Source organism: Harpegnathos saltator, unplaced genomic scaffold, assembly GCF_003227715.2.
Source record: "Harpegnathos saltator strain DR-91 unplaced genomic scaffold, Hsal_v8.6 scaffold51, whole genome shotgun sequence".
NCBI lineage: Eukaryota > Metazoa > Arthropoda > Insecta > Hymenoptera > Formicidae > Harpegnathos > Harpegnathos saltator.
In genome coordinates, this window is record NW_020230327.1 from 1,363,926 (window position 1) to 1,436,014 (window position 72,089).

Here is a 72,089-nt window from a genome sequence, read left to right on the forward strand (position 1 = left end):
GTCAAATTATGTAAAATCGGATGTCTTTATTCTTACTTCATCGGTGTCTAGAATGTAATTCAGCAAAAGAAATATGTAACACGTAAGAAATCATTCTTTCACCGTTAGTCAATAATAGTCAATCCTCTCCTGCCAATTGTAAGTAAAAAATTAATTATCATCATGTGATAAGAAAGAAAGTGCATTATCGTTTTGTTAGAAGCTTTCAAATTACCAACATATAATAAAGGAGAACGACAGGCACTTTACAGCTACCTTTTTTAACATTTAACTAATAGTAAATAATTACTATAAAGAATATACATATTATAATCGACATATATTAACTAATTAACCCTTTGAGTGCAGAGCAGCGCAAAAAAAATATTCTGCATAAGCGGACTCCAACCAAACATTTCTCTCTTCAGACTGATAATATCAGGAATAAATAAATTATGAATAAATCAGTTTTTTCAGCTTAAAATTATGAAGACCATGAATTATTGTTAATAATTATTGTTAAAATATTATAAACAACCGGCCAAGAAACAATAGAAAAAAAACACAACTGTTACCCGTTGTATCCAAAACAATTAATAAATTGTTAACGGTCAATTACATTTACACAATAATTTCAACAAAGAAAAGGTTCAGAAGTGTCCTCCTCCAGTTTGGATGAGCTTGAAATATGTTGTAATCTAAACTAAAATAGGAGAGACACACATTTTTTTTTACACGCGCGCGTACGAACTTTTAAAGGATGAAACACCCCTTTGAAAAAAAAAATCGGTTTTTTTCCAGCGTACATCATCGAAACTATAAAAAACAGAAAAAATCTTCAAATAAAAAGTTGTATGGTCTAAAGTGCACTTTATAACGCTTGTGCCAAAATGTTTTAGTTTGTTATATTTTGCAACATACTCCCATCATTTACAATTTTTTTCCGAAATGTCGTAATTTTTTCTAACCAAATGAAAGATTATTTTATGTCGAATTCAACCATATATAACAACGTCATATTCCGAAATAGGGATTTATCGAAAATTATATGGAAAGACCTCCGTACGAGCATTGTTACGTTGCAGTCGCCTATCCGCTCAATACGACGACGCGCGCAACGCATTCTCTTCATACTTTTTCATAATAAAAGATGACAATTAGTGCAGATATGCAGGATATGTAACCGTATAATATTTCGAAATATGATAATAATTGTTCTTATTATATTAATTTTATTATTATTATTCTTTATATGAGAGAATTTCAACACATTTATTTATTATAAAGAGAGAATATATGCTGTGCACAAGTTAAAATTTATTAACAAAAAGCGTGTTTGCGTGCGGATGTAGGTAAGGTACAATGCGATTTAATCCGAAATGTAGTAATACTGTTATACGCAATATTTATTTCGTTGAATTTGTCTGAAATTGCGATAACAAATGAAAAAATGGAAGTAAAAGGAAAAATATAGAACATGCTACTCCGAATGAATGAAAATATGAAATAAAAAAATATGAAATAGGAAAAGAAATTTGTCTTGATTCTCAAAATTCGTTTGATGTGACAAAATAATTTGCAAAAGAAATGACAAATACCTATACACGCGATAATATTCCAATAGATTATAAAAGAAATGCAGTAGATTTTAAAACATAAGTTTTGGAACGTAACATCATTACGTCAAAATTACGACGATGATAAGAACAAGTGAACAGAAGCGGCACTATATTGCAGGAATTAAAAAATAGATTTCGTCATATATTAAACAAATTTCCAGAAAAGGGTCTGCCAATTAATGTCTTTTTATTTCGAAAATGGTTAAGCAATAGTTATTTTCTAAACGTTGACAATCTGTTTTATTGTTAAGAAGCGGACCGGACCAAGCAACAGAACAAAAGGCTGCTCTGCTAACGCACAAATTTCAGAAGCAAAGTAGGAGGACATACTTCTAAGGGGTGGAGCAGAGTAAATGCAGAGGAGCGGCAGGATTGTGAAGAAAACAAGCTTTGTTAAATAATTAGTTGATCTGAACCGTTTGATGCATCTGAAAATTCTTATTTCTTCCGAGTTCCGCGCAAACAAAGTATGTCTTTCTTCTACCAGCCAAGCCGAGTGACTTGGGCGCGAATGACAATGGGCGAGTAGCTTCCATGCATTCGTTGCATCAAGAAAATATTTCCGAGGTTTCTTATGTGTAACGAAATGTATCATGATGAGAGGCGGGAAAAGCGGTTTTTGAACGCCTCGGTTAGTTATCGCGCGTCTCAAGAGACTTCATCACCTTTAAAAAAATATATATATAAACGTATATCAAATCTCAAATTCTTATCAAATCAAATCGTGGTTGTTCCGAATACGAAAATCTCGATCATCAAAAAGAATGAATTTCCGAAGAAGAATGATGTTCCTGAATTATGATTCTGAATCTTTTATCATTGAGATTTTCCTTAATTTTTTAATATGGCATAAAACATGCCACATTATCGTAATAAATCAATATTTAAATAAACAACCAATATTTACATGCACTATAAAAGCTAGACTAACACGTAAATATAGACCACGGTTGCGTTAAATTAGTTTTAAGTTGCCGGGTAAACGTATTTGATGATGCTTGCTAAATGAAACAAATTTACGCAAAGTCAAAACAAATGTTCTCAAACGTTAAAACAAACGCAATTGCAGAAGGGAGATATTCGAAATAAGCTCACATAAAATTTGCTCACAAGAACAAAATGTGAGTGTGATATTACATAGGCATAGGAAAAATTGAATTGTCAACTATGCAATTTATTCTTGGACGGTATCTGTTTGATATTTGCACAATATATTAACAATTATTATTTTGTTTACTTGATAAAAAAATACACAAAATACTGATATATTAAAATATTATCAGGACACTTTCTGGAGCCCTGCCCAGATCAAAGTCGTTTGCAACAAAAAATATATATTTATTTATTTATTTATATATTTTTATGTATAATAATCTGTGTGCACGGAAAACATGGGTCAGTGTCGATAATTCTCTTCCTTTACTTCGCGAAACATGTATGTACATCGAGCATAATCTTAATATCCCAATGTCTTAGCGTATGAATATCCTTGCATCACCTAGGAACAAAACATGTCTTCTCACATCGTATGATTCAATTAATATTTGATATTTATAAAATTAAAAGATTCCCATAAAGTTTCAACTTTAAAATTAAAAAAAAAATTCTTGAAATTTTTCTCGGCCCTGCATTGAATTTTAAAAGAAATTTCAAGAATTTTAGAAAATTTCGACAATTTGATAAGAAACCCAATTTTCATACATAACATTAGAGTATCATGTGTTAAAAGGATACAAGGAACTTCGCATTGCGATCATAGTTTGCGCGGAAGAAGAATTACACACGTACTGATCCTGCAAAAAATATATGTATTAAAAGGAATTAATAGGAACTTGTTTCATATTAATTATTTCGTTATAATCAGACATACAACGTTCGAAGCTGCGTTAATTAAATATTACATATTCTTCTTTTATTATTTAATATAGAAGAAAAGGACTTTGAATCACCTGTTGATATAAAAACAAAGAAATTTAATATTTTAGGTTAAATTAGATGAGAATTTATCGTTTAAAACGTGTCCTTTTTCACATTATTTTAACAAATTACGTAAGAAAAATTTATTAAAATGTATAACGTAGCGTCTCGGGAAAAGATAGGAAGAAATAGGAAAGAACGGGAAGAATATAAAAATGTTAAAATAAATTTCCGATTAAAAAAAAGAAATAGAGAGAGAGAGAGAGTTAATTTTACAGAATAAATTCCCGTCGATTCCTTTTAATTCAACCATTTTTTGCAGGAAAAGTACCCCACATAATCTAGAAAAATGTACAATCATATTGGCCGAGCAAATATTCCGTGCGTATGTTCGCCGCGGAAAAGATACTTATTTATATCATACAATCGATCGTTCTGCAATAACATCCACAAGAATAACATTTAATAACGCTCATACGCGGAACACGCGTTTATCTCGCTCCTTGGGCTTGCACGCTTCTACTCATCATAACAAGGTAGGCCACTTTTCAACATAAAAAAGTCTAACGCCACGCTGACATACTCCGCTAAAGACGCGCTTCTTGAACGAATGCGCGTACATCATTAATCCTCAACTACTATAGCCCAACCCAGATAATGTAACTGTCATAGCAGGATTCAATTCCAACCCCGAGAACACAGTTACATTAAATTTTAATCGAAAGTACTGACTATTGAAATTATAAGTTTGCGACGTGAACAAGAAGATAATGGAAATATCGATAAAGAAAGGAACCTCTTGAATTTTATAAACTTTCGACTTGAAAGATTCTCACTGAAGTCAAACTTGACCCCACCATATTGTAATTGAGGGTTAATTCTGACGCATACACGTAGTACTCGAATCATACCTCTGAAACCGAATTATTAAGTAGTCTCCTTTTCTTAAATCTTCGTTCGAATAATCATGGTTTGAAATAGGAGAAGAACTATCTTTTTCTTATATCATAATATAATTATACTTTATAAAATCGGATGGAAAGTACCAATACACAGTGTACAGATATGCTAGCTGGTTTGGAGGCTCGTCAAGAAATTTAACGTACCAATTCGAGTACTGCGCGCACGTGCACGCATATACACACATATACATACACGTTCTAACAATTAGAAGTGTGCTATCACTACACTTCAAGCAGCAACCTTGAGAGAGAATGGAATGTGTTGCGTCTTTTATGATACAAGGATAACATGAATATTATATTTTGTTAGCAATTATATTTACAAGACTTACAAATCACACCTAGTAAAAAATGACACAATAAAATCGTGCCTATTGCCATTCGTTCTCAGCCTATTCTCCCCGTTAAATTGATGCTATCAATTCGCAACCTCGTCTGTCCTCTATCCTCTATCGTCCTATAATATCCAGGATTCCAGGATCCCAGAACTAGTTCACAAATTTTTGGTTCAAAGGACCTATGGATTCATAAGAAGCTGCGTACCAAAAATCCTTCGGTCTGGGAATGCAGGAAGTTAACAGCCTAAATGTGTGTCAAGAACCTGGTTAGGTGCCTGGATATACAAAGATTCGGATCTTTCGTAATTATTGTACAAAAATTCTTTTATGCTAAATTCGAGACAGCAACGTTCTCAAATTTTTTCATCCAAGTTTTTCCTCTTTTCTATTATCCTCTTATCCTCAAAGAACTCGGAGATCTCTCGAAATATTCATGTTCGGAGATCGCTAAATAAGACAGAACCTCATCATCAATCAGTCGCCACACGTTAAAAAAGAATCTTGTTCGATTGCCTTCTTAATAAATAACGAGTAGTTGCAGGTAATTCGCACTGTTTACGTAAAAATGATGAGCTAATTTGTGTTGTGTCCCTGTATATTACCCACTCTCGTGAAACATGTCGATTTACGTTTCGAGTTCGAAGCACGATAGGTATGAAGAAATCCCTAAATATAGGTTAGTCCTAGCATTCGGACTTGTCCTCCTCGACCAGTTGCTGGGTGTCCTTGCCCGAGTCGATGGGCGTTGGGTCTAGTTCTCTCCTCTTTAGATGTAGTTGCGGGGGTTCTTTGTGCTGTACACTGGAGGGTTTCATCTCTGCCGGCACTTCATACATGCTACTGGCACCGGTACCGTTTGTAGCGCCACTTTCCATATTCACCGCATCGTACATTGGATTGCTAAAGTCTCGATTCTTATTGGTGACGTCGTTGAGATTGTACTCAACATCGAGAGGCTCCTGCGAGTATAAAAATAATAATTATAAAACATGGAAAGAATTTATTAACGTGCCTGAAATTTAAGAGTTCGTTTAACGAAATTTATTAAAGTCTTTTTAATGAAGTTCATTTTGAACGATATAAAATAATAATTTGAACAAGAAACTCACCATCCTTTCGTGAGCAGCTGAACCAAACTCTACGTTGCTGCCTTGACGGAAGGAGACACTTTGAGCACCAGTGAGACTGCTCAGGCCACCGGGCTTACTGCTATAGACAATGGTCATGTATTACGAAGGGTGATATTGTCTTTGTATTATGTACGAGTATTATATTTTACCTAAAACTATTACTTACAATGGCCGCTTCTTGAGAACCATAAAGACTGCAGCAATACCGGACAGTACTAGCAGAGTCACAACTACAGGAATAACTATGGCAGCGGTAGACCCGCCTGCTATAGCAGCAACCGCCGCCATTTCACAGAATTCACCATGAAATTCTTCACGGCAGTTACATGCCAGCTTATCATCCATCTCTTGGCATCGCCCGCCATTTTGGCAACGACATATCCTAGGTGCCGGTAAGGGCCTTTCATTAGTAGCGTCACAATGCCTCTCGTTATCCCTGATAGGTCGTTGAAGAGGACCAACACTGTCTGAGCAAAGACAACGATGTCCGCCAGGGATTGTAACACAAAGATGAGTGCACTGATCATTGTGACAAGGGTCTCTCAATGTAGTGTTATATCTCAGCTGATGATAAACCCTAACGCCTCCGGGACTAGGGAGATTCTTGACAATAACATTCGGCACTCCTCTGCCAAATTTATCTTGTCGAATAAGCTCGCCTGTTTGCCTGGTGGTCCAATAAAGATTGTTCTCGAAAACATCCAATGCTACTGGATTCTTAAGGGATCTACCCTTTAAGACGACTCTCCTATTGGTGCCAGTTAAACTGATTGCTTCGATGGTATCCAATTTGCTGTCAGACCAATAGAGCGTATGTTCCATGGCATAGTCGATGGTGAGTGCCGAAGGATTAGCGATTCGCTCCGATACAAGCATTTGACGTCTATCACCATCCATCCAAGCTATTTCGATCTTTGGCTGACTACCTGCATCAGCCCATAAGAGTTCTCCTCGTTCGGGATCCACGGCTACCGAGGTTGGTTGCTCGAGATTTACAGTGACTAGGCTACGTCGATATCTGCCGTCCGACTTGGACACCATGATTCGACCGTGAGAAGTAGCTCCTGTTTCGTCGAGTTCGCTCCAATATAAATTGTCGGAAATCCAATCTACTGCCAGACTCGTCGGTTTAGATTCAGCTGCGAACATTGATATTATCAATAGATACTAAAAATATTACATTATTAATTTATTAATCAGGTAATAGTACTTATGTATGTGTGTCTCTAAAAATAGTATTGAATTTTTAAAGTTGATTCCTTCAATAAGAAATTTCATAAAGAAATAAAAATTTATTTTCTCTTGGTTTAAATTTAAATGCTAATTAACCAACGTGTCTGTGAAGTTAGCACGACTTTTAAAAATTATTAAAAAGCAATGTCAGTTCCAGCAGCATATTTTATAGTTCTACAGTTTCTGATAAAGATAGAAAAAAGATCCATATTCTTAATACGAAATAATCGAAATTGAAAAATGTCGTGCTCACTTCACGTTCCAGCACGACACAGTCTCCTCTAAAGTACAAGAAACCGGTGAATAATACGCTTTTTTACGAGAGTTCCCGTTAGTTCTAGACTAATTCTATAACTATGAAGCAGTTCAGAATAGAACTGCAACGATTAACAATTTTGTACAATTTTAAATATTGGCAGCCAGCACGACACATGTTTTCATCGAGTGTCATGCTGGCGCCAAAGGCTAAAATTAATTTAATAATAATATTATATGGCGGAACAATAATTGAAAATAATTGAATTGTATAGGACTCGAATAGAACAAGCTAGAACTACCGTCAGAAGTACAAGAAGTCGACGGCACGACATGTTTGCGCCGAGTGTATCGTACTGGCTGCCGATATTTAAAATTGTACAAAATTGTTAATCGTTGCAGTTTTATTCTGAACTGCTTCATAGTTATAGAACTAGCCTAGCATTAACGGGAACTCTCGTCAAAAAGCGTATTATTCACCGGTTTCTGGTACTTTAGAGGAGACTGTCGTGCTGAAACGTGAAGTTAGCACGACATTTTTTCAATTTCGATTTTTTAGTATTAAGAATATGGAATTTCTTTTTATTTTTATCAGAAACTGTAGAACTACGAAAAATGCTACTGGACCTGACATTGTTTGTTAATAATTTTTAAAACGTCGTGCTAACTTCACAGACACTTAACCAACAAATTAACAATCAACGAATTGAATAATACATACTCTTCATATTGAGGTCCTGCGCATATCCAATTTTTGCTTCGCCCTTTTTGGCGTTCACCATGTAGGATCGTTTGATAGTGTTATCGTATGAATCAATCCAGAAAACGTATTCTGCTTTAGGATCAAAATCGATAGCTTGCACCTTCTTCTCGTCACTTATCACGTCCATTTCTTCGTTAGTATGCAAACCATAGGCTCTGACTTCGGGTCCATTAGCAAATAATACGACTACGTCGTCATCTTCGACACGACAAACACCACTATGGCCGTCCGATAATTGGAAACCTTGCCGGCAAGAACAGGCGTACGAGCCGTTCAAGTTGGTACAAATATGGGAGCATTGATGTTGGCCGGTTTGACATTCGTCAATATCCACACAATGCTTCCGGTTGTCTGGCGAGATTATATAACCGGGATAACAAGCGCAGATGTAGCCGCCGTCAGTAATGTTGTGGCACTGATGAGCGCAGCCGCCGCGATCGGTCTCTAAGCAGTGCTGATTATGATCTGACGAAACGTAAAACGTAAAACGGCTACTTTGTAGTATGGATTAAATAGAGCACAGTAAAAGGAAAAGAAACATATCGAAAAAACTCACGACATCCCAACTCGTCCGACAAGTCACCGCAATCATTCGCGAGATCACAGAGTTTCTGCCGCTCGATGCATTTTTTATTCGCACAGGTATACTCTGACATAGGGTCGCACGGGCGCATCTGTTTGACGCAAATCGTCATGTTATTCTCATCGGAGCCGTCGCCACAATTGTCGATTCCGTCACACAGTTGATACTTGGCGATGCACTTGTGATTCGCGCACTGGAATCGTCTGTGTGTATCGCATTCGAAGTTTGCTGCGCAGATACAGTAGCGTTATTTTACATTCCTGTGGAAAATGGAGATTAACATGTATTAATATTATAATGAACTCACCACACATGGTTGGGTTCTCGTCGGAATTGTCGCCGCAATCATCGGTACCGTCACAGATGTCAGTTTGTGCGACACAGAGATTGTTGTCACACTGGAATCGCGATTGCGGGCAATATCTTCCACCGGGATATCTCGGTGGACAATCGACTTCATCGCTCATGTCGCGGCAGTTGCGCGCTCCATTGCAACGAAGATAGGACGCGATGCAGTGACCGCTGGTGCATTGGAAACTATCGTTCTACAACGCAGAAAAGGGATATTACATACATATCTCTTTTATTCTTTTGCGCATTAGACGCATTATTAGTTTCTTCTGTCCACGTAAACTTATATTGCTGTAAAAATCTCTTCTGACGAATCTCTAAGGCATTTGCATACCTTGCACACCCATCGATGACATTCTTCTTCGTCACTGCCATCGCCACAATCATCTTCACTGTCGCACCTCCATCTGGATGCGATACATTTGCCATTTTTGCACTTGAACTCAGACTCGGAGCACTCGCGATACTTATCCTTGCACATCGCTTCCGCCTCGTCGCTACCGTCTCCGCAATCATCGGCAAAATCGCAAAGCCATTGTTTCGGCACGCACCGATTATTGGTGCACCTAAAGTCCATACTAGGATCGCACTTCGGACAGTTCTCCGGACGTTCGTCGGAGCCATCACGGCAATCGTCTTTGCCGTCGCAGAACAGCCATTTCGGAATGCATCGGTAGTTCGCGTGTCCTGGACACCGTTGCCATCCCGTCGTGCAATTCCTTTGTCGACACATGTAGGCCGGCTCGTCACTGTCATCTCCGCAATCATTGTCGGAATCGCACATCCATAGTTTGGGGATGCACTTGCCATTCTTGCAGCTGAATTCAGTGCTCGGATCGCAAGTTCGGTTATCTAAGATAACGGTACAATTAAATAGACCAAGGAAAATTGAAAGTTGAAAATAAAGTTGATTGCGATGAATTATTGTTACTTATGTGAGAAAAAGACAAAAAAGTATCAGAATGAAATTGACCAAACTAGGACTCGAACTCGGGATCCTTGGCTTGCCGAGCGAGAGTCTTATTACTGAGCTTATCACAGGTCTGACGTTTGCCCTTTTCCTATCTTATTTATCTTATTTCGTCAACTAAAGATAGTATCCCTTAGATTTTAATCGCTTAGACTTATTTGACATATTTACTGATACAATATTGAACGGGTATTTTCTAAATTTGGGAAATTAAAAAAAAAAATTTAATTAACTTATATCATTATATTTATTTAAAGCATTTAATCTTGTTACTATATTATCGTTAAGAAAGGATATTTAACAATATACGAAATGTTGTACTCACGACAAATAACGGGATCCTCATCGCTACCGTCTTTACAGTCAGCGTCTCCGTCGCATTTCCAAGAATCGTGTATACAACGACCGTTTGATTTGCACTTGAATTCAAGTTCCCCACACTCGAGCGCACATTTGGCTTCGTCGCTTTTGTCGCCGCAATCATCAGACCCATCGCAAATTGTCACGGTCGGCGTGCAATTACCATTTGCACATTGGAACACACTCGGTCCACAATTCCTCGGCGGACAACTGGATGATTCGTCAGAACCGTCCTTGCAGTCCTTCTCTCCATCGCACCTGCGGCGTAATTTCTCCTTGAATATTCCGCTAAAAATCTGGCAGAAAATACAGTACAAATGTATCTCACCTCCAATACCAAGGAATACACTTCTCATCGGGCGGCCCGCAACGATGCTGACCCGCAGTGCAGTTCGCGATACACGTCTTGCCGTCTTTGTCCAGGCTAAATTGATTCGGACACTCGCATTTGTAGGAGGTAACACCAGGTTGGCCGTATCCTTCAAGCAGGTATGAGCTGGCTGGCGGTGCGATAAGGCAAAGATGCGAGCAACCACCGTTGTTCTCCGCACAGGGATTATTGTAAGGCAGTTGTCTAAGAGGATGGTATGCATGGATATCATAAGGTCGATGGGTAGTGTTGCGTAACATCTTCAGTTTAGCACCAGAGAATTTCTCCGCCCTACTGATGGCTTTCAGATTCCAATCGGTCCAGTAAATGAAATCGTCGAATACAGTAATAGCGAAGACATGTGGCACTGATGTGCCCGACAGAACGATCCGTCGATTATGACCTTCGAGGTCGGCGAAGGCAATATAATCCAAGTGAGCATCGGCCCAGAATATACGATCGGTGAAGTAATCGATGGTCAGAGCGTTTGGCCAGGCGATGTCGTCTTCCCATGTCAGAATTCGGGTGAAGTTGCTTCCGTCCATGCCCATCTTACCAATATACGCCTGAAATTGAGGAAGACATTTTCGAATAGCTTCAAATAAACTCTCGCAACTTGGCTTGCTGTAGAATGATTAGCAAACAACTGAGCTGCGCGAGTATGTAAAATTCACCTGAAGATGCCACGATGTGAAAAATAGATATCCAGTGCCGGGATGAACTGCGATAGCGCGAGGATCTGCTATTCCGGACTGCAAGGTCTTCCTGTTGGTACCGTCAAGTTCTGACACATCCAAGTGTTTTGCGTGACGATCTAACCAATACAATTTTCGGCCAACCCAGTCGATAGCTATTCCTTCCAGACCCAAGCTATCGTGACGAATAATAGCTTCTCTTTCACCACCGTTTATCGGTGCTCTAAAAAAAAGTAAATAACAAATAGTAATTTTCGAACTTTAAGTAAGTTTAACTTGACTACTTAATATTAATCCAAATTGTAGATAAATCCATTAATTGGAACAATTCATATTCAGATACTTTAATGCTAAGCAAAACACCTAGGACGGACCTATATATCGTTTTCGCAGTAACGTCACAGAAGTACAGCATTTGCTCCGTATAATCAGCGTCCAGCGCGACAACGTTGATGAGATCCTGATGCATCAGGCTATAATTGCGCGCGTCGATTGACATGTTTCTGACATAATATTTGTTCGTGAATATGATCCATGGTTGAATGTTGTCTCTACGTTTGCACGTGTGCTCGTCCGCCTCTCTCTCGTACCAGCGTTCGTTACATTTGCAATAATAACTGCCAGGCGTGTTCTCGCACTGTTGGCTACACACTTGAGGTGTCTCGATACACTCGTCGATGTCTTCGCAGGCCTTGCCGTCATCCAACAACTTGTAGCCAGGGTTGCATTCACAGTAGAAACTAGTCGGGGTGTCTACGCATTTGTGTCCGCACTGATTCAACTCGATACGTGCGCATTCGTCCACATTGCAGTGCAAGGGTTCATCACTTTCATCGGCGCAGTCCGGCTCCTTATTGCACACCAGTTGTGAGTCAATGCAGTTGCCATTCGCGCACATGAAGTCCTTTGGATTTGGACATGTGGTGTTCTTCCCTTTAGACGCTGCAAAGGAAGCATAACTCGTGATTGTCGATCGAAGTAATAGTTTAGTCGCAAAAGTTTCCAAAAGTTGTTCGTATCATGAAGTTTAAAAAAGGTGGGATGATTTATTTAACACGTTTATTTAAAAAGTTGAAATTTACCTAAATTTACCTCCGTACTTCTTTTTATATCCAAGTTCGAATGCGTTAAAAAATCAATTATATAACAATTAATGATTGATACGCAATAGTCAAATTATACTTACGACATCCTACTTCGTCCGAATGATCACCACAATCATCCTGGCCGTCACAACGGAACTGCTTGCGTATGCATTTGAAATTCTGACAAGTGAATTCTTGGCTGTTGCAATGCTTGTACTGGGAGTTGCAAAAATTGCCCTCGTCACTGCCGTCACCGCAATCATTGTCATGATCGCACAGCCAGCTGCGATTCAAGCATCGCCCGTTGTTGCAGGTGAACTGATTGTCACCACAAGGCGTCGGTGCTGGGCAATGGTGTAAAGTTACATTTTCGTCAGCTCCATCCACACAATCCGGATCCCCGTCGCACAACCATTTCTTGGGAATACACTGAGCGCGATTCCACATTTTATTCGCGGTGCAAGTAAATTCAGTTTCTTCATCACATTTTCTGTCATCTGGAAGTTTCATCAAAATGTTATCAGTACCAAAAAATAAGTAAATGGTAACAAATAAAACGATGAAATAAATGAAATAAACACATAAATATGTAATTAAAACACTTACTGCATTGGTGACGTTCATCTTCGTCAGAATTGTCCAGACAATCGTTGTCACCGTCGCATATGTAAATCCTAGGAATACAGTTGCCGTTGTCACACGTGAATAAGTCACCAAAGCATGTTCTACCCTCGGATTGACAGTAACCAGGAGGCTCGTCGCTTCCATCCAGACAATCGTCGTCTCCGTCGCAATACCAAGTAGCTGGGATGCACCTGTAATAGACAATATCCTCCTATTTCAATACAATATCGTCTATTTTATATAAGAACATTAGAATATTTGTAGAAAGATGTAATTTTCCAAATATTTCTGAAAAAATTTGATTATCAAGTTATCGAATTGTTCATCGAATGCGAGGTTTTACCTGTGATTAGGGCATCGGAAACTATTTTGTGGGCAGGTTCTCTGAGCACAATGGACAGGGTTCTCATCACTGTTGTCGCCGCAATCGTTGTCGCCATCGCAAAGCCAATAGGGTTCCACACAGATATTTGTTTTCTCGCATTTGAGATGATTCAAGGGACACGTGGTATTGCGAGGGCAACGCTCGTGAGTTTCATCCGAGGTGACATTATCTTTACAGTCGTTGATGCCATTGCACACCTGTGACTGCGGAATGCAACGGTAATTTGCACAAGTGAATTCACCTAACGCACACGGCGGGTAAACACATCCCTCTTCGTCGCTACCATCCCGACAGTCATTTTCGTGGTCACACTTCCACGTTTTGAAGATGCATCGACCGTTATTGCAGCGGAATTCATTCGGACTGCATGAGTGATAGGCTAAAATGAAGAAGATATTTAACAAACAATTCTCCTAGCATCTTTCTAGCATCGACAACACACTCGCTTCTATTTTACTTCCAACTGTTCATACTTACAACAATAACTTGCGTTCTCATCGGAGCCGTCACCACAGTCATCGTCGCCATCGCAAGCCCACATTCTGGAGATACACCTACCATTTCTGCAAGCAAACTTGCTGTCGTTGCAAGTAACGTTCTTTGGTACGCACATCCTGTTTTCGTTCACCAGCCTGCTGTTGTCGTCACACTTGCACTCTGCAGAGCCGTTGTGGCCTGGATGGCAGGACTGATCGCAGCCGCCATTGTTGATGTTGCAAGGATTAACGGTACATTGTTGTCTGGCGGCGGAAAAGACGTGAAGGTCTCGCGGGGAGTCCTCCAATCGCTTCACCAGCTCGATCTTGTCGGCTCCAGTATGCTTTTCCGCTCGATAAACTCCACGAAGTTGCAGATCCGTCCAATAGATGTGCCCTCTAAAGACAGTGATGGCGAAGGGATATATGGTAGCGCTAACTAGAATCTCTCTGTTATTTCCTTCGAGATCGGATCGTTCGATTTTCTCGCGCACAGCATCGGTCCAATACAGCATGCGATCGTCGTAGTCAATCGCCAGACCACTGGGCTGCGAAAGATCCTTGTCGATAATGGCTCGTTTCAACGAGCCCGCCATAGTCGTCTTAAAAACTTTTCCGGACGTCCCGAAACGACCCCAGTCAGTGAAGTAAAGCGATCCGTTGCAAGGATCGACAACGATAGCGCGTGGACGGTCCACCCGTGCAATCATCACCAAATTGGATCCATCGATGTCCATCGCGTAGATGCTGTTATTAGATGAGTCCGTCCAATACACCTTCTTTTGAGTCCAATCGTAGGAAATGCCTTCAGGATTAATTCCTTTACTAATCAACGTATGCAAATCGGAAGAAGACGGCCGGTCGGACGGTGTCCACGCAATCTTCGCCCAAGGACGAATTTGAGTAAACAACAACTTCTTATCTTGATAATCAAAGTCTACACCGACTACATTTGTCAGATTGCCAACAGGCGCAAAAGGCACATTGGTATTGTGCGGATCTAGATTTATGGCGCGAATCTCTGTTCGCGTAGCAAAAACTAAATATTCTTCCACATTCTCGCAGGTGTGACCGTTGGCAGAAAGTTTGCCCACCGCGCAATCGCAAGTGAACGGTTTAACATTGTCCTTCGGGAAAGCAAAACACAACTGAGAGCAACCGCTATTATTCATTTCCTGAGAAAAGAAAAATTATTTTCATTAATAATTATACGACGATTTCATTTCTTTAGAAGCAATTTTTTTTTTAATAAATAACCGCACATATATATTTCTCAATTCATTTCAAATACCTGACTACAAGGATTGGTTATATCTGAGGGCTGGCTGCTCTGATCAAAAATGACGATGTCTCTGAGCTTTTGTAGATTGGTCCTGACAGGTATGGGAAGACTAGTGTTGCCTTTCAATTTACTTGCTTTAAAAACGGTGGCTAAATTCCGGTCTACCCAATAGACATCTCCGATGAAAATGGCGACGCCCATTGGATTTGGTAAATTCCTACGGATGATTTCTCGACCCCCGCCGGTATAGGACACTTTCTGAATGGTATCCAGTTTAGAGTCCACCCAATAAATATCATGTGTCGCAGGATCGATCGTCAGGTCACGTGGTGTGCTAATTCCAGATGTCACAATAGGGGACCAGTTGCTACCATCGAGGTAAGCCTTGCCTATTCGAGGATACTGTCCATAATCAATCCAATATAGGTATCGCTTGATGGGATTCACAGCCAACTCGCGAGGAGCATCCGTTGTCGTCTTTACAAGTACTTTTCGATTGGAGCCATCCAACCTGCAAACCTCTACATAGTTGTCATGAGGAAAGACATTAGCAAAGTACAAGTTTCCAGCGATCCAATCCACGGCCAGACCGCGGATTCCATTAGAACCAATTCCCTGTTTGATCACTTGTTGCAATTCTGTGCCGTTAGGTCGTATTCTGAAACGAAATTTAAGCTATGACAGTTAAGCTATGATATTTGAATGGCACTACATCTTGGCGGACAAATGTATGATTTGAATATTTGTATATTTTAGCACTCATACATATGATAGTTTGATTTTACCTAAAGATACCATTCCAAATGCCTCGATTAAACTCCACCCAATATATCCAATTGCCCGCATAATGCACGTCCACGTGCAGAATATGATGACCAACTCCAGCGATTGGCACCATGGCCTCCTTGGAATCCTTGAGACTGTAGCCTCTAGCAACATCTAGCTGAGTGACCACCGCGAATGTCTTGTAAGGCTCACATTTACCATCAGCGACTTTTCTATATTCTATTCCACAAGCACAAACACGAGTGCCTCCCGACGCGGGCAGGCAAATCTGTTCGCAGCCGCCATTATTGTTAAGACAAGGGTGAGATCCAGTGGCACGTTTCTTATAAATAGTTAGAGTACGAAGCTCCGAATCGTTATCGATGAGCGTGACTGGATTATCGCCATTAGGTAAATCGACACGTTCGATTTTATCGTAAAGTGGATCCAAGTAATACAAGCGAGAATCATGTACGGCTAATGCCTTCGGCAATGCTAGGTTATTCGCCGCAGTGAGGATAGTGCGGACGTTTAAACCGTCTGTTGACATGGCTTTGATAAAAGCTGGATTTTGGCAGGAAAAGTATAACGTCTTGCTAGGAATATCGATAGTGATAGCCTCAGGACGTTCCAAATTTTCCACAAGAACCAATGGATTACTACCGTCCATGTTTACTCGTCCGATTTTTTGGGGTACTCCAAAACCACCTTCGTCCACCCAAAACACCTGTCCATCGATAGGATCTACGCACATTGCTTTTGGTTTAGAAACCGATGTCCGGTTGCCATCGTTTGCCAAAATTATTGTACGAAAACGCATTTTGCTGTCCAATTTAATAGCTTCGATGTTGGATGCGAACTTGTTGCCAATAAATAAATTACGGCCAAGCCAATCCAACGCCATAGTAGATGGTGAACCAACGATGCCACTATCGCCTTCGGGATTAGGGAACTCTGTCCTGTTACCACCGTTGTAGGGAATGGTATAAACTGTGCCATTCTCGTCGTCGCCATCTTTGCCTGATGATTAATAAACTGATTTAAAAAATTCTCGAAGATTTAAAAAAATAAATGTTAATTAACTTTGGAAATATTTAAATCATAAGAATTTGATAAAAGAATAATTCCATTGTTCTTTGTAGATCGTGTCGTACCTTGCAGCCAATAGATGACACGATTATTCCGATCGTAATCGATAAATCTTCCGTTTTCCACACCGACAACAGGTGTAATATACCCAGTTTTTACTTCTCCAGGCGTCAAGGAAACGTCAACGATCTGTGATCCTCGGAGAATCATCAAGTATGGCGTTTCTTCTTCCATGCATCGTCCATTGGACAGCAATTTGAATCCAACCTGGAATGAATATTATTAGCAAAAATAAATTACGTATGTCCTGGATAATTGTTATCTTGAATCACTCATTATTTTTATATGGTGTCTTTCATCCGCTGCTTACCTGGCACTTGCAACTGTATCCCATTGGATTATTGTGCGATAGAAGACACAGATGTTCGCACATTGCATTAGCGCAAGGATTTGGTGTAATTGGCTGTAATACCGGATGATGTACATGTATGGAAAGAGGCTGCGAGATTAAATGCGACACCACCGTCTGATTGGAGCCCATGAACTTGTGCGCTGACAGCACTCGATTAAGCTGTCTATCAGTCCAATACATAGTGTCCTCGAAGAGTGTAAGAGAATGAGGATGCAAAAGATAATGGGAGCTGGCTAAAACCTGAATCCTCTTACTGCCATCATAGAGACAAGTGTCAATAAAGTCGAGCTTGCTATCCGCAAAGTAGATTCTGCGATTCGCGATGTCTAAAGCCAAACCGTTAGGCCAATAGATCTTCGTACTGATGATGGTTGATCGATTATTACCGTCCATTCCGATTCTTTCGATTCTAGGATTTTCTCCCCAGTCAGTCCAGAAGAGCCATCTTGCACGTGGACTGGGATCCAAACACATTCCACGAGGTTGTGTGATGTTCGCCTTAACGAGTATCATTCTTCCAGCTCCAGTTTCTTTAGCTACTTCAATCGTATTCAACTTAGAATCCAACCAGTACAGGTTATGACCAATCCAGTCGTAAGCAAGACCTTCTACCAAGTCTAGACCAGTACTAATGATGTCTTGAGGATCACTACCACGATCCAATCGCGAGATTCGCTTCAACTTCATATCGGACCAAAAGATTGTACCAGTATGCATATTGCTGGCGGTCGCCACAACGTTTTCCACATTGATAGGAACCCGTTCCAATGCTTGATCCTGAAGGTCAGCCACCAGAATAGTATGCCTATTGGAAATAATTAAGAAGGCAGCACTGTGGTTAAACGCCTTGCAAGTGTGCTTGTCTTTCTCCAACGTGTAACCCTCTACACAGTTACAGTAATAGCTGCCCTTCGTGTTCACGCAGATCTGTGAGCATCTCCCTGGCGGTTCACACTCGTTCATATCTTGACATGTGTAACCATCGCTAGTAAGTTCTTCGCCAGCTGGACAAGAACATTGCGCGCCAATTGGTGTTTGAAAACAATCATTAGTACACAGTCCAGCTTGATGAGTGCATTCGGAGAGATCGCAACCAAATCCTTCATCTCCGCCATTCGGGCAATCCGGTTTGCCATCGCATACATTGACCGTGGGTATACAACGATTCGTCACATTCGGGCATCTCCACTGCTGGGAGTCGCATTTAAATGGAGGAGGTCCGCACGCATGCAGCTCGGTGTTCTCATCAGAGCCGTCACCGCAGTCGTCTTTGCCATCGCAGATATACGCCTTGAACACACACTTGTCGTTTTGGCATCTAAGAAAATAAATTAACGAGTAAAATTAAATTAGTTTAGATTTGGGTAACTTCATAAAGAATATTTAATGTTTATCTGATTGAAATCCGCCGGAGATAAAGGATCTCGAGAAATTTAACCAACGAAAAAACAAACCTGAAGAATCCAGGCTGACAGTCGATCTTTCCGCAGGATTCTGGCTCGTCGGACTTGTCGGGACAATCCGCGGTACCGTCGCAATACCAATTTTTAGGTATGCAGATGGCTGAGCTAACGCATTGGAACTGTTTATCGAGATTACACTGATCCGGTGCCAACGATGGGCAACCTACTTCATCGGAACCGTCATTACAGTCACTAATACCGTCGCACTTATACGATGATAAAACACACATCTTCTGATCGGCGCACGTAAATTGCGTACTGAGACAAGTAACTGGTGGACAGTCCATCTCATCTTGTTGGTCGAAACAATCACTGTCTCCGTCACACACCCAAGATTGCGGTATACAATGGCCGGAACGTGGGCAGGTGAACTGGAAATACGAACAGGTTTTCGCTGCACAGAACTCGCCCTCGTCGGAGCTGTCACCGCAGTCGTTTTCAGAGTCGCACTTCCAGGTCGCGGGAATACACCTGTTGTTGGCACAGGCGAATTGGTTTGCGCTACACGTAACATTTGGACAGCCCATTTCGTCGCTATAATCGCCGCAGTCGTTTTCGGAGTCACAGTGGAATGTTATTGGTACACAGCGGCCGGACTTGCATTGGAATTCATTCGCACCACAAGTTGGTTTCGTGCAGTTTTGCGTTTCATCGCTGTTGTCGAGACAGTCGTTTTCGCCGTCGCACACCCAAGACTTTGGTACACATCTGAAAGTACAATCAGTTATGAGCTGGATTGTTTACACCGACACATACGCCAATAGATACATCTTAAATTATCGAATCAAGAAATCATATCGTTGTACATATGTGATACCTCTGATTTGCGCAAGTAAAATCCCAAGTATGCGGACAAGCTTGCAAGGGTGGTTCCCCATCAGGGTCCGCTGCGCAACTCCTACCATTGCCTTGAAGACGTTCTCCGTAGGGACATCCGCATACTTGAATAAGCTTCTGTGGGGACTTGTTCGCAGGTTCAGGGAAAACAATGGCGTCGGAATGCGAAGAATTATCCGGAATAGCGAAGCAAAGTTTTTCGCAACCCCCATTGTTGATAGTGCAAGGATGGTTAGGTGCTGTCATCTGAATTTCACGGCTGAAGACCTTCACGCCATAAAGTCTATTGGTGGCCGGCTCACGAACCAAGATCGCTTCCTGCTCACCGGTTTCCTTATGAAGTCGAATAATGGCGTCTAAACGCCAATCAGTAATGTACATCCACTCCTCATGAATGGCAATGGAAAACGGATGTCGGATTAGTCTGGAGTCGACCGTTCGTACGTCCGTGCCGTCTAAATTTGAATGCTGCACGTGGTCTAAAAGAGCGTCACACCAGTACAATCGGTCCTTGTTAAAGTCAATCGCCAAACCGTTCGGCCAACCCAAAGTTAAGTTCTGGAAAACGACTAGGTTGGAACCGTCAGCGTGCGCCCTGCTGATGTTGGCTGGACGGTCCCATTCAGAGAAAAAGATATAACCATGGTTCGGATGGATTACAATTGCGCGAGGTCGCTTCAGATTCTTCAATAGTGTTCGCCGATATGTGACATTCCTAGTGCTGAGGACATTCAGTGTGCCTGAGAAAGCAAACAAAATTTATCGGCTAAAAATAAATTATATTTTATATTTAAGACGAACAACTTTCTCTTACTAAGTGCAAAATATTTGATAAAATTACGGAATTAATTGATACAAATTTGTTAATTGTTAAATAAAGTAGGATCGTTCGAAAAGACGTTCAACAGACCTTTACGTGAATCGATATAGTACAAATTCTTGGCAGCCCAATCAACTGCGAGTCCTTCCACTCCCTCGTTTTGACTGGCCAAGACGATTTCTCGTCCGGTTGCATTCTGGTGTACCCTGTATATGACATCTTGAAGAACATCGCTGTAGTAAATGTACTGGTCGTGTGCGTCATAATCCAGTCCAACGAATCGCGCTCGTCTGGATACCACCGGTAAGATGGCATCGCTGAAACCTTCCATTACTGGATTGAGTACGCGACCTTTGATGAACCTTTGTTGAGAGTACATAAGGAACTCCTGCACCAAGTTGCAGTTTCTCATGTCGCTCGCTAATCGCCATCCAATATGGCAGGCGCAACGATAGCCTAGCCGGTTGCTCTGGTCGCTGGAGGCAGTGACGATACACATGTGCTGACAACCACCATTGTTGTTGCCACAAGGATTAGAGACGCTGGGTTGCACAAGAGGATGTAGTGCTTTTATAGCTTTAGCATCGCGTATCTTAAAGAGATATTACCCATCAAGTTAAATATACGATCACTCCATGGAGTTAAATATACGATAAACTCGTTGAATCGACCAATCACCATTTTTCGTACCTTAAACACGCTTTGGATGGAATAATCTCCCTGAGTTTTGTCGACACTCATGACTGCTTGCTTAGTACTGTCCGACCAGTAAATCCTATTCTCGAAGAGGGTGAGTCTGATTGGGGATGGCACTTGAGGTCCTCTGAGAATCATAACTCTGTTGCGGCCTCGGTAGTCTGTCGTTTCGATATAGTCCAACAATGAGTCACACCAATAAATCCTCTTGGCGATAATATCCACAGCCACTCCAGAAACTTTATAAGCCGCTTCTGAGACTACAGGGAACGCGTTGGTGCCGTCCATGTTAGTGCGGAGAACCTGCTTGCTGTCGGCAATGAACATGAGACCTCTTGTAGGATCCAATGCGATGTCAGCCGGGTTAGTGAGATTGGAACCCACAACGATTCCATGGTAGCGTCCGTCCAGCTCGAATACGTCCACTTTCTGCACAATGGAGTCCGCCACGTACAATTTATCACCAACCCAATCCACCGCGATGGACACGGGTCCCCAAGATCCTGCCATACTGATGTCCACTTTCCGCGGTACGACGTTACCGAGATTCAGAGACTCCGAATGCACCTTTCGCGTTTTCATGTCACTCCAGAAAAGTAAGCCCCGCGAGTACATGTAGTCCAGCCCGCTAGCACCGGTCGTATTTGCGATGACCTTGCGATCCTCGCCAGTGGCGCTTAATCGCCACACTGCGCGATCTTGAGCGAGCAAAAGCTCCAGAGACGAGAAGTTCTGGGCCCGACATTTGTTGCGACCGTGAAGGGTGTAACCAAGAGCGCAACTACACATGTATGAACCGTCAGTGTTATCGCACAGCTGTTCACAGAAGCCCCATTCTGAGCACTCGTCCCGATCTGCACAAATAAAAATCCAGTTGATGGTTAGAGTACTATACGGCAAGAAAATTAATATAACGAGTGAACTTTTTGGCAAGTGTGCTTTTCTTACTAGGAGACGTTAAATTTCCGAATCGACTCGACGCTAAACATTTGGACTTTTACAACTCGAATAACTTACCGACGCAGGTCCTTGAATCGTTGGCAAGGATTCTTCCCTCGGGACAATAGCAAGCCCCTCCAGTGGGAGACGCTTGACATTTATGTTGACAGTTGAGCAAACCACACATACTCATCGCTGTATAATAAGAATTGTAAATAAAGTTTGTAAAATTATCAGAAAATATTATTATCATGGTCTTTTAGGATAGACTTGGGGCAAACAATAATATAAATTTATGCAATTCTGTTCCATCTTCTGGACTAAATGTTCGTCAAAGATAGTACAGTATAGTGCAGTACACTTACAACACGCCGCTTCCTCATCCGCCCCGTCCTCGCAGTCCTGTTTTTCATCGCATAGTTGAGACCGATTGATGCACATTGGCTTCCCATCTGGTGCACCCTTTGGGCACATAAACTTATTTCCTGGACAAACTGTCATTGTGCAGGAACTCTCGTCGGAATTATCGTGGCAGTCTGTGTAACCATCGCATTGATACGCTATAGGGATGCAAAGCGCATTGGCGCACCGGAATTGATCGCTGGTGCAAGGTGGAAAACCTGTGTATCATGAAAGAATCTTGTTAATACTGATGGGATAATTGCTTTAAGAATCGTACATCAGAATTTAAATTTTAATTAAATACACATCCATTGAGATGTTCCAACACTTCGAGAACCGAATCCAACATAGCCCAAGAAAACGAAGAGAGACCAAAGAATGGAATATAAACGAGATATTTAAATTTCATCCGCTTTTCGTCCATCCGGAAGCAAGACAACGTCAAACACTGTGCAAGTGCACCGCAAAATTGCAAACTCACTACAATGCTCCTCGTCGCTCATGTCACCGCAATCGTCCCTGTGATTACACCTCGCACTTTGGTCGATGCAGCGCTGCGTGGTATTACACCTGAACTGATCCAGCCGGCAGGCTGGCTTCGACATGTTATTTCCACATCCTTCCTCGTCCCTGCCGTTTCGGCAATCTAAGTAACCGTCGCATCTTTTCTCTTTGGGTATGCAAAGCTCCGGCGTGGTGCCGACGCACCTGAAGTCGTCTGGCTGACATTTTCTGTATGCTGCAACGAACGTCGCTCTCTTGTCATCCTTTCTCGCTCTTACGAACCTCGCCAATGAACGATAACACGTGATGACACCGCGGATATGCCGCGAGAGCGTGCGTCATGAGATTTGCAAAGACTATGATTTTTGTGCGAAGGATATTAGGTTGCAACACCGCACCGCACTTGCATGCAGGCAGGATATACTTTTTACCATATGACCGATAAACGTATCTACGTGCACGTGCTTATGGAAGGAAAACGTGACAAATGAAGAGTATATGTAGCTTTTACGTAACGGACGTCAAAAGGTGATCCCCAGTTAATCACGCTTCTGAGTTTAAACAATCGCAGCGCGATAAGTCACATTAGCTGCGCACAATATGCAGCGGAGGAGATCACCTGTATTGCGACACGTCTACGCCGTTGATAAACGGCGAGGAAATGAGTTCAATATGTCATTCAAAAACGTGATTGTTCTCGCTCGGTTCGTGCAATAAACGCGGCGATAGCTGCAGAAGCGAGAGAGACTTTGGGATATTTCAAAGTTGGGGCTAATTCAGACATGAAGTGTCCTGAAACGTTACTTTTATGTTCCTTCGAAGAAAAATGTAAATTGCAGTCACAATGGCGTACGTACTCGTGCGATTTTTAAGTACAATTGTAGCGATTAGAAGCGCTTTAAATTCAATACCGATAGGCAGAGAGTTGAAAATTATCGGCGAATTGTAAAGCAAGACATGCGTAGAGAACTTGAGAAATTGATCATCGCGGACAATGCAGAAGTTTGAACTTCGGAAGGCGCAGTTTTGAAGAATAAAAGACGAGAATGTTATCGATATCGATAGGATGTTTATGAAAGCCTGCAGTCTTCACTTGTCTAATAACTTCAGCGAGCGTAATATCACTGATTTTACAACCCACGGAGTATCGTTTGTTATCGTGACAACGCGATAATTTAGCAATGACAGCCGCAAAGAATCTGCCTAATCGGGACACAGCTGCTACTTGGCCATGCACTTATGTGAATGGCCTTGTCACTGACGATAGCGTTATCACACTATGTCTTTGGGCACGGCGTATCCGCAATAATTAATAATGCCTACAAATGCCTTCTTAGACAATGCACTCGGTGGCTTTGAGGTCATTTATTAATAAACGCGTTTCTTCGCACCGTCTCGACCAGATCGACTCTCGTGGAACTGCTCGAGCCGGTTGATTTTACGCGGAATATTATGGCGAATCTTGTATGAGTCCTGCTACTTCGAAAGATTAGCTCTCAGTTAACACAAGCACGTTTGACTACATGAACAAAGCAAAAGACACAACACACTCGTCGAGAAGACGACGGAAATCTTGAATGAAGATAAAGATTTTGTACTGGTGAGACAAGTGTCGCAACCGTTCTACAAATAGAATTCCAAGAAACAGCAATTCTTTCTTGAAATTTTTTTAGTTTATTTCCTGCGGTTGTAATTAGTGCTATTAATTGTACGAGAGGAAGTAGCCCAACAAAACAAACAAAAAACTTAACACGCAAAAAAAAGTATTCTATTTGTAAAGTCAACTTTTCCATAATCTCATATTCTAAGCGAAGCCTTTTACAAGAAAAGGATTCCTCTTTCGATAAAGCGATTAAAGTGAACCATTCATCTAAAATTTATTAGATATTATTCTAACTGTTTTCCTTTTATTTCAAGAAGATTTTTTCTTGCATAAGTTAATTTTCCTCTTATATCAAGAAGAGAACGCTTATCGGCGGTTTTCCTCTCCCATCTACTCACACAGAGACACTCTCTCTGTGCATATGACGATCGTCACCACGTCAATTTATTTTAAGGACAACGTCTGGAGCAAAGGAAAAAAGAAGAGAGTTATTCAGTTTATGTTGCTTTTCCCAGTTGTTTCGTCATGAACGAAGTTCAAGAGTTTTTGGAGAAAATTAACTTAAAGACATACTAGCCCACATTTCAGCGTAAATACATACATATATCCATTTATCATATCGCGTTGCACACTACATAAATAAATGCCATGTAGAGTACTTAAGATTACAAATTTATGACTTTTTCTATTTTTTCAGCAGAAAGTAAAAAAAATTTAAATCGAATTTTTTCCGGACAGCTTCGTAATAATTTCCTCTCCTTTCCCTATAAAGGAACGTATAGTATCAATAAGAATAAAGTACAGTAAAAATAAATAATAATTCTCTTAAAAAAAGCTTAATCTATGTATAAGAGGAAATTTATATTATAATCAATATTATAATCAATATAATATTATAATCAATATAAGATTTGCATTATACACATAACATAATCCCTCGAACTTTAAGAATAATGTGTTTACAATATTTTCCTCTTAATTTTAGAGGAATCCTCTTGAGGCCATATATAAGAACAAAATCCTCTAAAATTTAGATGATTCCGTTTATTCGGAATTTTTTTTTTTTTTATATTGGGTATTCGGATAGTTCTTGACTAACAAGAAGTCCGAATATTACCACCACTGGCTATTATAATATATGCGCAATTGTGCATGCTTTTGCACAGAATATAACATTCCGGATGCATTTTTATCCCTTTTTAGAACATCTCGCCTAAATCTAGGGGTTCCCATCGGGGGTGCGAAAAAGCATTCTTGGGGGTGCGAGGAAAAGTGATTGTAATTAATAATGATCAAGATGGATTCTGGAATAATCCGGCATTTTTACCATCAAATTAAAAAAATATTGTTAAAATTATATATTTTTTATTATTATAAATATATATATTTTATATTATTAGAAATTGAGCATCTTTTTTGATTTTTAACTTCTTACCTCAATATCCTAACAACTAATTTTTACCATAAATACGAATAATTTTTTCTTGTAGGAGGTGCGAAGGTTCATTAATAAATTTTTAGAGGTGCGAAATACAAGAAAGGTTGGCGAACCCTGCCTAAACCACTACAGCGATCGCTAAAAAATAAGGTAGAATAAAGGGTAGGTGGAGTAATACCGCGATGCAGATGATAAAAGTAAGCGGAAAGGGTTAATGATGACAGAAGTGATTGCAATTTGTACTCACTACAGCCGTCCTCGTCAGTACCGTCGACGCAATCGACGGTCATGTCGCATCGTTGATGCGGGGGTATACAGTACGTCTTGTTGAAACTATACTGGCCACACGTGATCTGACCGAGCTCGCAGTCGGGCGGCGCTGAAAACAAATTGAAGCGAAGCTAATAAATCGCTGATTCTCGTACACATCGCGGGAAGCAACGCCAGAAAGCACGTCGACGCTCCGCTGAATGTCATGGGACGGAATTGAGATCTTGAAGTGTTCAAGTAGAAATTTCTCCCCCCGCAAAGCTAACAACCCAATACGCCTCCACGTTATCGCGACTATAACGTCCGCAAATATTTGACTAGAATGCAAGCCTTTAGATAAGTGAGAATTGAAACTGCATACACCGCAAACGTGGTTTTATCTGCGAGTTCGACAATCGAACTAACGGCCACGGAATTCGTTTCACAATTTAATTCTAGAATTATTCTGATTCACATAAAAGTTCCTCATGGATTTCTCTTTCATAATTTTGACTTATCTCTCACAGCTTTTAGTTAGCATGATCAGAAAGCCGAAGCATGTAATCACGCATATTATGCTCGCCAGATATACCAAGGACTTCTTTTTCGAGCATCGTCTAAAAAGTTTGATTCATACGCGTGAAAGAAGCAAAAGGAAATTATCATCTATACGCATTACTGATGAAGATACGGCGGCGAGCGTAACTCGCAACATACAGAGAATTGTTCAACGCAACGCGGGAGAGGCGCAAATTGCGCCGGTGCTATAATTGCGCGATGCATAATCAGCCGGTCGTCGATTCGCCGAGCAATCGAGGGAAGCTCCCTCGATCCTTTAATACCGGATGACTCGACAATCACATGCCGCCACATGCCACACACAGGGTATCATTTTAACTCTGTGTTTTCGAGTAATGTGCGAAGTTGATAATTTTTTAGATTTTTTCTCCGCAACGGCACTTCTTATCCAAAATGGAATTCATAGAAGTCAAGGATCTGATAGCTTTCTGCAACATCCGCGGATAAAGAGGAAGAGAAAGAATGTGTTAAATATTTGTTTGCTGATCCAGCTTTTAGGTCGAGCTATGTCAGAACGTGACCGTTTGCAATAGATTTCTGGAAAAGTGATCGAGTGAATATTGAGGAGAAAGTCCTTGAACGCAGTACTGGAATTGATTCCATGCAAAACAAAGTGCAATCGTGCCAGTGGGTCCGTTTCATCGAATGACACGCGGTAGCGGCACTTCTGCACGCTGTCCTCGAAAGAGGGTCACAGCCTTGCTTCCGGTTCTGACATTGTCACCCGCATAACAAACGCCCGCAGCTTCGCGGAAGCAAATAGGAACATGACGAACCTTCAGAGATGCAGTGGCAAGCAATTCTTGCCGCTCTCTAAAAAACAATTAAATGTGAACAAAATCCCAGCAATTTTAAAGAGAAAGCAATCAAAACATCGTAAAGTAATTTAATTTCAAAATGACATATTTATATTTTATTTATCACAACAAGTTCGGATACACACATCTGAGCAATTTTAACTCAGCTTTTAATGAGCTGTATAAGATGGAATTTTGCACAATGTATAGTACAGATGTCAGATGTAGCAAAGAAAGCTCAATGATTAAAAATTGTTTGAACGAGAGTTAATCGTATTTTCATTTCTCAAGTCATTCTCATATGGCCTCGAAGCAAACAACACTTTGCTCATCCTGAAATTATTGCCAATGCTTTGTCCTTTTGCTGACGCCAAACCTCTTTTGCACTTCCAAATCTCAATGTGACACAGGTGACTTTCGTTTGTATGGAAAGATAACATAAGTTGCATAAACCATACTTCCGTGTCATGTAAACCTGACGATAAGGAAGAATCACAAAAGCAATTACGCAATCAACTGCATAAAAAAAAATACTCTAGACAAAGCATCGTAAGCACTTCCGAGAGGAAGCCTCGAATTTTCGTTGACCGTCGAGTTTCCGGCATGCGAGATTCGTTGTGAGCCACGTACAGATCAAATTAGTCGATTTTATTCTCTCTCTCTCTCTCTCTCTCTCTCTCTCTCTCTCTCTCTCTCTCTCTCTCTCTCGCCGATATGAAAACAGGAAGAGCACATCGAAAATAGTCCGCTCCAAGGCTGCCGTCACAATTGGTTCGAACGAATCCAAATCAAGATTGGTGTGATAAAAATAGCTCCGTTCAAAACACAAGATGGTTTCATTCACAAGATTCTTTTTTAATTAAGATTTAAACCAATTGTTATAAATTCTGGAATTTCGGGCAACGTCAATCATAAAGATCGGCCGACATTGATATCTTTGATATGGTCATTGATGACCTTCCACATTCATAACTCGTGTAATGTAAATATTAAATTGTTAATTCGACTTGTGTTCAATGAACATTATTTTGATTTATGATTCCTCGGAAGAGGGAAAATTTTCTCTGTCCGTATAGCTGGACACAAGTTTCGCTTCTGAATTGGAGCTGAGCCGTGAACGTGTTTACCGAACATTCGAGCGTCATTGAAACATCCATCGAGAGTTGACGTTATTCAATGTTCCTTTTTATCGATATGAGCATCTATTACATATCACGATTGTGTGTCAGGGCCTTTACAATCATCAATCCATCCCTGACATCAACAGTACTGAATGAAGGTGATGGCTTCATTCTGAAACTTCTTTCACCGAGAACTCTAATGAGGGCGACGGACGGTCGCGAGTTATACACGCATCTCCCTTTATTATTACTTAACGAAGCACTCCGTCATTAATTATTCATCAGCACGAACAGCGGAGCGTTCTTTCGGCTAAACTCCGTGTCCGCAAACATGCTCTAATTTCTCCGAGATTCTAGTTCTTACGGTAAGCCGTATCTTTGTTATCCCCCCCACCCCCACCCCCTGCCCGCCCGCCCTCACGTCGTGTCATCCTCCCTTACGGGATACTCTCAGAATGCAAGCACCGTCGAGAAACTATTATCCCCATATTCTCCCAAGGTTTACGATAAAGAAAAAGTCTGCGATATACTCACGACACGACTGCATTTCGTCGCTGTTATCATCGCAATCGCCGCGATAGTCGCACACGAGAATCGACTGTATGCATTTGCCGTCGTTACACCTGAACATGCCATTCCCGCAGCCGTCGCCTGTAACAGAAAGCACACAACATAAAGGAGTCGGCCGGGAAGCGATATTGCTGCCGTGATAGGTGAAAGGTTCAATGCCTGCCGCCGGGGAAACTCCGTTTCTAGGTGTAACTGTTGCAGAAGGGAGGCTTCTTCTAGGTTCGAGCGAATCGTCACCCGATGAACTTTCGCGCGCCGATCATTTCGTCACCTCGCTCGCTCGCGGTCTAACAATACAATATTAGTAGAGATGTGCGAATCAAGAATTTTTATGTCGAATCGAATCGAATCTCATTTTTTTAATTCGAATTCGAATCGAATCGAATCTACGAAATTTCATTCGAATTTGAATCGAATCGAATCATTAAAAAATTTAACATGACTATTAAACATGCACATAATGATGGAAGATTTTAATATGAAAGGGGCTATTGATATTGTAATATCATCTTACAGTAAAATATATATTTAAATATTTAAAGTAATTTATAATTAAGTTATTAATTATAAGTTGAGTTAATTACAAGTTAAGGGTTCAAATATACAGGCCCAGATGGCTCATTTTGTACCTGATGCAAGTAAATATAATGCACGTTAATATATTTTATTCGTAATTGAATCTTCGACTCGAAATTTTCGAATTATTCGGATTCGAATCATAGGAATTCGGATTCGAATCGAATCGAATTACATTAGATTCGATTCGATTCGATTCGAATTCGAATAGTTCGCACATCTCTAAATATTAAGTATACGGTATTAGACAGTATTTTCATTGAAAATGAATACGAAATACCATACACTGGATGCTCGAATACTCGAGTGTCGCTCGAGTATTCGAATCTTTCAGGTATTTCCCGGCTACTGACATCCAATTATTATACACAAACTAGCCCGATACTCGAATACCATTAAGACGACATATACAGTAGCGTGCAAAAGTTTCGAGCCATAGTGTCTTTTTAAGATACATGACAATATATTTATTTGTTCTAAAAATTAATTATATAAAATAGTTGACATAACATTCTTACAAATAATAGTACAGTTGCAAAATTTTGAAATTACATAGTTTCTAATTATTTAGTCATATAATATTTACATGTGTTCAAAAGTATTGAGCCGTATTCTTGTTGTGACTTTATGAGCCCGGTTTGTTTACGTTTTTTATGAAACTCCTTCGTAAATATTTGCTTTAACTAAATTTCAGTCTATTGTCTACCGCAATGCCGAAACATATAAGCCTTCAGTTACGCGAAGCCGTGATTAATCTTTCTCAACGAGAAAAGGTTTCTCGCGAAATTGCTAATTGCTTATTAATTGATAAAAGTTCTGTAAATAGGATTATTGTTAAATATAAGTTGACGAACTCTCTAACTGATAAACCACGAAACGGTAGACTTTGCAAAACTACAAAGCGCGTCGATAAAATAATTAAAAGAAAGTCGATAGCAGATGTTAGAAAAACTGGCCATGGATATTTCTCGAGAACTACGAGAAGAAAATCTTGCTGATATTAGTCGAAATATAATATCTCGATGTCTAAAGGAAGTAGATCTTTTAGGACGTGCTGGTGTAAAAAAACCATTAATTAGTGCAAAAAATAAGAAAACTCGATTAGATTTTCCAAGGAAATTTGAACATTGGACTGAAGTTGATTGGCGAAAAGTACTTTTCTCTGACGAGTCAAAGTTTCAGTTATTCGGAAGTGACGGTAGAAAGTACATATATACGACGTCCAACAGGCACAAGATATAACTCAAGATACCAAATTCCTACCGTAAAACATGGTGAAGGTAGCGTGATGGTTTGGGGATTGTTTTCTTATAACGGAGTTGGTCCATTGGTTGAGATCACGGGTACTATGGACGCTATAATGTATCGAGATATATTGACACAGCATATGCTGCCATATGCAACTCGAAATATGCTACGTAGTTGGATTTTCCAACAAGATAACGATCCCAAAACTATTCATCAAAACTAATAAAAGAATTTTTCATCGTGAAAAAAATGCGAGTTCTTGACTGGCCCTCGCAATCGCCGGACTTGAATCCTATTGAGCATTTGTGGCTCAAGAACTCAAACTACGTATAGGAAATAAGAAACACTCTAATAAAGCTGAATTATGGCAAGATTTGCAAACTCAGTGGCAAAATTTACCTCAAGATCGCATTTCTAATTAAATAGCATCAATGCCTCGTCGTTGTGCTGCAGTGATTGCTTCTAAAGGCATGGCAACAAAGTATTAAGTTTAAAAAAACGTTGACAACATTTTCTGTTATTATTTTTCAATAATATATTTTTTTTATGCATAAGAAAACTTTTTGGCGCAATACTTTTGCACTGTTTGTAATAAGACATTGTATAAAAATAAAGTATTTAGAATTTTTAAGAGTTTGTAAAGTTTATATAATTGTAGGACAAATAAATACATATTGTTTATATATATGTGTAAAGTTTTTAACGCTCATTATGAAATGAATATATAATAATAATTGTGTGGCTCAAAAGTTTTGCACGCCACTGTAGTACTTAAAAAGAAATAAAACTGGATCAGGCAATGTAAAATCCAGCTGCTGCAAAATTCAAGAATAAATTCCAGTCTGGTATTATCGGGTATTATTCGCGGTTTTAGGTTTTGTATATACAGGATGTCCGGGATCTTTTGGAAACGAAAAATTGTGAGGATTAATCAGATCAAACTGAGGAGAAAAGTCAAGCACCATTTTGCAAAAATCATAATAGTTATTAAGGTATTAACGATAAGAAATGACCGTATTTAGGAGCTTCTTTAATTGATAACTTGAAAATTTGCGTACTTATTTGCAAATTGGTAAAAGACTCTTTTGTATGACGGCTATTATGCCTAGCGATAGATATGAATATATTGAACCTTTGAATCTGTCGTTAGGCACAATAGTCATCATACAATTGTAGATTAGGTCATTCTAAACAAAAAAAAATTCCTTTACCATTTTGCAAATAAGTGTGTAAATTTTCAAGTATAACAAGTATAACTATTGCGATTTTTGCAAAATGACACTTGACTTTTCCTCTCAGTTTGATCTGATTAATCTTCACAATTTTTCATTTCTGAAAGATCCCGGACACTCTGTATATCTGGATATTTTATTATTTTCGATTATACCCAACTACCTTGATTAGTTGTGCGAATTAGATACGCGGGTGTACAAACTAGTCAATTTATACTGACAGCATTAATACGTGTTCAACATGAAAATCGCGCGAATTTTTTACATCCACATTATTCATTGACAAAGAGAATTGTTGGCGAAGTAAAGTGAGATGACGACATTATTGAGACAGTGAAACCAGTTGGAGCGTAAGGGACGCGGCAGTTAACAACGTCTCCGACTTCAAGGAAAAAATGTACCCTTTTAATCCCCACTCTAACGTAACTCACGAGCGGAAACACGCGATTCCCGAAGGTAGTAGCCAAATTCGTGGGCGAGGATTAAAACGACGAGAGCACATCCGTCTCCACGATTGCGGTAAACTGCTCTTCATTAGGGCATAATTAGAGACGCGTATGCAGCTTGTAAGCAAATTTCTATCAACTGTATTTGCAAATTATCTCATTAATGCAATGCCTTTTCCCGAGATGTAATGTGTTACAATAATTTTTGAATCACGGAAGCTGTTTATGATAAATGTATTTTCAGAAATTGACTTCCGATGATTAAGCACTCGTTACAATTTATAGAATTTTGTACAATTTTATTTTATGTAATTTCAGTAGAATTTAAATTTGACGCTCACACATAACTAAATATAAAGATATTTAGTGATTAAAAATTACATAATGTTGGATTATATGCATTAAATATTAATTCAATTGTCGTTAAATAAAAAAGAAGTCATGAATATTAGATGTTTCCGTAACAAAACTTTCAACATGAATTTCATTTAATTCATCATTTAATTTAATTTAACAGACAATAATATTCAGAAGATCGTATGTTGCTGTGTAACAGCGTGAAATACAATATTTCTTCCGGATGTTTTCAATTTTGCAAAGCATCCGCAAGATGGAGATAAGAAAAGACAAGATAAGGAGGGACATTTCATGTCTCGGTTTTTTGTTTGCAGATGGCTTTGTTCGTCGACAAATGAAGGAAGAGTCATTTGCATAACGACGTTCATGAAAAATTCCGTGTCGTTATGCAAATGCGTCGCCTCTTGATATTCGAGTACCATCACCGCGCAACTTGATGACGATGACAAGCGTTGCTCGAATGTTTAGCAATAACAAGGACAACAATAAACAAGCTTCTGCCTCCGGGTGCTTGAAGCCAGAAAGAACAACGATGGTTTTGAGTCTTCCCAAGTACCTTTCACTCTCTTATTGTGCAGCAGATTGTTGTTTCTCTGCTAATAATAGAAATAGGAAATATATTTAGGGATAATTTGAAAGAAATAAATTAAAAAGTTTCGTAGTATTACAAATTCAGTCCATCTACAGTCATCGTGTAAATCAAGACAGTGTTTCGATTTTCAGCAAGCTCTTTGACGTAGCTTGTTTATTAATGCAAATAGTTGATACAAAATTAGAAATTGGCCTCCAGGATATCTGTGGTTTATCTTACAAACGTGTACCGCCTCATTATTGTTCCAAGTAAAGAAGAACCATTTCCATCCGTCCTGCGTCGAGGTAATGAGCTTTTCTTGGGGAGCTCGCGACTGTTTTTATTTCGACACGCATTTCACAAGTTCACCTCGCGTTTTGAAAGGAAAAATGATCTCGTCTCCTAGAAGAACCTATCGCGCCGCTACGGCAATCGAGGCCCGTTTACGGATACTTTCCCATCGCGGGAGGATCCTTGATTGATCGTCCTTGGACGAGAAAGCGATCCTGCGATTGCTGTGCAATTGGCTGACAACGTTGAGATTAATGTTTAAAAAATCGGTCACGCTCGATAAGCACAAAGCGTGCCTGCATATATACGTAAACGGAGAATGTCGCGAGCACCTTTCGATGGGGACTTTTTTCTTCGAAACAAAACACAGATTATTGTTGTCGATACAAATCGAATAATTTTTATACTCGAATACTCGAAATATCTGCGGAATAATTAGGTATTCAAATACCTAAGAAATACCTACCAGACAGGAATAGTCTAGGTAGCACAAAAATAACTGGATACTGACCTCGATAATTTCATTAAAACCATTATAAATGCATAGCATGAATCAAAGCGGAAGTATTTGTGATATTTTCCACAAGAAGGCTGTCTTATTTCTTAGGTGATACTTGCGAGAGATTATATTTATACAATGCAGAGTAATATATTTATCAATTTAATCCGTCTATCGTAGAAAATCCAATAAGGAAATTAGAAACATAATTCTTAAGCGTGTATTCTTGTGTTAATTCTGATTAGAAGGAAAAGTTGTTTAAAATTGTATTACGCTTTGTTGGTCTATTAATCTTCTTAAAAATTGTCTTGCGAAGATCGTTTGTGAAACGAGCCGCAAATCGCTGGGTCCCTGAAGAGAAGCGAACGAGAATGATCATTTGACGATCATTTGTCCATAAACAAATCGCTCATTTCGGAGATCATACGTATCACTCGATCGTCACACTACGACGTTCGTCCAGAAACAAACGCTGAATAGATCGCTGGATCCACGAAGGAAAGTGAGGGGAACATAGAGGAGGTGAGAGTAGAGGTGTGTAAGTAAGCTACGTTTTGTGGGTGTTTTACCATCACAAGAGAAGACATAACAGAGAGAAAGATAGGGGAAAAGAGGGAGAGAGAAGCTGCGAGAGGAGACAAGCTGCGGTCGATTAGAGGGAGGGAGACAATGAGAGAAGGAGAGAGACGCTGATGGCACTAGAGAGGAGAGCAGAGGAGAGGAGTCGGCCCCGGCTTGGAAGTGCAGCGTTCGTGCCAGGTTGCGCGGCCTGGTACGAACAGAGAGGCGGCAACAGTCGGGAGGGAATGTGCATTGCAGGGTAGGGATGCAAATATCGAAGACAGATAGCAATATATACTCGTGCTCTCCAAACTTCTTTTCTTATAATATTTTCGTAACCTCCGCACACACACACACAGCTAACTCGCAGTAACAAATTTTTACCAACAAATAAAGAAGAAATAGTTATTTCTAGGGACTCCTCCAGACTAAACAGACACAACCAATCTCTCTCTCTCTCTCTCTCTCGCGCTCTCGCTCTCGCTCTCGCTCTCGCTCTCGCTCTCTTACCTATCGTACATTTCTCAGTTCGAAAAAAGAATCAAGATGCTAAAACCAGCATAGACCTTAAAATTAATGTAAAATTAAAATAGTAACATATCTTCGGCTTAACAGTCTTTAAACGCAGACGTTGCTCTATCGTTTTCCAGGATATGAGTTCCTTTTCATTTCTATTTTAAATCCAATTGTGATAGACGGAGCGCGACACAGAATCTTAGGAAAAAATATAGAAAGATAGGGAAAGATAGAGAGGAAGAGAGAGTTTAGTTGTACAAAGTTCGTCATCATCGGGACGCTCTTAATGACCTTACGCTACGCGGAAAGGAGATATGGAAGTATCATTTTGAAATATCTGACGTAAGAGAACAGTCCATGAAGCTAATCGTTAACACGAAGGATCAGATGCTTCGGAGATTAAAGCGGTTTCCAACAAATCTATCTCGCGCTACGATATTTTTGTACCGAGTCTATATCTCGCCATTACATAATACGCATGATTAGATCAGAAATAAAAGACCGCAAACTCCGGTAGATACAATCACCCGTTCGATAACTATGTAACAATCGCGCGAACACCGGTAGTACCACGCTCGCACATGAAGAAACCGAGATATGAATGTAAAAAAAATATGGGTAAAAAATAAAAATATGAATGTATGTCGCTGACGACTCAAAGTCGCAGGGAAGGGACAAATATGAATCCAACGATCGCTCATCGGCATGTGTGTGTGTGTGTGTGTGTGTGTATGTGTGTGTGGTATCATCTGTCCTGCCATTTCCACTACATTTCCGGCTCCGTGCGGCGGGCTTTAGCAATGATATACTGTTAAATAACGTAACAAGTATGCCGACACTCGTCCTATGACATCGGCACGCGGCGCGGCGTTCACCTTCGCGCTCGCGTGAGAGGCGGATGCTCTTTCAGCAACGCCGTTCGTACCAGACGGTGCAATAGCCAACCATATGCACCGCGCGCCGCGCGCCGCACCGCGCGGTGCATCCGACATGTCGCGTGTTTTCCACGGGAAAACCGCGAAGCGTCTCTAATAACGTCTCAATACGCGGAATCGATTAGCCTCTCGCGGTCATTATCGATGAAAAAACGAAATGCGCGTTTCCCCGAAGAAGAATCGAATCGAAGAGTGAGATCGTCGTGAGAGCGCCGAATATAAAACTTTGTAGCAGCTGTCTGCCTCTCTCCTCTCTGGAGGAAAAGATCGCTCCTGATGTTATCGAGCAGTTAGTCGAGCAAGAAGGCACGCAGGTACGAAAAAATCGGACGTTGAGGCGAAAGTATCGATACCATCGGTGGTATCGGGGTATCGTTAGCATAACGGAGTGGCCGATGGCGGTTGCGCAATACGATGATTAAATCATCGCGAAAGGCCGCTGCATTCCCGCGTCATTATCAGTGTAATTATTTAATCGGGTTGAATTAATCCGTATTATGACATATTTTTATTATACCTTTATCAAGCGCAACCATGCGTGAGCACGAACTTACAGACGAATTATTCCGGAAGGATCCTTGAACAGAACTCCGTCTTGGATCCGTATAGGAATGCCGAAGATATTTCCAATAGTTCGTTTCCCAGTAGAGATTATAGTTTACAACCCTTTAGGAACGGACCTTTCCTAACGGACTAAGTATACAATCTTGCGGGGATGTTATCGAAATAATAAATCTGACAAATAGGCATGGGCGTGAATAAAAAATCATACCAAAGTATCACCCGACACGACCAAACTCCACTCTGGAAAAACCTGTTTTTCCAGAGTGGAGTTTGGTTTTTTATTAATTTTATTCTGGAAGAGTCCAATCTTCTCGTCCTCTTGTGTGATAGGTAATCTAAGATGAGACGCCCTTCATCAATAACGGCCGCCAGAAATGTCCAGGATTCCGCGTCTGATGCAACTGGTCCTAGCAGCTCCGTCTAGGCTAGGACGGGTCGATAAAAAATGTATTTTTTTCCCCAGCGCGCTTCTTTTTGTCGCTCAAGCGTTCTTTCCCGATGGCGGTCTAAGAGATCGACACGATCGGTTGCAGTCGGTTACGGTACAAAGTCGGCGCGTACAAAGAAGCGTCCGAAGAAATCTTGGACGCCGCGCGGCCTGGATCGTTAATTGGATCACTCGGATCAACGAACGCTGCGCGACACATATATCACCAGCAGCCAGTGCCATTCAGCCACCCGACCACCGTATATATCGCGCTCGTAGTACGTACAAGGCCACGGCAGACGAATGCTCGATTGATAGTCCGGTGAAGGGAAATCTCTTGTGGCCTCCAGTTCACGACGCTCTGATCCTCGTCTCTCTACGGTTAGGTCATACATCGATGAAGACTACACGGCGCTCGGCTATCCAGAAGTTATGCAAAGCCCGCCGTGGAAGCACACTGGGTGTGTCGGGTCAGATTAAGTTCACGACGTCTCCTTTCATCGGCGGAATATTGGATTAATTATGAACAACTTCCCAGGAGCATTACGAAGATCACAGACAAGTGAGTAAGTGTATCGGCATCTTGTTCAACGTATTAAGTCCAAGTATATTCCCGATCAAGTCTGGCTGGTGTCTGTGCACGTGCACGATGTCATTCGTTTGAAGATAGTCGTTAGCTTGTAGATGCTGATAATACCGACTGCATTACCGACCGCGAGCGTCATTTTCTTTACGCGCACAATTTTTTGTATTGATTGCACAGAATGCACAAAAGCTTCGATATGACACAAGCGTGTGTGAATTAACGAACGAAAGGAATGTTTTGGATCTGCAGCGGAAAGACAAAACTTTCTCTTTATCGGTCAGTACGATCAGCCGAGTCAGTACGACGTCTAAAACCTACCAACTCGCGACAACGACGTTTATTTCACACAAAAGTCCTGTTGCTTGCGCGTACAAAGCGAAACCTCCTCAGGACGCTAGTAACATGAGAGAACGTCGCTGAACTTTTAGAATCGAGCTCCGAAGCCTACAATAAAAGAACAGTGTATGCGTGAAACATTCTCTACATGTGTGCGCGTGTGTTTTCTACCAACAGCGAGATAAAGTAGAGCGATAGATTAATCAGCGACAGATTAATTAGGTAATTATCCACACGTCAAGCTGTTCATTTCTTTCTTTCGACATGATAATCTCGGCAAAATTTTCGCGTCTGTTCGGATAAACGGACTCTCTTGATTTCAGAACTTGATGAATATCTTAAGAAAGTGGAGATACGATTCTTCGGAATTGTTTCGAACCGTTCAATGTTTAAGAAAAACACAAGATACATGAATACTAGAACCCACGACACACAGTAATCAGCAGTCGTAACCATTATATAATGTACTGTTCAAGAGAGGTCATTAAACGATCACTAGGATTAACCAAGCGCACTTCAAAAGCGATTTTCGACTGTTATGAACGACTACCGCGATGCCGTGAGGAATCTCTCGCAAACGTTTCCTTCAAAACCAGAATTTATTATGTTCAGAGCACGCCAGTGCTCTGTTTCAGGCTAGTTGCTGATTGATCTGCTCTGCTCTGAGCCACCCGGTATAACAAGCGATACAGACTATATTTTACGACAAGCTGTTGCCGCTAAATTTTCGTGTAGCGTCCAGAAGCCATTGACCTTTCTCCATCTCTACGCCACGTCGTAAAGTTTAATTTAATTACGTGCTATAAGTTATTGAATGCCTTCTTCTCTCTCATCATAATGAGAGAAATTTTGTATAATCCCCGATTCCATATAATTCTAAACTTAATTAATAACCCTTTCTCCCCGCATAATGCCCCGCACTTAATAACTCCAAATTATTTTAACGTCCAAATTTAGACACAGAAGGTTCGCTTATGACTTTATCGATGAAATGTTCATCGACAATTCTGTTTCTTCTCTCATTTCGAATATCGTCTCTTCACGAATTCACCCACCCCGTGAATACCTGTCGCTACAAGGTTTCATCTACCGATAAAGTAGCGCAAATCAATTAAGTTTATATTTTAGTATAGCTTTATCTGTTGTCGTACAATTGTCATGGAGAAATCGGAGTATCTTTAATCGTCGCGACACGAAGTAACACTTTGGCGCCGTCGCGTCGGTTTGAGAGAAAACGGGTAAGAAAGGATGGGAGATTGTGCGCGTCGCGCACAAATAAGTTACGTTACAAACATTATATCACAAGCTAATGCGGGGTTGTTATCGCCGTCAAGAGGATTTCTTCCTCCTTCGCGCTGCGCTCGATGCACTCGCTCGGCGCTCGGCACGAGCCTCGCCTTCGATTCGCCGCGCTCATTCGAGCGCAAATCTGCATTCAGTCAAGGTTTAATGTCCTGCAATTCGGCATGTGCATGTACAGGTGGACGCACTCGTGTGTACACACTCGGCGTATCTCGCACGCACACACGCTCGCGCGAAATGCACGCTCGTAAGAGACCTCGAAGAATTCGCTGAGTATAGAACTCGCCTGCTAGAAGCGAATCTAGACTACGGACATCGTACACATATACAGGGTGGCGTAATTCGAGCACATTCATCACGTTAATCGACAAGTGTCGAAGCCTGCCGGGCCCTGCCGCCTATCCCTCGTCGAACTACCCTTCGTACAGGTATCCCGCTATTTACCTGCTGCCCCTGTTGCTCTTGCAACGGTCACTCCTCAGCTACCTGCTCGCTACAACATGTATTTTGTAAATTGATTTTACGGGAAGGACGCTGTTAGCAGCTTGTCGGCAACGGTACCGACAAGATCCTTGTGTAAAAGCGATTTATCTTTCTTCGCAATATGAGAAGATTTTTCAAAGAGGCAGGCACCGATTACAAAGCCTCATTCTTTGCGTAATTACGAGGCTTCTCTCGCGTAATTGAGCAATTTGTTTGAAAATTTCGTACGTGAAATATTGCAACAAGTAATTATCTCAATTTACTTATACTTATCAAAGTACTTAATTTAAACATCTCGAGATTATCTCGAAAAAAAGGCCAGGATCTCCCATAAAATTGCAATCGAGGTCTCCTATTATTTTCTTCTTTCTCTCCTCTCTCTCTCTCTCTCTCTCTCTCTCCCCCCGCCTCTCCTGTCTCTGTCACTCTTCCTCTAACTCTATTTCGTTCGGCGAACTTTATATTGCGATTCGTTGAAACGCGGAGAGCCGTTACACTCGCGCACTTTGAGTTCACTTCTGGTCTCATGGGTGAAAGTTGATGTTTCCCACGCGGGGTTGGCATCAATTTGCCACTGGCTGGAAAAATCCGTCACGATCTCTCACCGATATGCAGGTGACCCTCGACGTACGGTAATTCGCGATAAACAGAATTACAAAAGCCGACAAGTGGAAATGTACCGTTTCGCGTTTCTGCTCGCTGCGTTGTTCAAAATACTTCAACGTGAATGATACAGCAAGAGTTACGGCGTGAGTCACAGTTTCTACCAGCACTGTCAGTGTAAACTTGATAGAAATCCTATATAGCGGGCTCCACTCGGCGCTCAAATTCACAGGTATCACGCGCGCTATATTTGGAGGCAGAAAGTCGCGAGTAACACCCATCTACCGCTTGCTATTGTTCCTCGGAAAGACTGATTTCGCATCAACTGTCTTCTGCTTCTCTAAGGCGCTACGTGCTCTAATCGCATTACTCGAATATTCAGATAATTCTCACAGAGCTTATCCAGGAGATGTTATTTTAGAGAAAGCCAAATTTATTGAGTATAATTAAGTGAACATCGAAACAACATATCCTTTCCTCGAACTAAATTAATCGAAGTTCCTCTGGCGGGTTCTTCTTTATCGAATTTATTTCGCAATATACTTCCTGCAATTAACGACACCGACTTAACTGATAAAGTGGTCAGGTGCCCAGAGAATACCTGAAAGACTGGATTGTATTCGGACAATACTCGACTCCCCAAATATCGTGACGCATCGTTACTTGTTGATTCAAAAGCAGAATTCTCGATAAATCCCTTTCTCGGAGCAATTTGCGTAGATTACCATAAATGAATCAAATTCGTACTTACTTGTTAATTCCGTATGTCATATAGAAAATGATTAGTTTTATCTAAATCACCAGCTTGCTTATCAGCTTAAATTCAATTACCGAGTGATACGCAGTTTGCGCAGCGTGTCGCAGATTGTGTGCTCATATACGTAATATTTTGTAATTAGAAAGTTATTTACCTTGTGAATGCTCGATTTCTGTTTGCTTTCAATATTACGTGCACAAATAACTTATCACTTATGAAAAGAATTTTTATCGTACTCTTTTAAAAGCGCGCGCCTATGATTATATGCTTTAAACAATTACTTAATTTAGTCAAAAGGAAAGACATGTTGTTTCAATATTTACTTAATTATACTCGATGAATCGGGCTTCTTCTAAAACAAGATATTCCAGATAAGCTCTGTGATTATGCAAAAAGAGCATAACTGTCGACCGACACGTGTCTCGGCGGCATGCAGCAACGCGTAACTGCAAAGTTCATCCGTTACCTTGTATATAAATAGCGTGAAATTGTTCGACACATTCGATAAATGTTTCTCGCGGCGAAGTATCCGGCGGGTTCTTTTTTATCGAATTTATTTCGCAATGCGCTCGTATATTTCCGGCAATTAGCGACACCGACTTAAATGTGCACTGATAAAGTAAACTCGATCTCACTCCTCCTCACTCCAGTGAGAATTTGCAGCGCATTTTTTTGCGAGATCGAGGAACATTGGCTATAACGCGGATAACGCGGCAATTGCGACAAACTCGACACCACACACTCGTTTGTAGTAAATAAACATAGAAATGATTTACGTCACATCTGCGAAGCGTTCGAGACAGCACGAGACGTCTCTCTCTCTCTCTCTCTCTCTCTCTCTCTCTCTCTCTCTCTCTCTCTCTCTCTCTCTCTCTCTCTCTCTCTCTCTCTCTCTCTCTCTCTCTCTCGATAGTCATAACGAAACTTGAAATCTCTTTTTTTTCGCGAGCACATGAGAGATAACGCGCGAGATAACGCACGACGAGATGCCGAGAGATGCGTCAGTGAAATGTGAATTTAAAGTACAAAACGCAGTCGCGCAGTTTATTCGCGTTACATCGAAGAGTTCCGCAATGTTCAGAGACAAAAACTCGCTCCCCAACGGGCGGAGAGAAAGCCCGACGACCGGCCCGACGACCGGCGATACATAAACAAACGGAGTTGAATAATAATTGACGTAGCGCAACCTGCGCCGTTAGCGTTCTCCGAGAGCGAGCGAGCGAGCGAGCGAACGCGACGATCGAATGGTAACGTCGAAGTCACCGTGAATCGCTTCATTCAGTCCCCGTTTTCGCGCGCGAGGGAAGAAGTAAATTTGTTGACCGATAATTAGCGCAGGCTAACTAACGGCGCCCACTCCGCCGCGCCGCGCCGCGTCGCGTCGGGAGAGCAACGAAGGCACCCTCGCGCTCTCTTGCGAGAGCAATAATTTAATATATACGCGTGGACGGGCACACGTTCTCGCAGGTGCGAAGTGCCTGCCTGTGAGCGCCAGGATACAGAAATAGGTGCTGTGTACGGTCGAACGTACGTACTTACGTACGCACATAATCGCGCGAGCGTGTTACACGCTCGGTATATGTACCAGGCGGGTACGATCGGGCGACGACGACGACGGCGGCGGCGGCGGCGGCGGCGGTGGCGATGATGACGACGACGACGACGACGACGACGACGACGACGAGCACGACGGGCCCGACTGGAGAGCCAGGGTCCCGCTATCCGGTCGGCCGCTAGGCCGAGGTGAACGAACCTGAGCCCGCCTACTGACTTTACCTGCCAGCCTCGAAGAGAGCCCGGCCAGGCTATCTCTTCGTGAGCGAACACGAGGAGCAAGCCAGAAAAAAGAACGACCGTCGGAGAACGGAGACAGCCCTCTCGCTCGCACTGTGAGAGTTCCCTCCTCACCTACAAATTTATTCGACGCCTCGCACCCGGCCACGCGACGACGCTACTTAACCGCCGGCCGTTGTTTTCCAACGGGCGCCCGGTGAGGCCTCCTTCGATGCTCGACTTCGGAGATATATTGAAAAAATGACTTGGTTCGTTTCGCGAGCGAGGCCGGTGGTGCACACGAGTGTCTCTCTCTCTCTCTCTCTCTCTTTCGACACGTTGCAGCGTTTGTAATTTTTCAGATATTACATGTATGAGAGCTAAAGCACGCTCTCTTTTGATTTTCAGCAACATTTCTTTTTATTTATAAAATAACACACTTGGGGCAAATGACGATATGCAACTGTCACTTTTTCTTGATGTTGCCCATTGTCTCGACTGTCGCGCGAGAATAAATCCGATACGCTTCGACGTAACAATCAGTCAATTGTGCGTGGCAACGTCACGTCTAGACGCCGACGCGAATAAAAACACGGCAAACGTGTGCATAACTATTAAGCCGCTGAAGAACGCCGGTAAAAAGAACGCGAGATTTCACCGTGGATACTGCAATTAATATTATTATTTATAAATAGCGACCCGGTCTTCCCTCAGCGGAGCGCGCCGTCGCCGATATTTTATAAGAGTCCATTACTTGCAACCTTTTCACTTGTCACGTCACAATAACGCTGTTACATTTTCTTTCCTCCTGCCGTGCACGTTTTTACGGCAGTCCGTTCTTTCGACAATCGACGGCCGTTGTCTATTCGCCAATCGTGGCTTCGTGAGTTTCCGCCGATGCCGCTATTCGATTTCGTATTCAGGAAACGTCGTTTCCTCCGACCGCGAAAAAGAGCTGCCGCCTCGCGAGACTGAAATGAAATTTTTTCTGGGAAACTGCGGGAAAGGTGGGAACTGTCGCCTCGCAATATTTAACTTAGCAATTAAAAATTAATTAACGTCCAAATCCGTCTGCATCCGCTCTTTCTCCCTCTTTCTTTCTCTTATATATATTCTCTTTCCTAGAGCGTCGATCGTAAATCAGTGTGACCTATAAAAGTTCCACGGCGTCGATTCCTAATAACGGGACTCGAAATATAATCGTCGAGATGACGAACTGTACAAATGCCAGGAGAGGTTAGATCACGTTATTTTATTCAAAGAACGAACCAACTGTGCATGGTACAACATCGAGATCGACTAATTGATCGGGCGAACTTGATATTAAAAGTTGCAAAGCCGCGTCTAATCAGATTTTTATTAAGGAGAGATCAGATCGGCTCTACATACGCCAACGAATCGCCGGCTCCTCGAGGGAGAAAGAACTTTCTCGCCTTCTGCGCCCACTACGGGAATCAGAGCTTGCAAACTCGCGGCGCTCTCGAGTACGAAGGTCGTTTCGTTGACCCACTGATTCGTTCCACTTGCTCCACCCACGGCCCGCAATGACGTATACGAGCTTTTTGTAATTATGGGATGTCCGGATGTCAGAATTATTGAGAGATCGGTAGAAATTGGCCGAGAGGATTCGACACTTTGCGAGAGAGGAGCTTTCCTTACTTCGTTGAAGAAATAAACGACACAGTTATCTTGATTGCTAGATATTGATCCAGCGTATTATTTCATTGCTGTATCGATTTATTATTGTTATCGTCATTGCCTATATATTGTGCTCATTGTTGCTAATGTTGTTAAAAATTGACAGGATAAAAATGAAATACGTACAATCAAAGAGATAAATTAAATGAAAAGGAATCGTTAACGTACGAAATCCACCTGTTGAATTACAAGAAAGACTCACCGATCGAGTTGATAAACCTTTAAATGGCCGACATATACACGCTGAATTGAGTAACGAGTTCATCGTGGAGGTCAGAGATTTAATTTAGCCAATCGTCAACATATTGATATTTACCCTCTGACGCTGCCGACATTATCTTCATGGTTGCGTGTATCACGCACGTTGAATGTAAGTGTGAGTGGCCGTGTAAACGAAAAAAAAAGCTTCTTATTATTGTCGCTCGTGAAATTATTTCGCGCCGATTGCAACGTATCGCTCGCTCCTCACCAAAACAAACCGCTGTTTATTTAATTACAACTCTGTTTCAGATTCCAGATTTTGTACTGAAAATGAAACAGAGGAACGTGGAAATTAGAATACAATTTTTTTTATACCGCGAATATTGAGTTCCTCCTACAATCTTTAATGTAAATCTGATCTCAGCGAGATTCTGTCATCATGGTAAAATTTATCTTTTCCTCTTTTTCAGACATTTTTGTTTAACTTGATATGAATTCATGTGACCATTGTTTGAAATTGTCCAACATCTCCTCGATATTTCCCCCCATAGAAAGACAATTGTATTTTCCAGTTGTTATGTTTTTACACTTTCTAAAAAATTTCACAACCTACGATTTTTGGAAATTATACCGAAAATGATTACCGAAGAAATATATATTTTTTAAATGACCAAAGTTTCTCGCCACACACACACACACACACACACACACACACGCACACACAAGTAACTCGCCAGAATAGAGATATTCTTGTCTCTGAATATTAATTAAAATACTGAAAAGATTATACATCTGCATAAAAAGGGCGCCAGTAGAGAAAATGTATAAACGTGGAAAAAGTATGAATACCAAAGTAGAAAATTCGGCGATACTGTCGACTTCCTCTCGAAGTATCTCTTCCGCGAAACCGGTTTCCGCCTCCTCTACCTTCTCCCACCCCCCGCAAACACCAGAAAAAAGTAAACGTAACCAATTGCACCACGGTAACGATGAACAGCTAGTCAAGCTGGTATTCAAGCTGACAAAAAAAAATCGGACCAAGATTGACCTTGGTTCCGTTGGACAGTAGCTCCAATCTTCAGCATAAAGATTTCCGCGGAACAAATTTGTTTAGAAGAAAAGTATTTATTCCCGCTGCAGCAGCATCTCCTACTATCATCTCTCTCTTGTATAATATTTAAATAGAGATATCGTTTCAGAAATTCTACGCCGGACTTGTGCGCTGAACGTAGTCTCTCTACCTAAAAAGCTCTTTTTTAAATTGAATATTAAACTGAAATTGAATAAAGAAATGATTTGTTCGGTTATTTATTTTATTTATTATCTTGGGTATAGTGCAAATAAAATCTGCGTTGTAAACATACTTATCTCATTTGAATTTTGTAACTCGTATCGCGCACCGAGTGAATCACCGAGTTGTCGTCAAAAGTACATGCCGTACAAAGTACAAACACCTTTAAACCTACCAAATTCCGTTATCCAGAGATTAAGAGAAACAATTATGATGACGGAGAAACGTGCGAGTTTAAATGAATCATTCGCGCGGTTACGAGGAAATTCGCTCCAAATTCGAAGTAAGCCTTTACTTCACGCACATACTATTTAAGAAGTATCCTGTACGTGTGGACGCAGAGGACGTACTTCGACGTGCGGAAAATTAGTGCGGAAGTAATTTAGTGACATGCATTTTCGTAATGAATAGGCTGCTTTCCTGGCGAAAGCGGATCCCTCGACGGCAAAAAAGTCGCAAGTTTAAAAGAGCTGCGAGACGCACGCGGAGGGTACTCACCCGATCTAATGGCCGTGACGTCAGTAACGCAGAGGAGGACGGCGAACGCCGCCACGACGGCGAACGTCGTCCTGGTAGTCCATCGCGCCTTGGGCAGGACGAAGTCCTGGGCAATTCCGGAAGCGCGTTCACCACCGGAAGGGCCAATGCGTGGCCGCGCAGCCATCGCACGCCGTCGTGTCTCTCCTTTTATTTGTCCCGCTCTCTCTTCCTCGCGCTCTCTTTCACCCGCACTCTCTCGGGGGAGAAGGGGTATCACAGACACGCACTTTGCACGCAGGTGTATGTCAAGTGTGTAGTGTGCGAATTCTCCTGTGATCTTCACTTCCGCCGGATCCCCTGAACGTAGGTCGCTAATTTGTCCCACGCGCAAAGATGCGCGCGCGCAGAGAGGCCGAATGCAAAATGTGTAACGGAGTAAATTAAAAAAAAAAAATAAAAAACGAGACTACGCGGCACGAGCGAGCGCAATTTAATTCATGGCTCATGCGTGCAGCATGAACGCGGTCGCAGCCCGCGAGCGACTGACGCGCGGCGCGCCAGACGAATCGAACATGGCGCCGTCACGTCAGCCATCCCCATTCGCCGTGGCGGGGATGGTCGATTCTTGTTCGTCGCCGGGGTTGGTACAAAAGAACGCGCGAGATGCGTTCTAATTTAAAATTTTCGGGATGTTCTCCCGGCTGCTCTGGCGCGAAACTTATCGACAACTCGAGGAATTAAATGAATATTTATGTTAAAGTGAAATATTGTATATTTGAAATGCTATAACAGTGTGTTATATATTATATTTACGGTCCCATTATTGTTGACGCTTCGGTAAACCTCCGGAATCGGCAAAACATAGCCAAAGGAATGCTTGTATCTTCGGATAGTGAAATGAGCGACGCATAGTTTCCTTATTTCCCTTTAAAAGATCTTTCCTTATTTTCCAGTTAAAAGATCTTTGGATATATATATATATATATATATATTGTCAAGCTTCGTCGGTCGTGAGAATAGTGGGAAACTATACATTCTCCAAATGGCCTTAACAACGATGTCCGCCTTAATCGGTATCTCTCAGCGCATCTCTGATTTTTATTGTCTAAGCTTGTACCCATTTGTTTGTAATTAAAACAAGTTTGACAACTTTCATTTTTAATTTCACATCTCGCTTCGGCATGTGTCTATCTATTTACTGTCTCTCTCTCTCTCTCCCTCTCTCTCTCTCTCTCTCTCTCTCTCTCTCTCTCTCTCTCTCTCTCTTTCTTTTCTCAAATAGCTCGTTTATAAGTGTAAGTTTATATCGTATGGGATTCCACTTTGTTTGTGCCACAAACTGTTGTCGACGCATATGTCGTCTTATATTTATAAGCCTGCAATTTGCATATCTTTAATGCATGTTTCTCTGGACGATCGAGTGGCTATTATTCGCAACTTGCGTCATGGCAGATCTGGATTCTCGGAGAGTCTTGGACTCTCTAAGCGCTCAGCCTTGAGTGGCTCGCACACGCTGGTACGCGAATTTGGAAAATTCCGCGATGTAACTGAAAATTGCCAAGCTTCCTCCTTTTACCTCGCGAGGCTTCATTACGCGAGTACGCGAGCGACCGCGATGAAAGACGCGACGATCCGTGTGATGACCGCCCGCGTTCGATGACCGTCTTTAAATCCGGCAGAACGAACATGAGGAAAATTGTCGGAGATAATGCCACTGGTTGACCTTGGTACCGTCTGACGAAGCGCATTTTCAGACAAACTGGCTTAATCGACATGCGTCATATTAGACATCGTCGTGTTCCATTACGGAAGTCGAGGTACTTTGAAGAGTAATTATCGCAATGATAGTAAAAACCTTAATTTGATAATGGATCTGTTTTCATTGCGCTGTCTGCTCGTGCTTTTTCTCCGTCTGATATCAGGATACATATATGTTCCTGGTTTCTTGATTTCTTAAATTAAGATCTTGGATTTACGCACACAGATTACTCACAGATTCTTCGATTCCTGCATTTGGATTCACATAACTTCGCACCGTTTTTGAAATTCTAAATTTTCCCATTAATACTCGTTAAAAAGGTATCTTATATTTAGGTGAGTTTTAGATAAACTCTTTGCTTCTTCAAATTTCGGACCGCAATATCCCAAATTTTTTAATTCTTTAATTTCTATATTTTGCGGCTCGCAAACCTTTCATATTTCCTGGTAGTGCGGGCATTATATTTTGACCATTCGTCAGAATTCTCACCATTATGTCAATTCTCTCACTTCCTCCTAGTCGTAACCTCTCAAGTTCTTCACGTTCGGTCTCTCAAGTTCAGATTCCTCAGAGCTCGGGTGACGCAGAATTTCAAATTATCACTCATTATCGCTCCTTTTAAAGACGACCATTTCGGGCAAAATATACTTGTCATGTCGCGCACGCGTTAGGATTAGGGTTAAGCCAATCATTGGATCACATCAACGAATACGACTACTCTGCGCATGTTGCTCAGCCATCCGCCCTTTCGCGGGGATTCCCCGTTCCGCGCCTCGCGAAAAGATTCGTGCCCATCCGTGCCTTTCGACTCGGCTCGATACGTTGCGCATTTTCTCGCGAACACGTTTATTAGCGACGAACGCCGCAAATGCCACAGCCGCTGCGGCGGCACGACCTTTTCCATTGTCCCGCGACGTAAATGCGCTCGCCCGCTCGCTCTTGCTCGCTCGCTCGCTCGCTCGCTGGGTATCATACAGCACTCAAGTCCGGAGCGACTCTCTGCCTCTAAGACATCCGGATCTCTCCGGATTGCTAAATCGGCTCTCCTCTCTAGACTAGTACATATTAGTAAAGTACGTCAAATAAAATCGAGTAGTAATGTTGAGGTTCTAGATGCGTAGGCGACAGGATGCCTCTCACACCTTTACCGAGCTACCTTTCATCTGCAGTTCCTTTAGATATAGGTGATGATCCTTTTCTCTACCATCGAATCTCAACCTCTTCTTAACCTCCTTTTCTCACAAGAAAAATAATAGAGGCGTCCAACGCGTCTTGAGTTATAAACGATTGAAAGCACGACACGTCTTGGGAACTGAGCTACATCCATGGATAATAAAGTATCTTTCGTTTAATTAAAACAGAATAGATCTATGTGAATGATGAGAGAATAAGTTATCTATTGTCGCGGTGGAACCGGTCAATAACCCGATTGTAACCTACTTAAGCGTTCACTGTTAGAAGTCGGAAGAAGTGATCTGTCGGAGTCGCTACTTCCGATCTGCAATCTGGCCTTGGAGAAATGAGATCGGCGATACGGTCAAAGGTTAAGTCGCAACTTCGCGACGCGCGACATCAACTTCATCCTCGTCGCTGTTAAGTCAGCATGGATGTACGCGTGCGCACGAGTTGCGTGCGCGAGCGAATAGATGAAGGATAAACGAGACGAACGAAGAGGGAACGAGAGAGAGAGAGAGAGAGAGAGAGGGAGAGAGAGAGAGGGAAAGAAAGAGAGAGAGAGAGAGAGAGAGAGAGAGAGAGAGAGAGAGAGAGAGAGAGAGAGGGAGAGAGAGTGCGAGAGCTGGAGAACGGAGAGGGAGGAGGAGGGAGAGAACGGGAGAGGGAGATGGTACTTAGTTATTTTGCTCGCGCGTTCGTGGGATTGGGTGTGGAGTTGTATGCGCGTCGGCTGGCTGGTACGGACAGGTACCAAATGCCACAAGGTCAGGACTCGTACACAACGTAGAGAGGCCTGGTGCACGATTCTCTCCTCTTTCGGCTCAGGGAACCTCAAGGACCGCGATAAGAGAGGGAAGAAGAGGGAAGCGCTTCACGACGCCACGCGTCATATTGTCGTGACGAAATTGCCCCGTTGACGACGCCACATTCACAAAAGCGATAACACTATTGTGATACTCGCCGTAATGCCGAGTGCGTATCTTTACGCACTAATACATATATTGCTGCATACACTTTGAAACGCCATTTCTCCGCCATGTCTCTTCATTTCGTTTATTGAAAGAGAAGATAAGACCTATCTTCATAAAATACACACACACACACACACATATATATATATATATGTATATGTACGCGGATGATCTAATAATTATTTATATCTGAAATATATGCGAACTACTTTGGATAAATAAGCTGGACTAAAACTTAACAATTTTACATATACGACTTTCATTTAATTGCGCATTTTTCAGAGGATATTTAAATTTCACTAAGATATTTGTTTAGAATGCTGTGTTCGATACCGATATATTAAAAGAACTCAAATAATTCCCACAGTATAAACAATTTCCTTATTTATACCAACAAATACGTATTCAAATATCGCGGTGCAAAGCGGTACCAGTTGGAAAAGAATTATTGTAAGTTGAGAAATCCAAAAAATTAATTGCCAAAGGTGCACGAATGTTTTAAGATTAGCGTGTTCAGTTGAGAATGATTAAAAAGCCATGCGACCTACCGACATCATCGGAAAGTAATGTCGACGCCGGGTAGGTGTGACGTCAGGAGATTTTAATGCCGGGTCATTATTGCCGGCACGTTGTTTTCACAGGACATTTAACAGATTCATCGCACGACTGTAGAGCCTGAAGACGTTTGATTCTATACTCAACGATACATCATTATATTTTAATCGTTCATATGACAGCATTGCATTGTCAGCTACAATTATTATGAATGCATATATCATTAAAGGAAAATCAACATAACCCAAAGATAGTTGTCTTTCTTTCAGTTTTTCTTTCCTTTTACACAAAGTAACTCTTAAAAAATGTGCTCTCTGTCGTATATACTCTTAGTATGAAAAGTATAAGTTAAGCTTGTTAAATTGTATAAAATACTATTTTTCTAAAATTTGTATTTTTAAAATATTTATATTTTTAGTATCAATATATTTTTCATCAATAAATACCTTTCCTGGAAATCTAAAGATTAGTTCTGCCAACATTCTTTCAAAGATATATTTTGAGGACTGAAAAGTGCCTCTAATAGTATTTGCAACATATAAGTTAATCCATATGGAAGTTGATTGAGGTTAAAAATATAGCGATCAAGAATGTCAAGGCGCCAAATTCCGTTGGCCTGGCGTAGATGACCTTGCATAATAGAGTCAACAGCAAAAAAATACGTAAGTAATACGTTTCTTTTCGACATATTTTGGAACAGTCCAACATCATAAGAAAAATCGCACAATTTTCATTTGCCCTGATACTCGTAAAAGTAAAAAGTATTGCAATCTTTTTGTCGTCAATTATACATATATATGTTGTAAATAATATTAAATGTTTTATGAATTGATTTGTCATTGAATTGTACTATTTGAAAATGAAAAGAATCGTTTCACTCACCGTAAATGCTTGAAAATAATTCTAATAAGCAATAATTCTTATTCTAATAAGAAACAATATATAGGAAATAATTCTTATTCTAGTAAGAAATAATTCTTACAAGCGATCCTTTAATCTGATGTGCTAAATATTAGCAATCCGTTCAAATACAACTAAACCCTACCTGGCGCCATCTAACAGTATCAGAGCTACAATACTATTACACTTACGCACCAATAAGATGCTAATAAAGACCGTTGATTCTCTTTTCTCTTGTGAGAATCATCATATCAGAGAAATCTTGTTGTGAACTAACGCCCTCTTAGTAATATTACTGACGAGGTAACGCTGTCAGCCCTGGGTAAATTTTCGTATTGGCAAACGGACCCCGAAGAGTCCAGAACGTAATTCAAGAGTCGTTACAATACCGATTGTTTCATGTAGCGATAGATATGAATATACTGAACTTTGAAGAACCTCGAATCTTGAACCAGAGAGGAACGTGAGAGCGGCCAACACGATGTTTTCGACGACACCAACTTTCCGCACTGGGAAAGGGCGCCATCTGCATCCATTTTGAGAGGAGAACTACGATGCTACATCCACTTTCAGGTTTCGGCGGTAAAACCTGTATGTGGTGGCAGTCCGTGCTACATCCATTTTTAGGCGGTTTATGTCCATGCTACAACTATAATAGCGTACTTGACAAGCACGGTCTCGCACATTGTTACGCGTTTATAACATGAATTAACATGTTAACATGTGCAAAAAAAAAGAATTGACATTGTATATGATTAATATCATGAAGATCATACGAAGTGTCCGATAATTAGCTGCCAACTCGAAATGTGAAGGTAGATTGGGTTGAGACAAATATAAAAGTCCCGTACCATTCTGCGAGATTCACAATAATTATCGAGTTATTAATGACAGAAATCTGAGGAATAAAAGCGCGCCGACATAGATAATTCGAGAAGCGTAACAGCTGCTCGGGGCAGCGATCATAAATCTTTTCCCTAGCGTGAACTAATAAAAAGTGAAAGACTTCTGTGAATCAGTGAAAAATGAAAAATTTTATATGAATTTGTGAAAATCGAAACATTTCACACGACAATTGAGTCGTTCAACATGGCAGTTGCGCGTTCTGGATAATTCAATGAATACCAAAGAAATCAAAATGATCAAAATAATAATGTCCGTGTAGTCCGAAGGATATTACGTGACACGCAAAATCCGTTTGATATAATATCCAAAGAAAATGTTTCAAAATATATATGTACAGGTAATATAAACCTTATGCACCGACGAGATATACTACAAAGACTGATGGCCTTACGGGATTTAGCGTACCAGAGAAATTTCCCTGGTGAGGCACCCGGGCGAAAGAGACCGTCTTGCATTTAGCACAGTAAAATTTAATGGAAACTAATACTTTTCAATCCTTTTCTTCGGATCAAAAGATTAAGAATTCAGACATATTAAAAATGTCAATACTTTTTAATACGTTTCAATTCGACATTTTATACAGGGAAGCAGGACGAAAGGAATGGGATGCGGGCAACGATACATCATGCGTGTCTCCAGACGTGTCAAATCGTTTATTATAGAGGAAACTTTGATACGGCAACATGTATTCGAATATTTAATCGTCCCATGGACCACTTACATATAATAAAAAAAAAAATTAACGCGGATAAATGAACGATTCGTATCAATTTTTCCTTTTCTTATAGAGCAATGAAAGAGTAAATCAGTATCGAAAATCGAATACCGATTAATACCATAAATCAGTGTCAGAAAATTGTGCAATGACAATTTGTTCTCATTTTTCAGGTAGTTACCGCTGTAATTTACACAACAAATTAACTCGGTTAAACGATTCGTACCAATTTTTCTTCTCTTATAAAGAAATGAGAGAATAAATCAGTACCGAAAATCGAAGGCCGATCAATATTTAATTTATTCATTAAATTAACGCGGATAAATGAACGATTCGTATTAATTTTCTGTTTTCTTATAGAGAAATGAAAGAGTAAATAAGTACCAAAAATCGAATATCCATTAATACCATAAATCAGTGTCAAAAAATTGTCCAAGTGCAATGACAATTTGTTCTCATTTTTCAGGTACTTACCCCTCTAATCTTATTTAACAAATTAACTCGGATAAACAAACGATTCGTATCAATTCTTTTTGTCCTATAAAACAATGAGAAAATAAATCAGTACCGAAAATCGAAGACCGTTCAATATCTAATTTTTTTATCAAATTAACGCGGATAAATGAACAATTTGTATCAATCTTTTTTTCTTTTATAGAGAAATCAAAGACTAAATCAGTACCGAAATCCGGATATTGATCAATATTATAAATCAGCGTTAAAAAATTGTCTAAGTGCAATGACAAGTTGTTTTCATCTTGCAGGTACTTACCCCACTAATTTACTCAACAAATTAAGTCGGATAAAAGAACGATTCGTATCAATTTTTATTCTCTTATAAAGAAATTAGAGAATAAATCAGTACCGAAATTCGAAGGCCGATCAATATTTAATTTATTCATTAAATTAACGCGGATAAATGAACGATTCGTATTAATTTTCTGTTTTCTTATAGAGAAATGAAAGAGTAAATCAGTACCAAAAATCGAATATCGATTAATACCATAAATCAGTGTCAAAAAATTGTCCAAGTGCAATGACAATTTGTTCTCATTTTTCAGGTACTTACCCCTCTAATCTTATTTAACAAATTAACTCGGATAAACAAACGATTCGTATCAATTCTTTTTGTCTTATAAAACAATGAGAAAATAAATCAGTACCGAAAATCGAAAACCGTTCAATATCTAATTTTTTTATCAAATTAACGCGGATAAATGAACAATTTGTATCAATCTTTTTTTCTTTTATAGAGAAATCAAAGACTAAATCAGTACCGAAATCCGGATATTGATCAATACTATAAATCAGCGTTAAAAAATTGTCTAAGTGCAATGACAAGTTGTTTTCATCTTGTAGGTACTTACCCCACTAATTTACTCAACAAATTAAGTCGGATAAAAGAACGATTCGTATCAATTTTTATTCTCTTATAAAGAAATTAGAGAATAAATCAGTACCGAAATTCGAAGGCCGATCAATATTTAATTTATTCATTAAATTAACGCGGATAAATGAACGATTCGTATTAATTTTCTGTTTTCTTATAGAGAAATGAAAGAGTAAATCAGTACCAAAAATCGAATATCGATTAATACCATAAATCAGTGTCAAAAAATTGTCCAAGTGCAATGACAATTTGTTCTCATTTTTCAGGTACTTACCCCTCTAATCTTATTTAACAAATTAACTCGGATAAACAAACGATTCGTATCAATTCTTTTTGTCTTATAAAACAATGAGAAAATAAATCAGTACCGAAAATCGAAAACCGTTCAATATCTAATTTTTTTATCAAATTAACGCGGATAAATGAACAATTTGTATCAATCTTTTTTTCTTTTATAGAGAAATCAAAGACTAAATCAGTACCGAAATCCGGATATTGATCAATACTATAAATCAGCGTTAAAAAATTGTCTAAGTGCAATGACAAGTTGTTTTCATCTTGTAGGTACTTACCCCACTAATTTACTCAACAAATTAAGTCGGATAAAAGAACGATTCGTATCAATTTTTATTCTCTTATAAAGAAATAAGAGAATCAGTCAGTACCGAAAATTGAACACCGATCAATATTTAATTTATTCATCAAATTAACGCGGATAAATGAACGATTCATATGAATTTCTTTTTTCTCATGGAGAAATGAAAGAGTAAATCAGTACCAAAATCGAATATCGATCAATACCAGAAATCAGTGTCAGAAGATTGTCCAAGTGCAATGACAATTTGTTCTCATTTTTCAGGTACTTACCCCTCTAATTTACTCAATAAATTAACTCGGTTAAACGAACGATCCGTATCAATTTTTCTTTTCCTATAAAGAAATAGGAGAATAAATCAGTACGGAAAACCGAAGACCGATCAATATCTAATTTTTTGATCAAATTTAAGCGAATAAATGAACTATTCGTATTAATTTTCTGCTTTCTTATAGAGAAATGAAAGAGTAAAATCAGTACCGAAAATCGAATATCGATTAATACCATAAATCAGTGTCAAAAAATTGCCCACGTGCAATGACAATTTGTTCTCATTTTTCAGGTACTTACCCCTCTAATCTTATTTAACAAATTAACTCGGGTAAACGAACGATTCGTATCAATTTCTTTTGCCTTATAAAAAAATGAGAAAATAAATCAGTAACGAAAACCGAAGATTGATCAATACCGTAAATCAATGTCAAGAAAATTGTCCAAGTGCAATGACAAGTTGTTTTCATCTTGCAGGTACTTACCCCACTAATTTACTCAACAAATTAAGTCGGATAAAAGAACGATTCTTATTCAATTTTTCTTCTCTTATAAAGAAATGAGAGAATAAATCAGTACCGAAATTCGAAGGCCGATCAATATTTAATTTATTCATTAAATTAACGCGGATAAATGAACGATTCGTATTAATTTTCTGTTTTCTTATAGAGAAATGAAAGAGTAAATAAGTACCAAAAATCGAATATCGATTAATACCATAAATCAGTGTCAAAAAATTGTCCAAGTGCAATGACAATTTGTTCTCATTTTTCAGGTACTTACCCCTCTAATCTTATTTAACAAATTAACTCGGATAAACAAACGATTCGTATCAATTCTTTTTGTCTTATAAAACAATGAGAAAATAAATCAGTACCGAAAATCGAAGACCGTTCAACATCTAATTTTTTTATCAAATTAACGCGGATAAATGAACAATTTGTATCAATCTTTTTTTCTTTTATAGAGAAATCAAAGACTAAATCAGTACCGAAATCCGGATATTGATCAATACTATAAATCAGCGTTAAAAAATTGTCTAAATGCAATGACAAGTTGTTCTCATCTTGCAGGTACTTACCCCACTAATTTACTCAACAAATTAAGTCGGATAAAAGAACGATTTGTATCAATTTTTATTCTCTTATAAAGAAATTAAAGAACCAGTCAGTACCGAGAATTGAAGACCGATCAATATTTAATTTATTCATCAAATTAACGCGGATAAATGAACGATTCGTATGAATTTTTTTGTTGTTATAGAGAAATGAAAGAGTAAATCAGTACCGAAAATCGAATATCGATCAATACCGTAAATCAGTGTCAGAAAATTGTCCAAGTGCAATGACAATTTGTTCTCATTTTTCAGGTACTTACCCCTCTAATCTTATTTAACAAATTAACTCGGATAAACAAACGATTCGTATCAATTCTTTTTGTCTTATAAAACAATGAGAAAATAAATCAGTACCGAAAATCGAAGACCGTTCAACATCTAATTTTTTTATCAAATTAACGCGGATAAATGAACAATTTGTATCAATCTTTTTTTCTTTTATAGAGAAATCAAAGACTAAATCAGTACCGAAATCCGGATATTGATCAATACTATAAATCAGCGTTAAAAAATTGTCTAAATGCAATGACAAGTTGTTCTCATCTTGCAGGTACTTACCCCACTAATTTACTCAACAAATTAAGTCGGATAAAAGAACGATTTGTATCAATTTTTATTCTCTTATAAAGAAATTAAAGAACCAGTCAGTACCGAGAATTGAAGACCGATCAATATTTAATTTATTCATCAAATTAACGCGGATAAATGAACGATTCGTATGAATTTTTTTGTTGTTATAGAGAAATGAAAGAGTAAATCAGTACCGAAAATCGAATATCGATCAATACCGTAAATCAGTGTCAGAAAATTGTCCAAGTGCAATGACAATTTGTTCTCATTTTTCAGGTACTTACCCCTCTAATCTTATTTAACAAATTAACTCGGATAAACAAACGATTCGTATCAATTCTTTTTGTCTTATAAAACAATGAGAAAATAAATCAGTACCGAAAATCGAAGACCGTTCAACATCTAATTTTTTTATCAAATTAACGCGGATAAATGAACAATTTGTATCAATCTTTTTTTCTTTTATAGAGAAATCAAAGACTAAATCAGTACCGAAATCCGGATATTGATCAATACTATAAATCAGCGTTAAAAAATTGTCTAAATGCAATGACAAGTTGTTCTCATCTTGCAGGTACTTACCCCACTAATTTACTCAACAAATTAAGTCGGATAAAAGAACGATTTGTATCAATTTTTATTCTCTTATAAAGAAATTAAAGAACCAGTCAGTACCGAGAATTGAAGACCGATCAATATTTAATTTATTCATCAAATTAACGCGGATAAATGAACGATTCGTATGAATTTTTTTGTTGTTATAGAGAAATGAAAGAGTAAATCAGTACCGAAAATCGAATATCGATCAATACCGTAAATCAGTGTCAGAAAATTGTCCTAGTACAATGACAATTTGTTCTCATTTTTCAGGTATTTATCCCTCTAATTTACTCAACAAATAAACGAATGATTCGTATCAATTTTTCTTGTCTTATAAAGAAATGAGGGAATAAATCAGTGCCGAAAATTGAAGACCGATCAATATTTAATTTATTCATCAAATTAACGCGGATAAATGAACGATTCGTATGAATTTTTTTTCTTATAGAGAAATGAAAGAGTAAATCAGTACCGAAAATCGAATATCGATCAATACCGTAAATCAGTGTCAGAAAATTGTCCAAGTGCAATGACAATTCGTTCTCATTTTTCAGGTACTTACCCCTCTAATTTATTCAACAAATTAACTCGGATATATAAACGAACGATTCGTATTAATTTTTTCTTCTCTTATAGAGAAATGAGGAAGTATATCAGTACCGGAAATCGAATATCGATTAATATCGTAAATAAAAATTTATATTGCTGTTTAATTCCATCGTCGCAAAAGATTTGACGTTTTTCTTGCCGACATTCAAATCAATAGTTTTCTACAAGTTAGGATTTGATAAAAAAAAAAAGTCTTTCCCGAGTCGAAATATTAATTCTACATTGATCCTGCAAATTGCATTCAATTTGAAAAATCAATGCAGAATATCTAGATGCGCAATAGTGAACAAGCTTTGTCCTACCTGAACGTTACATCTGGCTACTCTCGCAGTCTCGCCCATGATGAGTCTTCAACAGCGACATATTCCGCAATTATTTAATACTCGTTGATCTCGATAATGTATATGTACTTAATCCTTATATTCTTAATTTAAATGAGCAATTTTTGTTGATGTTGGTTATATATTCGCTTAACAGCGCAAGAAAGAGAACAAAGATAAAAACGTAAATAGAACTGCCTTTGTTAGAACTGCGCGTGAGATAAATATATAAGGATTAAATAATCATATAAGAATTAGAGGAAATGGGAAGATGAAAAACACTTTTTATTCTCATCATTCTTAAAGTTCTTTTTTCCTTTTTTCTTCTCTTTTTTTCTTTTCTTTTTTCTAATGAGAATGATGAGAATTGTAGCTCTCAAAAGAGCTGAAGCTGCAAAAAGACAACGGTTATGTCTAATAATGCTGTTTCACTAATAGAGATTTTAATTCAGATTCGGTACAATAAGAAAGATAAACAAGAATGAGAAACGAACATTCTAGCAGATTCTAAACGAAAACAGCAATCTGAGCATTATTAGACGGATAAAAATCAACATTTGTAAAATGTATATCAGATTCTAAGATCATTACTCATAGTTTTCTAAATTATGTGCAACTTTTTATTGAGAACATAATTAAAAATTTGTATTCATAAACCTTAGCTTGCCTCAGCAATCTTGCTTGAATAGACATTCATATTTTATGAGAAAAGAAATGTAGAACTCATGTTACGTGAAATTAGGTTAACGAATAATCAAATCTCAAGCTATTTTATCATTTTTCAGATGGTAAACTATGAATGCTGATCTAATTTCGACTCGGGTATGTCCTTACTTCGAGTAAGGTCCGTTAAAATCAGAAAAATCCTGCGTAATAATAATGACTCGAGGTACCTCGAATACCATACAAGATGTATCGCTGTCCACATCTCTCGGCGCGCTCCAAGTCCTCTGTCCATCCTGACTTCTCGATCCGACGTCCTCCTTCTGGTTACTCCGTCGCAGCACCCCCGGATACTCCATCGTAGCACTGGCGATGACACTGACTCTAGCTCTAACACTCGCGCAAGTAAGATTCGGGGACAAAGAAACGCGTATTAACCGATTACTCTGCGTCGCGGCATGCGCGTTGTTCGTCGGCCCGAGGCGCAATGTCCTTTCCGCAATCACGGAGTCATATATAAGCGTACGAAAACAAACAATCGGGAAGGCACGGTTACCCCCCACCTTGCCGATCAGTGTTGATGCCTGCGTCGTCCGTTAGCTGAAAATGAAAACAACTCGTGTTTTCAAAGCATGCCTGAGAGAGAGAGTCGCTTCAAACTTCACAATAATTATTTACGTCTGTTCCAAGAATCATATTACGCTGAATTCAAACTGTCTCTATTTTGACATGACATACACGAGATCTGCGATCGCACCATTGATCTTTCTTTGGACAAGAAAATCCTGAGAGGGACGCTGTTCGAGAATATCACATTTTATGTTTCAGGTGCCTTGCAGATTATCGAATCCGATGTAACAGATCAGGGAAAGTATGAATGCGTCGCTATGAATAACATCGTGGGCACGGAGTACTCCAAGTCAATCACGTTATACGTGAAACGTACGTATATATTTAATATTATATAAAACTTACCTTTTTAAACAAAAAGGTAAAAGAAAAGCGCCAAGTACAAGCGCAACACGTATTGTGTTATTTTTAGAAGTATCAAACTCAAATTATTTGTTTTTATTGTATATATGTGTACATAAGTTTTTACAAGTAAAACTTATAACTATAATAAAACTCTGCAACACTTTTCTACTGTACAAAAGAAGTGATATATTAGAACAGTAGCGCCAACTGAGAAACCTAACATATATATATGATTATTGTATATTTAACTTAATATTTTCAGAAATCTCAAATTCAAATTATTTTCTTTTTTAAGATATATATTATGTACATAATATAAGTTTTTATAATATATGTACATAAACTTCTAAAAGTAAAAATGTGTACGTTTAGAAAATATGTTAGCAACTAATTGTACAGAATGTCAAAGTTGTTGTAACGCCGTTTTCGGAGAATAATTAAAGGTCATGGTAGCGTTAAAGAGTGGAATTTCATCTCATGCGAATTTTGTCTCGTTCTTATTAAATGTTAGATTATCCGCTGCGGACAATAACTCTTCTACTTTTCATCTAATATTCAATGATAATAAATAATATTTAATTGCATTCGTTTGGCTTTTTTTATTTCGAAAATAAAAAAATATATACCAGGGTGAGATTTCACCCATGACAACATCAACGTGATTTTCTTTGATGCTTTTTTTAAAAGTTCAAATATTTCGTCGACTCGCGGGATATTTATAATCGGAGTCTCGTCGCGTTAATTAACATGTGCTCCTCCGAGCGGATCGAATGCTCACCGACGGCCACTGTCAGTGCCACGAGCGAATGTCCAGAGCGGACGGGATGCTGTATTGAGAAGCAGGACGAAGGGAACGGGACACGAGCAACGATACATCATACGTCTCGAGACGTATCAAATCGTTTATTATACAGGAGACTTTGATACGGCAACATGTATGTAGAGGATTTAATATTTAATATGTACTTTTATTTTTCCTGCTCCCCCTCCCCCCTCTTTTTAAACCTTCGGGCATAAGGCCTGTTCGTTTTGTCTGCACTGTTTATTAATTAGTGCATTAAGTTAAAGTGAAACAAACGTAGATTTTCTCACTTCAACTTGTTGCACCAGTTCAGCAGTGCAGACAAAACGAACAGGCCTATTGTCTGGCATAGAGATAGTAACTATGGTTACAGCACGGACATAAACCGCCTGAAAGTAGATGTAGCACGGACTTCCACCACATGCAGATTTTACCACTGAGACCTAAAAGTGGATGCAGCATCGTAGTTCTCCTCTCAAAATGGATGCAGATGGCGCCCATTTCCAGTGCGAAAAATCGGTGTCGCTGAAAACGCTGTGTTGGCCGCTCTCAGCTTCTTCTCTGCTTGAACCATACAACTTATGTCTGTCCCAGTACTTTTTATATACCCTGTATATGTATATTGAATGTTATATATTATGAATAATATTCGGTCTTAATAATATTTGAAATATTTTATTTTATTTTATTTCCCCTCAAATAATTAATAAATTCTGGAATCTCCAGATCTAATAAATGTTAAAACAATTTCCTAGTGCACTAGTGTTTTTAGCTGCTGGCATTTACACAACTTGTGTCGACATAGAGCCATTTCATTGGTTACCAATTATCACTAGATGACACGAAGCCAATAAAATCGCTACAAATTTAGTGTTCTGCTTTCCAGGATAGTCATATTATTCAGTTCATCCCTGAAGCTAGGAAATAGGTAATTACATAATTATTCAGTCAAAGCTAAAGCCCTAAACACAATGCCAGGCAACAGGCAATAAGAATAAAAATAGACCAATCACAATAGATTATTCTTGTAATAATCGATTGTGTGATTGGTCTATTTTTATTCTTATTGCCTGTTGCCTGGCATTGTGTTTAGGGCTTAATCTATAAACATTAGGCACTGTGTATGGATCTCCCTGCTTGAGAATGGCGTATGGGTACACCCGTCTACCTAAAGCCATATACCGAACTGAACTGTATGGATCTCCCATAAAATTCAATCCACTCGTTTGTTGTTACCGTTGTCATGTTGCCATGCTCGAAAATGATCGATATTTCCTCAAAATAAGAACAAGAAACACTCTTGTGACAGTAGTTACAGATGCAAGGAAACCTTCGACGTTGATATGGACAAGCTTTCAAAACCGCAAATAATATGTCACATCGAGAAATCAGTGGACTACTCACTGTTTGACGTCAAATGGATACCATGCAGCGCGAAGTTTGTAGTGATGGGCGCACGACCCAGAGGTACCGGTATCATACAAATCTACGAAGTATCCAGTGGCGAATTAAAGTTGATCAAGGACATTGAGAGATCTAATCAGATGAAGTGCGGCACGTTCAAAGCTTCCAGTCTTCGAGATAGACATTTAGCTACCGGTGATTTCAAGGTTCGTTTTTATTTCAATAAATAGCTACATTCTATATCTGTATCCAATGTTGTATAGCGTTCATGTGATACATGAATAACAAATAAATTATTTTACAGGGGAAATTAAACATCTACAATTTGGAAGATCCTTCAATCCCAGTTTACAGCGTTGATGCTCATAAGCAGATCATAAATGCCATTGATGGCGTAGCTGGTGTTAATGTAGGATGTGGCGCACCTGAAATAGTAACAGGATCCAGGGATGGTAGTGTAAAAGTATGGGATCCCAGACAAAAAGACCGACCAGTTGCTATCATGAAAGCCAAAGAAGGTGAAAACCAGCGAGACTGCTGGTCAGTTGCATTCGGCAATTCTTATAATTCCGAAGAGAGAGTTGTAGCTGCAGGATACGACAATGGTGATGTCAAAATGTTTGACTTGAAAACAATGTCAGTGAGATGGGAGAGCAATCTGAAAAATGGAGTTTGCAGTCTAGAATTTGACAGAAGCGACATTCTTATGAACAAATTAGTTGCCACTACACTTGAATCCAAATTTTATTTATTTGATTTAAGAACTCAGCATCCAAAGAAAGGCTTTGCCTATCTTGTTGAAAAGGTCTGATATCCAATATCTAGATTTATATTCATTAGATATGAATCGTGAACTATTAGTTTATGACACTGATTGCATAATTTCAGGCTCACAAATCGACAATATGGCTAGTCAGGCATTTACCACAAAATCGAGAATTATTCGCGACCTGTGGCGGCAGTGGAACTTTTTGTCTTTGGAAATAGTAAATATATTTAATATAAATATGTTTCTGAACCATATTGCAATTATATTTCATGTTCGTGGTACCGAAAAGGTATACATTAGAAATTGATTAATATCAATCATTCTATAGTAATTATCCAGAGAAGAGGAAAACTACTGACGCTGACGGAATCGAGCAAGGAGTTGTTGGTAACGTCGATCTAGTGCAGAATTACACGCTTTCATCGCAACCTATTAATTCATTGGATTGGTGTCCAGACAAACAAGGACTTGGTGTTTGCACTTCGTTTGATCAATGCTTACGTGTTATCATCACTACGAAATTGAACACATATTGATTAAATAAATCGGAGAGGATATATATATAAATAAATATTTTATATATTTATGACAAAAGATTTGAATTCGTTTTAAATTGGTCCTTTTGATATTATTTACGCCCAAATTAAATCTCAGTCGGATTTGCTTGCGATGAAACTCGTCACACATCTGGTAGTCAGATATTCGTAATATTTTCTCGTTTGCAGATATATATATATGGAAAGAAAAAGCGTGGATCTTGACAAGAAAAACTCAAATTGACAACTATGCGTTACTTCAATTCGATTGTAAAATCCTCTTTGCAATTCGTGTGCAGGTCGAAGAATCTAAGGCCTATTAACAGAATTCGAAAGCCGCGCGTAAGGAAGTTCACAACATCCTCCGCCAGATATCGCTTCGGCGCTCTGAAAGCTGAGCTCGAGATATCGATTTCTCGTGCGCACGCGGGCGCGAAGTTTATTACGCAATAGCGAATGGCGGCGGACAAAAGCGAATTATATGTCATTGGGCCAATCTATTTAGGATCGGACCCTTATTAAGCATCAGCCATCTTGTTCGGTCGCGCGCGAGCGTTACGCAATCGTCGTACGTCCGCCATTTCAGGCACGCACGGCCCACGTAGCGCATACACTTCCGATGCAACGCACGAGAACGCAGCATACAACTCGAGCGCAAGCATGCACACAAGGTCATGAATATCTCGATTTTAATTACATAAATTATCCGTCGCTGAGTCTGCCGTGTCTGCGTCGCGATATTATGTTACTGCCGTTATCGAGCACGTATTCACCTCGCTTCTACACTTTCTACACTTTAAGCCCGTTTGCTTTAACTGCACTCTGCACTCGCGAGTCAAACGGTTGTTATCGCGACAAGCTGTACGTTGCAAATCTCTCGGAAACTTTTTGCTATTTGCTATGCACCTTGTGATAATTGTCTTTAATAAAATTACGTCTATCTGGTCTTCGAGCGACAATAGAATACCCACTTGCAGGTTTAACAACTTCAAAGCGGGCGAGTGAATATTTCGTAACTTTCGCAACTTTGGCACGTTTGGTCATCAACTTGATCATTGGTCTTCATCAGCTTTAGCTGATATTTGGCTGCTTTGTATATGAAATTTAAGCGGTAGTCGATGTAATAAATGTGAATACTGCGTCTCATGTTTTATAATCTTGATGCGATTGATGTATCCATCGGACATGTGCAAGAGATAGTGCCTATCAGAGATTTATACGAATGTCCAAACACGTGATACAATATGCCGTTCAGTTTCCTTCAGTAATCCCCAATCCAATGTTTACACATCTCTACTGTCTTTATTATATTCCCTAAAATTCAAAGCAATTTCACTGACGTCAGCTAATATTGGCCAGCTTTATTAACAGAAGCACGATTAAAATAGTTCCGTTACGATATAACACTTTAATTGCGCATTGTGTCTATTAACCGACTATACTTTCGCACGAATGGAAAATTACACCTAACGTGCGTGTTTCTCGCGACTTGAACTTGGTTGTATTTTCGTGTTACACTCGGTTATATTACAACTCGACAGCTGTATATCTGTGTCTGCTGGGTTGATGGGATATCGCGAACATACGTGTTAATTGAAGCAAGACAAGGCAGATTATTCTGGAAGTATCCTAGATATCAGTCGGCTAGCTTGTACCAGCGAGATGTATGTATCTTACATAGATCCATCGCGTGCGCGTCCACCGGCACGTCAACACAGTACAGAGTATATTCACATAGCATGCAAAAGCTGGGCTCCTATTTTCGTGCTTTGATGGCGCACTTGGTGCGGTAGACTCCTTGACGATTTGGTCAACGTCCAAGATCCACACGCTATGACTTCGTAATACCTCAGATATTACGAGGTAATAGCAGCCCTCGGATAATTATCCTCGAGGCTTTGCGGCGAGCTCTCTTTACTCCCACCCTACTCACCCTGGACCACCCTGGCTGCCCGATCGTATGATAATTTAGGTAACATCACTTCCTAAGGACCCAGACCCGAGATTTTTCTTGATTCTTTATAGACCCACATGGAGTATTAAGATTTATTAAGATTATCTACAAGATGTTGCATCTCCAGCCGAGCATTTAATATGACTCCTAAGTACTGAAAGGTATTACCTTGTCTCTAAGTGTCCTAAGTGGTTTGCTAGACACTAGTTTGTGTCATTTTCCATTAAAACCACAACGTTGGTCTTGGACAGGTTAAGTTACCATCACGCTCTTGATCTCGCAATTCTCAACAAACCTCAGAATTTTATTCAACTAGTACCTGGAGGTTACAAAAAAGGTCCCCCTCATCAAAATAGCCATATTATCAGTGTGCAAACAAGGGAATCCTTCTCTCCGTAGTTTTCCCGATACATTATTCATTATGAAGTATTACAGGAAAATATAAATTTATAGATTGATATTTTTCTATTTGTATTCCAAGATATAACTTTGATATAAGTTAGACATAAATTAATTATGTATCTATTTTTGATGAAAAATATTATTATCACAGCAATTGTTGACATATTAAAGAAATTTCACAATTGATGAATTGATTAACACACAATTGATTAACATGCACACATTACTGCTTTATGCGCTAGAATTCTGTGATCAATCTACCAAAAATAATTTCAAAAAGTATCGGAAGATGAAGAAATAAAAAAAGACTATATTGCGATAAAGTTTATATATTCTTTTTTTTTATTTTATTTATTTTATAGTAAAATATTTACTATAGATGTTCTGCTCTCCACAAACTCACTTTGACGTACAAACAGTAATGAAAAGTTTTTTCAGTCTATGAAATATCTTTAACGTGACTTTAAAATGCCAGTTTCTTCATCAGTAAATACATATATTGGTCGATCTCGAAGCCGTGCAGGTTGTTCGCGTCACCTTGAAGCCTCATCAGCAGACCTCCAAAGGATACGTAGGCTGATCTAGAAACAAAATGGAAAGAGCACGATCAATCATGAGGCCGTGTCACGCATCTCACACTTAAAACTACTTCGGTGAAGAGAAAATATATCGCTAAGGCGGTACTAATTAGTCGACTCGGGTACATCGCTTTGTTGTTACAAAATTCTTGAGCGATCAAGTGATTCTCGCGTTCTGGAGCGAAATCGTTGTCCTTACTGAGGTCGTGTTAGCGTCAGTGCTCCTCCCGCTTGCAGGCTTGCGATCGTCATAATTGCAGTGCCGATAGCGGTCGTGCTAGATCAACGACACAACCAGCTAACCACACTGCCAACATGCCGATCGCTAAAGGAACTTCTCCCTTTGAACGATTAGGACAGAAAGATGTATCTTCCGCTGAAGATACTTCGAAATACGTCGTCCAGAACCTCGGTAAGCCATCTTCTACTCGTGCCCTGCACCCTCATGATGCACACGCCAGAAATTAAACCCTCGCAGCAAGTCCGTTGTTTTGCGAGGTCTGTGAATACGTTGCCTTCACAGATTGCGAGGTTCAGTTTCGGGAGGAACCAATTACACACTTCCCAGTCAAACGCCGAAACAGTCACGCGCGCTGCATAACAACGGAACACCGCTAACTCTCTCTCTCTCTCTCTCTCTCTCTCTCTCTCTCTCTCTCTATCTCTCCAACCGATCAGCAACGGAGACTATCGATTGCTTACGTAATCGATACCGACATCTCGGAACAAACCATTGATGTCATCCTGCGACTTGGGGCCTCACATGAACCGTGTCATTCTTCGTCTTCCCAGATCTAACCTCATACGCGTGACATTGTTCTTGCTTCGAAGTCTCGACCTTAAAACGCATCCTCTTATTACGCGGCAGACGTAATTACCTCTCGACGAACGAGACGTTCGCGAATGTGACATCAGTGCCGTACGCAAGACGAAGGTTGGAGGACTCTGCAGAACGGGCGACGCCAATATGCGCGATACTTACGCGAAAACGCCTCGCCCGGATCCAGATTTCGCGCGCGCGCGCGACTCTCGCGTGTGTTTGCGAAAGAGGCGAGAGGAAAATGCGAATACCTAACCGACGGGAATACTCGCACGTGTTTACCAGGTCTCCCGCGATCGATTGACCTTGCGCCTCTGACGAATCTCTGGCACTATATAAGAGACCGTCCCTATAAGAGTCAATTATTTTTAACCCAGTATTTCGGGCTTCCGCTTGCGCGCGCTCTCTCTCTCTCTCTCTCTCCTCCCCCCCTTTCCCTGCTTCTCTTTCTTCTCTCATTTCCTCTTCTACTCTCATCATCGCGTCTCAGACAATCTTAATCTGTCTCATGTGTCGTATCTTTAGGTCTTATTAAACATAGCACCAAGCGTAACGCCAGCCAAATTGTAAATTTAATCGTTCAGATTTGTCGATTTCGTCCAACAAATTTACCCGTGTCATCTACGATGACTTCAAATTGCACCAACTGATTTTACTCCGTTCAACTTCGCGTTAAATCTGAGTTTTAGAAGTGTTTTAGAATAATCGTGGCAAATGAGAAGGATCACAGTTTCCCTTTTGATGTTTCGTATGAAACGTTCCGTCTGAAACTTTCGAGGAATCTCTTCCTCGACGATTTGTATTTTTCTTTCAGATTTCTACGTTTGTTACGATGGCCAACGCGGATGAAACGATTGAGATGCAACTTCTGTCAATTAAAGTTCCCGGACTTTCGGCTAATAACTCGTTATTGGACTCTGTTTCGGTTAATTGAAAATTAAATTTTAACAATAAATAATCGCAGCGGTAAACTCTTGACGATATTAGAAGAAGGAAAAATGGTCGTGATAATAACGCAATGTGACAGAGTCGAGAAAAAATGCAAACACTCGACATATAATCTCGCGTCGTTAGAATTTTAAATAAGATCGTCGTTGGAATGCGCCGGGAAATTCGCCCGTTCCTCTCGATTATCTTCGTCGCAAGCACAAACGACGACGCAGGAGAGAATTTCTGAACGCTACACGAAATGAACCGTTTTGTCAAACTGCCACAAGTTATCCGCTAATAAAGGCGCTGGTGAAATTAAATGAGGAACGCATCAGATGATTTTTATTGTCATTCGAAATACAATATGTGATCCTGTGACATACAAACGACGTGCATGTATGCGTGCACGCATAATCGTTACGTATACGCAACGTTTTCCACCGTTAACGAGCCCCTCGTTAAAGACGACCAGACAGACATCAGCTACTCGGGAAGTTTCGTTGTTACCGCTGATGAAATCCAGAAAGAAATCAAACACGGAAAGAGATAAGGAATAAGTAGAAACGCTCGTCGAGACGCAGCGCACAACACTCGTCGCTTCGATAATACATCCCTCCCCCCTCTCTCACAGAGAGCGTATACATCGCACAATGAAGAAAACGGAGCGGCAAAAAGCGACGCTTGGCAAACACAGTTCCGTCGGCGAGATTTTATTTATCGCGATGCACGATTAACGAGCGCCGGCAATTAACGATCGACTTCACGCTAATCGCGGCGCAACTCGTCGTCGACTTGCTCGAGAGATTCCAACGAGTTTCCGTGTCCAACAGTCGCTCGTGCCCCGTCGCTGATTACTAGTCCGAACATGCTTCCGCGTCAAAACTGAAGATTATTAAATTTTTATTAGAACAAGCATTTGTTACTAAAGATAGGCCGAGCCAAATTGGCGGCTGCTGCCATTGGTGAGATCGGCGGACTCGGAAATAAATCGGTCGTCCTCGAAGCGCCGTCAAGCACGGGAGCCACACTAGCTTAAAATTTACTTCTCGCGCTGTTATAATTAGAATTATTCCTCGAGTACGCAAAATAACGAGACTTCCCCAAGGGACGCTCTAAATTCGCTGCGTTCCCTTCCGACGACAACCAACTCCCAGAGGGACAACCTCTGAACGACGACGGTAGTCGCATACAATCGTTGTTCGTTCGCGCTTCTCGCAGCGGAGATTGTTCGTATAGTTCGTACGCGCGTAACTCGTGCTGTGATCTCCTCCGTCGTGTATACGCACTTATTTACACTATGACATTAAACTAAAAATCGATCGTTGTATCACTCCGTCGCTGATGCCGGCGACAGAAGAGATGTCGTACCAGATAGTGCATTTACAGTATTCAGGGCCCGTGTAAACGCGCATCTGGCACGAGCCCCAACTGCCCTGTAATCTTATATTGGCTTGCTTCCGCTCGTCTCTTTCTCTCTCTTCCCCCCCCCTCTCTCTCTCTCTCTCTCATGCATTTTCTCTCTTTTTTTCCTCTCACTTATCCGTTAGTTTCCGCATTCTCTTTGCCCCTTCCCCTCCTCCTCTCTCATGCTCGCTCGCTTGTTCGTCTCCTCTGTACCCCTTTCTCCCCTCCCCCCCCGACCCCACCTCTTGTCGATGGCTTGCGTTTCACCCACGTACAACATCATAAATCGCTATTTTAAATACCCGCGAGAGAACAGCGTGCGCGATCAGTCAATGACGGTTAACTCGCCGTCACAAGTTAACAACCCCTTGCGCTATGATGATATTGAAAAGTCGCAACAGCACGTGCGAAAGTGATGAAGGTGGTGAAGTTGCAGCTGTGGTAGTGGCCGGTCTACACGAATCGCAAGTCACAAGACGCAAGTCGCAGACGCAGAAGATTGAGATCGAAAAACACGCAGAGATTCAACCACGAGTCTTACTAGTGTTTCCTATGCTTGGCCCGCAAAGTATATCGCGTGTCTCACGCGATATACTACAGGACAAGGGGTTAAAAGTGTAAAACACACCAACTTATGTAACAACACTCGCGAGCCACTCGCGATTAGCGGCACGACTAATTAAATCTCCGCCTCGCGACGGGACGCGACCGAATGTGAATGCAGCTCATGATTGACGTTAATCCCGTATTGCGTCGCGCACCCGGTGAATTTTAATTTCTTCGAACACCCCCCCCCCTCCGTCCCTCCCTCCCTCTTCCTTGGTCCTTCTCACTTTCTTGGGGACAACAAAAAGCCACTACTGCCTCTCCTCAGTGAAAACGGCGCGCGGCCAGCGCGAGGAGCCGCGAGGGCCTTTTCTCGGCCGAACCAGCGGCGTGTTCCAGAAGGATGTCAGCTGATGCTATTTTCCTCTCGAAGCGCGAAACGAGAAGAGGACGACGCTT

The 72,089-nt window shown here is 40.3% G+C and overlaps 3 protein-coding genes across 10 annotated transcripts in view; 1 reads left to right on the forward strand and 2 right to left on the reverse strand.

Annotated features, from left to right (window-relative positions):
- Window positions 1-2,751: 2,751 nt before the first annotated feature.
- Window positions 2,752-47,946, reverse strand: mgl (low-density lipoprotein receptor-related protein megalin). 2 transcript variants are annotated; one of them, XM_011139397.3, is made up of 29 exons: window positions 47,413-47,946; window positions 29,626-29,742; window positions 26,593-26,724; window positions 23,282-23,539; window positions 22,764-23,018; window positions 22,477-22,593; window positions 21,454-22,313; window positions 20,854-21,355; window positions 19,924-20,683; window positions 19,098-19,814; window positions 17,602-18,961; window positions 17,297-17,498; window positions 16,163-17,162; window positions 15,387-16,035; window positions 14,097-15,270; window positions 13,578-13,998; window positions 13,217-13,425; window positions 12,712-13,107; window positions 11,900-12,467; window positions 11,505-11,748; window positions 10,789-11,396; window positions 10,426-10,718; window positions 9,465-9,982; window positions 9,087-9,324; window positions 8,753-9,007; window positions 8,155-8,661; window positions 6,112-7,084; window positions 5,925-6,021; window positions 2,752-5,774 (listed from the first exon to the last, which is right to left on the reverse strand). In XM_011139397.3, the coding sequence occupies exons 1-29, from the start codon at window positions 47,576-47,578 to the stop codon at window positions 5,499-5,501; spliced, it is 13,872 nt and encodes a 4,623-aa protein (XP_011137699.2). In that variant the 5' UTR covers window positions 47,579-47,946; the 3' UTR covers window positions 2,752-5,498. The 2 variants fall into 2 exon arrangements, with proteins under 2 accessions (XP_011137699.2, XP_011137698.2); XM_011139396.3 differs by having other exon boundaries at window positions 5,925-6,024.
- A 15,485-nt stretch (window positions 47,947-63,431) lies between these two features.
- Wdr92 (dynein axonemal assembly factor 10) lies at window positions 63,432-66,142 on the forward strand. 2 transcript variants are annotated; one of them, XR_002162860.2, is made up of 5 exons: window positions 63,432-63,897; window positions 63,996-64,496; window positions 64,580-64,677; window positions 64,789-65,338; window positions 65,974-66,142. XR_002162860.2 is itself a non-coding variant. In XM_011145209.3 (4 exons), the coding sequence occupies exons 1-4, from the start codon at window positions 63,631-63,633 to the stop codon at window positions 64,994-64,996; spliced, it is 1,074 nt and encodes a 357-aa protein (XP_011143511.1). In that variant the 5' UTR covers window positions 63,432-63,630; the 3' UTR covers window positions 64,997-66,142. The 2 variants fall into 2 exon arrangements, 1 of the variants encoding a protein (XP_011143511.1); XM_011145209.3 differs by having other exon boundaries at window positions 64,789-66,142.
- Window positions 66,143-67,704: 1,562 nt separating this feature from the next.
- Window positions 67,705-72,089, reverse strand: part of Rpb8 (DNA-directed RNA polymerases I, II, and III subunit Rpb8) — a 68,502-nt gene continuing 64,117 nt past the window's right edge. For 5 of the 6 annotated variants that reach the window (XM_019842542.2, XM_011145211.3, XM_025302730.1 and 2 more), the window contains one exon: window positions 69,996-70,189. In XM_019842542.2, coding sequence (XP_019698101.1) covers window positions 70,012-70,189 — 178 coding nt within the window. In that variant the 3' untranslated portion in view covers window positions 69,996-70,011. Of the gene's footprint in view, window positions 67,934-69,995; window positions 70,190-72,089 lie in introns of those variants that run through there. The other variant, XM_011145210.3, reaches the window with a different exon arrangement.

What these genes read in the sequence shown, in the direction of transcription:
- Wdr92 (XM_011145209.3), top strand. Translation starts at nt 63,631, where the DNA reads ATGGACAAGCTTTCAAAACCGCAAATAATATGTCACATCGAGAAATCA. An exon ending in TAGCTACCGGTGATTTCAAG is followed by an intron (nt 63,898 to 63,995) that starts GTTCGTTTTTAT and finishes ATTATTTTACAG; the next exon opens with GGGAAATTAAACATCTACAA. An exon ending in ACTTTTTGTCTTTGGAAATA is followed by an intron (nt 64,678 to 64,788) that starts GTAAATATATTT and finishes ATCATTCTATAG; the next exon opens with TAATTATCCAGAGAAGAGGA.
- mgl (XM_011139396.3), bottom strand. Translation starts at nt 47,578, where the DNA reads ATGGCTGCGCGGCCACGCATTGGCCCTTCCGGTGGTGAACGCGCTTCC. An exon ending in TGTCAGCCTGGATTCTTCAG is followed by an intron (nt 18,962 to 19,097) that starts GTTTGTTTTTTC and finishes TTATTTTCTTAG; the next exon opens with ATGCCAAAACGACAAGTGTG. An exon ending in ACTGCGAAAACGATATATAG is followed by an intron (nt 11,749 to 11,899) that starts GTCCGTCCTAGG and finishes ACTTTTTTTTAG; the next exon opens with AGCACCGATAAACGGTGGTG.